The sequence below is a fragment of the Parasteatoda tepidariorum genome, chromosome 6, assembly GCF_982258835.1.
Source record: "Parasteatoda tepidariorum strain Cologne lab strain chromosome 6, Ptep-v5.0, whole genome shotgun sequence".
NCBI classification, from domain to species: domain Eukaryota; kingdom Metazoa; phylum Arthropoda; class Arachnida; order Araneae; family Theridiidae; genus Parasteatoda; species Parasteatoda tepidariorum.
In genome coordinates this window covers 114,253,537-114,323,861 of record NC_141760.1, presented here as the reverse complement: position 1 = coordinate 114,323,861, position 70,325 = coordinate 114,253,537, and the positions used below count along the sequence as shown (strand labels likewise).

The window sequence follows — 70,325 nt, the reverse complement described above, 5'->3', positions numbered from 1 at the left end:
ATACATTTAAAGTATACTATCGTTCACTTCGACTGGGGCCATTCCTCTCCATTGCATTCAAATTATTATTAATATCCAATTATAAGGGGATAATTTGGTGGACACTTTAGCAATTTTTTATAATTTTTGGGTTCAAATGACAACTTTGATACTAATACCAGATCAAAGGAGAGGTGTCAAAATTTCGAAAAATATATACATATGCTGAGAAATCTGTATAAAGCATTTTTTTAAATTATTTTATTCTGTCCATGTCACTCGATTTATAATAGTTAGCACAGGTGTCACTAAGATCGATGATGGTGTAAGTTACGATATGAGGAGGAAAACAAATTCTGTATGGCCTACAATTAATGTATACTGTTGCCTACTTCACTTATAGGCATTCCTCTCCATTGCATTCAAATTATTATTAATAGCCGGTTATAAGGGGATAATTTGGTGGACACTTTAGTAATTTTTTATAAATTTTGGGTTCAAATGACAACTTTGATACTAATACCAGATCAAAGGAGAGGTGTCAAAATTACGAAAAATATATACATATGCTGAGAAATATGTATAAAGCATTTTTTAAAAATTGTCTCCTCCTTCAATTCTCCTCCTGCTGTTGTCGCTTAAATCTGAGATTCTGTAAATTATTCTGGATAGCTGGGATAATTTTTAGTTGTATAGTCATGTTTAAAGGACTGTCATTTATTGTTTCATGCATTGTTTTCTTTTATTTACTTATTATCATCAATTGCTGCATTTTAGGGGGTCATTTGGCGGACAACTGACTAATTTTTTATATTCATTTGTCTGAAAGAGAGTACTTTGATATTAATACCTAGTGAAAAGGCTAGGTGTGAGATAGGTATAAGCTCTTTTCAAAAAAATGTTTTTTTCTGTCTTTGCGATTTAATATAGCCTCCACAGGTTTCGTTATAATCGCAATTGAAGCAAATATGAAAGGAGGATAGTTAAAAAAATTCTTTTTAGCAACATTGAATATAGCTTTTTCTTTTTTTCGGTTTTAAGCATTGCTTTCTTCTGTATATATGTTATTATTACATTTAATATAATGATCAAGAACAGGTAATAAATATATGTGATTTAAGCCCTTGGAATTTTTTTGTCTAACCAAACAATCCTCCAAAGCTTTACACATTGTTGCAAGATAGACTGATTTACAGGATGGTAATACTTTCTGAGGAGTTTTGCCTGATGTAATTTGCGTGTGTTGAAGATTTTGTTGACATGGGACAGAATTTATAGCGAGTATTATCGTTGGAGGTGATATGAAGCCGTGATATCCCCAATTATACGGTGAAAGGGAACGACTATCTGCCGGGGTAGAGTAATTTGAAATCATCATGAAAACAAACCTATTGGCAACTTGGCGCAATTAAGTTACATAGATGGAAAACTGAGCGTGTTACGATATTTCGAAAGCCGTAACATAGAGCAAAAAAGTGGTTAACATTGAAGAAATGAATTGTCTTACAGAAATACTGACCCGTTTTTAATATGTAAGTGTTATTAAACTTTTAATTTTAAATAATTTTGCTTTTTGTCTTTCTTTAGAAATATGAAATTTAACATTTTCTTTACGTAAATCGTACCTATAGCTACATAAATAAATATAAATTTAAGTTAATCTTATATTTACACATACTATACATTAAGTTAATCTTATATTTACACATACTATACATTAAGTTAATCTTATATTTACATTGTCTTGAGTAATTGGTAGTAAGTCTTTTTATTGAATACTTTAAAATCAATGTTACACTCAAACAATTTATTTTATTCAATGTAGGTATTGTATTTTTCTTTTTCAGAATTCTTCACTTCAAAAATAAACAGTAAAAAGAAAACTTTAAAGATTATGATTCCAACTTTCATTTAAAATAATTTATGGCCTGGAGGTCAAATTACGTTTTCCTTTGAAAGCTGTTGGATTCAAAAATGCACACTCTAATCAATGTATTTTGACTAGAGATAGGTTGATGTGCCTACGTTTTGCAATTTTTACTTTTGATTTAGATCTTTTTTTCTTTTCTTAAAAAAATCATGGAATTCAGACAATCCAACGAAATTTTAATTACGAAAATTTCCAACGCACAAAATAGTGTTTATTTTTTATCTCTTATTACTTTTTGAATTCTGATCAATCAAAAACGCTAACTGATATTTTGTTTACCTTCCATTTATTTAACCTTACTTAACACTAAATTAACTTTATTATTATCAATAATTGAAATCGTGCACAATCTAAAATAGTTGATTCAATAAAAAATGTTCAACCATCATTTTCTTTATCTTTTTTTCAGAATTAAAGAAACCCAGTAAACAACTTTAAAAGCAGAAAATCAATAATCCAATAAAGAAAAAATTAATCCAATAAAAAAAAATTAATAAATAAATAAAAAACGTAATCAAAATATGACAAATCATTATTGAAAAATGTGAGATTATCATTTACTCTTCGCATTTTTAAAAATTCTGCAGTTGATGTATGATCTGAATTGAGAATTTATTTTTTCATTTACCCCGGCAATGGGATAGCAAATTTTAAAAATTTGCTTACGTTGTTTTCGTAATTTTCTAGATAAAAATGCTCAGTTTTGCCTTGCAGTTAGCATTTATATTTTATTCAATTTCTTTTTTATGCTGCTGTGAATGATCATAAATCCTGGTTTTAGAAGATGTGGTGCCTGACACAAAGAGTAAAAAATAATGTTTAAGAAATCTTGGATGAAATGGGTAAAGAATGGATAAAAATTAATATGCATAATGTTTAAAATTCAAAATAAAATTTGAACTAAAAAAAGTTATTGAAATCGACTATTGTGGTCGAATCACTATTGTGGAACGCAGGACTCAAAGCAACGAAACTTATTAGGTAATTCGAAGAAAACAGAAAACTTTTGAAAGGTGATTATTATAGTATACACTTCCAACTTTCATTAGACAATGATTTTTAATTAATTTAGATGTTTTTCAATTCACCTTCATCATGAACGTTTGCATAATTTTGATAACGTTTTTATTTACCCGATTTAATATGATTTTGAGACCTCTCATTTATATTTAACTTCATTTTCGACAAACAGGGCATAAATATATCAAAGGGCCGGCTAGATGGTTGAGCGGTTAGCGTGCCTGACTCCGGGTTCGAATCCAGCTCAGGACATGAATGTTTATCTGTGTGTGTTGTTCTCTATTGTGTGAATGTGGCCCACCCTATAAACGGGTATCTGTGGCAGTGTGGCATGTTGATCGTCTCCGTGACTTAGGTTCACAGGTACCCACTGGGTAAAGTTAAATGAGTAATACTTCCGGCAACTTCACATTCGAAGGACGTAAAAGTTCAGTGCCTGCCTTTAGAAGAAAAAATATTAAGGGTGACTGTTGTGTAAAAACCTGTAATAAACGAAGAACAATAGCGTGCATAACAAACTCCTAAAATTTAAATTACTATTTGGCAATCATAGTAAAATCAAGTTAGTGAGTTAGTGAATAAAAAAATTATGGTCGAAAAATAATAATAAAAAATAATAAATAATTTACAATTCTGGGGAAAAGCTTTCAAAGGAACGACGTAGAAGGTAGTTTTAAATTTAATTAAAACAATCTTCTTTGTGATTTAAACATTGTAAAAAAATGCTTTACTTTCAAAATTTAATTGGATAAATATTTTGAAAGCACGACAATATATAAATAAAGATTACATCATTTTTTTGTTAACTATATAATACGATTTAATAATCGTTAACATTTAAACACAACAAAAAGCTGATTTCTCTGCATCGATTACAATCTGTTAGAAAGTCAAATGAAACTAAAACTCAATAATAAATTCTGTTAGATTAAAAGAGAAAAAAAAAGCACTTCCTTATTTATATTTGGAAGTTGTATTTGTTTATATTTCTAATAGGAGTTATTGATATTAAAACAAATGGGAGGAACTTTTCAAGCATGTTTTCAAGCATTTTAGGTATTTTTTTCTGTAGATATAGAACATTTTATTTGAAAAACTTAAAAATTAATTACGATAAGAAAAACCTAATAGATGTATGAGGGTTTAACTTTTGATTCCATACAATCCAGTGAGATGCAAAAACTTTTGAAAATTATTTTTCGAAATTTGCAACATCTTAGATTCGCCCTCTCCACCAACTGTTCAGGTGTACTTTTTTTGCATATTCTATGCAGCTTAAAAAAATGGAATTAATTCACCTCAAAGCACTCGCTTTTTTTTCTGCGTCTATCTTTAAAACAATAGAGAGCACGCGTAAAATGTTTTTAATCGCCTCTTAATCTTGTCATATCTTCAAGGAATCACCAAAGGGATTTCTTTCGCATGAAGATTTCAAATTACGCACCTCGGAATGGTATGCTATAGCGCTGAGCTTTAGCTCGTTTTCAGGTGATAGTAAGGCATAAGCCGGGAGGGCACCATAAGGATACCGATGCATTGTACAACAGTCCACTAATTAAACATAAGATGAATGCAAAAAAAAAAAACTTTTTTTTTTATTATTTATGCCTGTTGAAAGAGGCATATATATATATATATATATATATATATATATATATATAAGTTCTAGTTTTCTAGTTGCGCCATATATGACCAAGAATTCGACTTCTGCCACACCCATACGTCACACCCGTTTGTAGGGTGGACCCATTCATATATCCATTCATTCATCCACAGATCTTAATTTTTGACCTGAATCAGAGAGCGATCAATCTCCAATTCAGTACCCCCAGAGGTATTGATTTGTTATGGGAAAATGGAGGACTTTGCGACTCCACAGGTTTAACATGCATCAGTCACCATACACGGGGAGTCTTCGGCAGGCAGGGATCGAACCCACGATCACTTGGACATGGCCCCAGTGCCCTACCAACTAGGCTATCCCGGCCTGGTAAAGTATATTAAAGGTATATTTTATGACTATTCTGTATAGTATATCCCCTTTCTTTTTTTTAATATAGGCTTGTTATTATTTTTTGGTTTCATTCATATTACCAGGCATAGATATCCCCTATATGCGGTAGAAAATTGAACAAGATGAAAGACGGGACGGGGGGGGTGTATTCTGAACGATCCCTGGCCTGCTGGAAGGTGTTGTTACCCTGTTCTTGAAGAGGAAAAGATTTTAAAAAGAGAAGGACGCATTTTGGATATGTACTGATACTCATAAATAGTAATACGCCTTGTCATATATGGAGGGAGAAGGTTGAGAACCGGAGAGATGTGACTCCATGAGTAAAAATGTAAACTTTTCTTTAAAGTAACCGATATTTATTATTTACATATTTTATAATCGTCGTTGAACAGTCGAACTAAATTGGAGTTTACAACTACCAATGTTCAACTCCGTTGTTTTGTAATTTTGAACACAATCCAGAAGGCAAGGGAACTTCTGGATCAAGTATGCGGTGAAATTTTGCTATTGTGGAGGACTTTTTGATGGAACTAATCCGCATGCGCGTTACATGGAGAGGACAGCCACGAAAATATTCCTCAGCTAGCCTGGCTGCACGTTGATTTTTAACCATGATCAGTCCACCACTGAGAATGTTTTACGTCAGCACAGTTGTCGACTCGAGCCGGGTGTGGAAATCGTTCCGACGGGTCATCGTTAGGATTCGAATTCGGATCGCATCATCGGGAGGTGACCGGCGCACTATCCGTTGAGCCACCACGACTCCAATGTATATATAGAAATGAATAACTTTAATTTACACTTTTTTTTGCAAAATTTTTTGTCACAAAATACCCTTTGTCACAAAGTATCCCATTTCACAATCCCCCCTAACCTTGACGCATGTTACACGATTCTAAACAAACGAATGTTAGCAGTTCGGAAACAAAATACATGTTATAGATCACATCTAAAATTTTACTCTTTAATTTTAAAGCGTTTTTTTTTAAATTACATTTGTGATCTGAATATAGATGAGCGTTTATTTTGTTATACGAGATAAAAAAAAGTATAAATATGCTAAATAATTTCAAATACATTAAATAATTTTAAATATATTAAACAATTTTAAAGCTATTAAATAGTTTTAAATATTTTTATTTTAACCAAAATGTGTGGTGTTTTATTTGATATTACCTCTTCCTTTCTCTCCAAACATGGCTGTTTTAGAGCATTTTTGACCCACTGATTGAAAAGTACTAAAAATTATATTTAATTTCAAATGCAGTGAATGATCTTTTAAGCCTTTTTTTATCCAGACTTTTTTTAAATCTCTCTCTACCTAGAAAGTACTATCTTTCTTCAAAATTAGAATATCTATTCTTTAAGCTTTGAACAGAAGTTATATTGATTTTGTAACTCGGTATGGCTAAAAGAAAGAAATAATAAAATTGAAAACGTCTAAAAAAGATTGAATAAAATTTGAGCTTAAATATCAAGTTATCGTTTTCAAACTCATAGTTTAATACTTCTTTGGCTGCATGCCAACTTTTTAAATTTGTGAAAAGGTGAGGGAAGGAAGTTTTTTCTTATTTATTTTATTTTTCCTTCTCTTGTTTAAAACCAACAAATGGGATTTTCTTTTCCTTCAGGTTTCCATATTTATGACAGAATCTTTCTTTTAATTAGTTTGGCGAAACCAACGCTTCGAAGTAATATATTTTTTTCGCTTAAAAGCTTTCAAAATCATTTTTAATGTGTTATTGTTTACAGTTCTAAACGTAAAATAAAAATTATATAAAAATAGGATTTAAAAAGGGCAGGAAAGTATGTAAATAGGGTTTCAAAAATGTTAATAATAACAATAATTGTTTTAGGGGAAGGTGTATTTCAGGATAACAAATGTTTCTTTTTTGTTTTATTTTAAAAATGAAAAATAATTATCAATCAATGTTATACTTTAATTTAAAATAATAACTTAACTCAATATTTATTAACAGCTTCTAAATAGAGGGTATTTGGAAATTACCTTTTTAATATACAGTTTGTTTATAAATTCCCGGACCCATTTTGATGTTTAATAACTCATAAAATAATGGAGATATAAACAAACTTATGGCATTTATTGATGGGATAACTCATATATTTTCCTTTTCAGGTTTGAGTATCTTTACTTTTGTAAATATCGTCTGCGCGTGTGGTTAATTTCAGATAATTTCATTTTCCAGTCTAAATATCTGTACTTTTCTAAATATCGTCTATTTATTAATTGCATTTTTTTCTCTTTTGTTTTTTGCAACTATTGCAATGTTATGTTTACTTTTGATGTGTTTGTTCTATGTAGTACTTTTCTATGTGATGTTTTATTCGAGCGGATATTAGGGAGAATTAATACACCACAAGATAAAACACAGATTTAATGGTGGATGCCGACATGCTTGCCGCTACCTGGCTTGTAATTGACTATCGACTTGATATTCTCCGTGCGACCAAGGGAGAACACGTGGAAGTTCATTGACAAGGGTTACGTTATTAATTTTACTTTATCTTTATTATTTTATGAGTTATTGAACATCAAAATGGGTCCGGGACTTTATAAACACCCTGTATATTTGAAGAAATTTTTCTAAATAGGAAATAAACAGAAGTAGTTGCCCATAAGGGGTTGCAAATTAATATCAAAGAGAGGGAAAATATTAGAGAGTAAATAGAGGTATAAATATTTCTTTAAAAATTACGGTATAAAATTTTACGGCAAAAATTGATTTTACAGTGGGCATGGTTTTACATATAATGCACCCAACCGTTCAGTACTTTTAATCGTAATTTAATTCCAAATTTTTTACGGTGTTATAATGGTAATTTATCTATAATTGGACAAAGTTGCATCTTCTTAATTCTTACTTAACTTTGCAGAATTATGCTTTCTTTCAAGAAACATTTAGGCATACAACATAAAGGCATCAACATAAAGGCATCAATATATATACCATATATATTGATGCCAACCCAGCATTCCAACCCAATTTTGAGTTTACGACTACTAATGTTCAGCTCCGTAGCTTTGTAATTTTGAACTTATCCAGAAGACAAGGGAACTCCTGAATCAGTACCCCACGAGGTATTGATTTGTTATAGGAACATGGAGGACTTTGCGACCCCACAGATTTAACGTGCACCAGTTACCATTTACTACACGGGGAGTCTTCGGCCAGCGGGTATTGAATCCACGAACAGGCATCGATATTATAACAAATGCTCAATATGTGTGTGTGTTTTTTTCGTTAAATGCTTAAGTTGCTAAAAATGTGTATCATATTTTCCCTTAAAAGTAGAACATGACTCAACAGCCTGTTCTGAGTCAGAGGAGAGAGTCCATATTGATTAATGATCCTCAATTTCGTGTCCAACAACATGATTGTAGTCATCAAACTAACTTTACTTTTAAGACTATAGTATTTTTTGCTTGATTTTATATATATTTTCACATTCAATCAGAATAAGCTGTCCCTTAGTTTAGTTATCTCTGTTGTTACTCATGATAAGTGTATAATTAAATTGGTCACTAAGAAGGCAACTGTTTGAATTAAATATGAATAAATAATTAGTATTACTCCTTTCTTTTTTACATTACTGTGAAATCTGGTAAATTTTCAGAATAAAATCTCAACTTGTTTGCAACTAAACTAGCTTAAGGGAAAGAATATTTTCATACGTCTTTATTACTTCTACCTTTTATAAGTAAGTTTATTTTAATACATTTGTTTAGATTTCATAATTAATCAGTTTTCGAAAGGTTTATTTAAACAAAACAAAAAAACTTTTTATTACGCTTAAATAGTTTTTGGTTAAATACTATGTCACTTCTTCCTCTTAAAAATATGTTTTCCTTTCCTTAATTAATGTTGTTCTTGTTGTCGTCCCAGTGGCGCGATCTATGGCTAAGAATTCGACTTCTGCCACACCCATACGTCGCACCCGTTTATTTGGCAGACCCATTAATTCGTCATAATTTAATAATTTTGACTTAAGACAGAGAACGATCCATCTCCGATTCAGTACACCCAGAGGTACCGGTTTGTTATGGGAACATGGGGGACTTTGTGACCCTACATATTTAGTGTGCACCGCTCACCATTTACTACACGGGGAGTCTTCGGCCGGCTGTTTCCTTAATTAATATAAAAGTTATATGCTTCTTCAAACATTTGCAATGCGGTTTACCAGAGTATGTTTCATTAGGGTGTCAATAGAGTGTGAACTAGATTTCCTATTACTATCATTATCGAGAAAAGTACTTCATTAATCATGTTTACTACTTATGAATTATCACACTTTCTCAAGATTCAGAATTGTATATTCTTAGATTCCTTATTTAAAAAAAATGATAAAAGTTAACAGATTCGGATTAACAAAATAACATTTCAGTGAGTAAAGGGAAATCAAACACACTATCGATCACGATCGTGTAGGTGGGTTTGAATAAATCAAAACTTGTTTCAATTACCGGAAAAAAAGCATTTTTTTTTCTTTTCCAATGCCCACCTGTGTTAACATCCGTCAATTCAGGCATATACAGGGCGATTTTGTTGGTCTCTCTTTCAGGGGCACCATATTAGGTGGGCCAACGTCGCTCCCTCAGTGAAAACAGATAGTTCAGAGAGAAGGAAAGAACATGCATGCCTTGCACGGGATTCGAACCCAGAACCTTTCTGATGCAAGGACAGTTCCCTGCCCTCTACACAGGCCGGTCGGCCCGGAAAAAACAAGAGGAGAAAAAAAAATTTGATCAAATTAAGTAATGTTATGCAAATTAAGTAATTAGTAATGACATTTCTAGTCAGGGAAAAACTTTATTCTGGTAATAAAAACCAAAATATTAGGCATTTAAACCTTTCAGTTGGTGGTAATTTTTCCGTTCATATGGTAATGATTTACCGGAAATTCTGGTTTTTAAAATTAAAGATTTTGCAGCAACACATTTAGAAAAATATGCAGAACTGAAAAGTAAATTTAACCGAATAAACGGTTTTTATGCCATTCTCTAAGTATCGTGATAAAATGATCTAACTTTACCACATTTATCTTATTTTAGCATACATTGTAAAACCATATTTTATTGTAAATTGTCAAAATCATTCTTAGCTTCTGTAAAAATTATTGAGCTTTTTGGTGTTAACATAGAGCCAGGAACATGGTAAATTTTACCATATTCTGAAAGTTTTGACCATACTTTCTTCTCATTGTTGAGTGTAGTTTAAAGGTAATTTTTTAAAACACCCGCGAACTTCACGGAGCAATCAAACAGGTTTTTATATTTCTTCCTCAGTGGAGATTCGTTTTTAAAATATACCGGCATGTGTTCATATGCTAGATTAATGAAGAAGCTAACATAAAACTGACGGATTTTACACAGTACTGATATTTTGTTTTAAAAAAATGTTTAATTAAGAAAGAAACCTAAAATAAACTCTCAATTCATTTCGGGGACCCCCTCTGATGTGGGGCCCAGGGCAACTGCCCCGTATGCCCTTGCCTTAGTCAGGCTCTGACTCTCCTTTGTCACAATCCTCCCCCCCTCCCATCTCACCATACTGCATAAACGTACACTTGTAATTCAGTCATTACTATTTCCCAGCTTTTAAACGTTTGGAGAATAAATGGAAAGAAATGAGGCAAATTAGAATTTTGCAAAATACTACTTTTCTACTTAAAAACAACTACTTTTCTACAATAAAAGTTGCATTTCATAATGAGCTCACAAACCTGCATATGCATGTGTAACAATAAATTAATATCATTCATTTTAAAAAGAAAGAGGATTTAAATAATTCAATTAAAAATGTTATGTACTGTTGAAAATTTTGATTCTCTTTCCCGCCTTGACTTGGCGATCTGCCGTCTTTCATCTGTAAGAAATGAACTTAAAGCAACCCTAAAAAGAGTAGAAGAGTTGGGCATATGCAAAGTTTCTTTGAGCCGTTCTGCTATTTGATTGGCTATCAAGTAAGTAAGAAGGAGAAAATGAATTCATATCCATCAGGGTAAAAATTTATAGAATGGTAAGTGCCCTGTTTAAGCGATGGTGACTTTTCGTGATTGGCAATTGTTTTTGTGATAGAGGTAATAAAGAATTTTAATATACTTTTTATTCAAGATACATTTTGTTTGCTAAATAATTTCCATTTACTTATATTTATATTAAAACCTTTGTATGGATTTTCTTTCCACATCGAAAGAAAAATTTTGTGTATCTTTAGGCGCTTTTACCAAACAGTTCCTTCAGACAGGAGCTCTCTTTATGTTCGAAATACTTTTGAATTGTATTTTTAATTCAATATTTAAATTTAATGTGTTCAGATAATATTTTTTTTACTAATAAATAAAGGCATGACAAATGTGATTTAAAGATATGTGTTCGGTTTAATATCAGAGACTGTATAGATGTTATTTCGGGTATTGTTTTTAGTTAATTAATTAAAACGATCAAGTTTAGAATTTTAAGAATGTAATACATTATTTTTCAGCTTCATTTAACACACTAAAAAAATTTGTTGGCTTATTATAGAAATAGTAATAAAAATTAATAATTTACTTTTTTTTTCTTATGAAAACATTTAAATTATTATTAAGTAATGCCTCTTAATTTAAAATTAGCATACTTTAATAAATATAAAATTTCAAAATCTATTTTTTTTAAAGCGATATGATAGAAATTTGTTGAGAAAACAAAATTAACGTTTTTAATTATTTATATAAATAAAAAAATCAATTGGAATTAACTGGAGGAAATTCTAATTTATTTTAAATGTTACATTAATTCAAAACTTACTATTTCCTACTTATTTAAAGTTCTTATCATGTATAAATACTCCATAAACAAAAAGGAAAAATCGAAAATAAATCTCACACATAAAAATAAACAAAAATACATGTATTAAAAAATATTTTTTTTTTCTCAGTTGATTTAATTCATAATTTGCGTGATAAAACATTTGATTGATCATATGCGAGTATATAGAATATTTTATTTTTCTTATCTGAGTCTCAAACATGACATTAAAGGACATACTAAGAGTTTAAAAAATATTATAAAAATTTTTTGAAGTCGTTAGCTGTTAGACCACACAGTTAACTTTTAGTTGTTGTCTTTAAAACGAAAAAAAATTTTTTTTTTGAAAAAGTAATAATTTTAAGGACTTTCAGTACTTGATAGTATTTAATAATACAATTTAGGAAAAAAATACGTTTAAAAAATATTTCTTTATGGAGAAAAAAAAAAGATTTTTTTAAAGTTGAACTATTATGGTCAAATGTTTCATTGTGCATGTTTAATGTATTATTCTGTATACTCACAAACTGTTATCAAATTAATGCATCGGAATCATATAAGAAAAAAAAAACATTACGGTTAACACTAGATTGCATAAGGAAGTCATTTTGACTGCTTTTAATTTCAGTTAGAAAAACAATATTTTATATAATGACACAATTAGAATTTTGCACAACATATAATTTTTTTATTGTTAATATTTACTTATAATAACTTGTTATATAACTGTAAATAATATAAAAAAAATATTAAAAATTAATTTTAAACAAATTTCTTTACACATTATTTATTCTTTTGCAATCCAGTCCATTTTGATTGCTTTTGGGCAATATAGGTATATACAGTCTTTTTAGTGTTAAAAAGTACCGAATATTACACCTCTTTTATTTTTGTGTACAAATTTAACGTTTGGGATCAGTCCCGTAGTGGACTGATTGTTAAGACGCGGTTCCCAGCCGGTCACCGAAGTTAAGCATCACTGGCTGCATTCAATATACGGGTGGGTGACCGCTTGGATTAGTCTGCATAGGGACCGAGGGTGTGCGGTATTGGTCCTCGTTTAACTGTTCTACCGTAAAGTGCTGGACTTCGCGTGCAGGTCGTCGGGCTACCGAAGCGGGGGTGCCATTCCCTCAGCAGATTATCATCCTCAGAGATGTTTCCCAAACCGTCGCCAATAGCCCATTGTGCGTCTCTAGTGCGACGCAAATGAACTACAACATCGTTTGGGATCATTGAACCCGAATTTAATGAGATTCAATTAGATTTAGGAGCAATTTAAAATTAATTACTAAATTATTGTTTTAAAATTTGAAAAAATAAATAAATAAACTGTGCATGATATGAGTATTTAAAGAAGCTCTTTTATACTGCGCATGCACAGAAAAAATTTAATTATTATAATTTTGTAGTGAATTGTAATTGGTAACTAATGAAAAAAAGTCTGACTTTTACATTGTTAAAATTTAAAAGTTTTAAGCACTTAACTAAGTAACTTTTGCATTTATTTTGTTTTTAAAAAAAGGCTCAAAACGATAAAAAGTTTTCCGCAAATTTCATTTTGTATGAATTTGTATTATGTTATTTGCAATACTACAAAATTGACATTTGTAGAAAACCGCTGCTAGTTTTGAGTTTTCTTTTAAAAAGTACACAAACTACTTAGAAAAGTGCTTCAAACTTATAATATTTTTATGATTTTAGAATCGTACTTTTTTATTTATATATTTGACAAATATGATAAAAATAAATAGTATGATTTTTTTTTTAATTTCTCTGCTTATGCACAGCATAAAAGAACTACTTAAAATACGCATAGCATGTGTAGTTTTTAATGATTTTTTTTCTTCCAAATTTTAAATTGCTTCAAAATTTTTCTTTAATTTTATTGAATGCCTTTTTAGATTACAGTAGAAAAAAAAAGAAAATGTAAAACAAAAAAAGTTTTTTTTTAATAAACTGTCAATATTTCCATGTCAAAATCTAAAAGTGCATTAACATTTCATATGTATAGTATAGCAAACAATTTTGATTTATCCGTAGTTATTACGATGTCATGATCAAAATTACGGTCTAAAATTGAGTAAAAAAAATTACGGATTTTGATAATTTCCATACTAATTTGCTAAACATGCGTTTTTTCCTCATAACTACCTAGAATTATGAAATTCTGTTCTCCCGAACTCATTTACTAATCTTTTTTTATTTTTAACTCTTCTAACAAATATAAAGACAATGAAAGAGAAGTGTAAAGGATTTTATAGAAATATCAAATTTAAAAAAAGCCAAGAACTTTTATTTATCCTCTTTTAACGGACTATTTTGAAATTTTATCTTCACTCCTTTATCAAAAAAGCAAGAAAACATAAACCTAATTCTGAAAATGCTCTGAACAGATATTTTTAGTGCTTCAAATACAAAATTATAAAGAATTCTAGTACTAATTTTTCTCAAAAATTAAAACATTGATTTCTAGAAGTCAATCTTATTTCATCATTTTACATAAATATCAAATTTCAGTGTTGTTTAATTTTTAATTTAGATATATTTAAATCCTATATCTATATCTAGATATAGGATTAGGTTAGGATATCTTCTATATCGTTTATCTAAATATTATGTTTTAATTCAATAGTAAATTTATGCATAGTTTTATGAATGTTATATACCAATACAAAATGATGTAGTATATAATTGAGTTTGAATTTTGTTAAGGTTAACTGAATATATTTCTGTGTTATTGTACTTCTGATTATTGATCTCTGGGGTTCAGGGGATAAAGCACTTGCCTCCCAGTAAGGTAACCTGGGTTCGAATCCCAGCGATGGCGGGTCGAAATAAATTTCGTAACGACTAGAGTGCTAGAGTAAAATAACCCCAGTGTTAAACGAATCATGGGATAGAGATTCTTCGCCGTCATTTTAACTGTGGAAGGTTTTCGGGGTTTTTCTCCTCATGTAACGCAAATGCGTGTTAGTTCTATCAAAATGTCCACAAAGGCAAATTTCTCTCAATCCAGGAGTTTCTTTGTCTTTTGGTTTGGATTCAAAGTTACAAATCTATGGAGTTGAACGTTAGTTTCATAAACACAAAATTTGGTCCGCTGTTCAACTATGATTATAAAATAAAACAACCGCTATCAGCATTTTTATGCCTCCAAATTTTGCACAATTTGATACAAGGATAGAAATTACGAAAATTAGGCGCTATATAGTGAGTAATAATCTCTTTACATTTTCACTGGTCTGTTTATGTCTCGATTACATTTTTTGTGAACAAAAAAGTACTAAAGTAATTTTAAATAAAATTTAGAATGCAAAGAATGGGTAATGTTCGCAATTATGATGAAATACAAGTTTCAAAATATCAGGTCGTTACTCATCTGCCACAAAAAGAAATCAAATATACAGGATATATAATATTGATCGCCGTTTCTCAGAACCCTCAAAACTTAAGTGAAAACAGTATGAGCATTAAGGTTTGAAAATTAATAGTGAAACATTGAAAAAAAATTATTAAAAGTTTTAAAAAAAAAGTTATTGAAATTTAAGAAATCTAGGGAAAGAGGGACAAAGAATCAAAACCTGTTTAGTTGCCGGAGAAAAAAGGAGTTCAACTGCGATCATTGGAAAGTTATTATCAGGCTATCAAACTGGTTTTGTTATTTTTTATTCAGTCTTTTTTGCTAGTGATTCAACTCTCTGCTTTTAATAATTAATTTCAATATAATATTTTTTGGTCACTTTAGCTTGCCAATTTAGAATTTATTGGGCTTATATTGACTGGTTTATGTTTTTTTTTTAAAAAAAGTTACGAAGCCAGCTAATTAGACTGCTTAAAAGGAAACTGATTAGCATGTTAGTCAACTTTTATACAAAAACGTATAAAGTTGAGAAAAATTAAAGGGCTGCCAGATATACTCGTATATTTAAAATCTTATTAATTTGGCAATATTTATTTGTCTTACCTCTCGTCATTTATTAGATATCAATAACTCAAAATGGATAGAAAATATCAAAATGGAATAGAAATCCGAAGTATTTAAAATCGCAAAGGTAGAGATTAAATCTAACTTTTACTGTACTTAATGATTGCTTAAAAAATTCAATGTGTGGTAAATTTTTTTATACTTTACACAATAGATTTATTATTTCATAAAATGTAATAATTTTTTCTCCTTACGCTTTGTCAGTCATAGTACGAATGCGCGATATTTAACCGTTTCCCTCTAGTAGAGTCGAAATTGTTTATAATGAACCAGGATTTAATGAGGAGCCGGATTTAACGAAGAATTCAAAAATACTTGGTTGGTAGGGCCAATTGGAACTTAGCTCGCTTTTAAAGAGCAAACCCCGGTTTCAGCAATCAATATTTTTGTGATTCATAAGCAGGGGTCTGTTTAGAAGAAATTACGGACCCTTCATAAAATAATTTCTTTTAATCGGACCCTTCACAAATTTGTTTATCTTCATTATTGTTTTATGTGTTGCATCGCTAAATTAGTAGCTGTAATTGCTGTTTATTTTTTAAAATTTAATTTTTTTAATTATATATTTACAGTGTTGAGCATAATCTTGTATGTCTTTACAATTTAAAAACTACTTGAAAAAGTTTTGCAATAACGGACCCTATTTGCACAAATTCACAAAAGCGGACCCTGATTGAAAGAATGTGACTTAACGTTTATTTTACATTCACTAATTACGAGTAATTTTTTCACAATTTTACGAAAACGAACCTTTTACAAAATGTCTGGACAGACCCCTGATAAGAATTACATTTAATTCCAACTCTCCAGTTCAGTTGATCCCTTCTTAGAACAATTCTTTTTTGATATTGATGAATTTTTTTCAACGTTTTTCTTATTATTTTTTTTATTTTTATTTTTTTATTTTTATTTTTTACTATTTGGGCCATAAAGCTTATCCAAAGAACTGTAACACTATAATAAGAATAAAGTCAAAGCAATTTAATTACTTTTTTCATATTCTACACAGAAATAAAAAAACAAAAGAAATAAATACTATATTTCTAATTTAGCAAGTACAGTCCCTTCGTGCCACTTGCTGATTGCTATCTCCTATAGATTATCTGCTTGCTATTTTGATGTGTGAAATATTGATATTAATATTGTCCAATTTCTCTTTCAAGGTCATGAAACTAAGGAAATCGGAGCATAAGCTCGAAGAATTTTGATGAAAAAAATGATAAGTACCGATTTTATAGCTTGATTTCATTTCTCTTTCTCTCATATATATATATATATATATATATATATATATATATATATATATATATATATATATATATATATATATTACTTCATTTATAAATATAATTGTATATAAGCACAATTAAAACAAAAAGAGAAAAAGAGAATGCTTTTATAAATTTGGAAAAACAAAGCCTTAATTTCTCAGTTAAATATTAAATTAGTTTAGAACATGCAACATTAAAAAAACACTATTCTGTATTTTTCTTCACAGAATTGATTTATTATTTATATACCAAGACATGTGTTTATTAAGTTCTGAAGAATTTCCATTTAAATAAACAAAACTAAATAGAGAAGGTGGATATAGTAGCGAAAGGTTTATTAACTATCAAATTATTTTGCACGCAGCTTATAGAATGCTAGTAAGTCTCATATTACTTTAATTTATATTTTTTTTAAGTATTTAAATTTTGAATATGGAAACTAATTTGCATGCAATAACTTTATCATTATTTCTCTTGACCAGAAGGTCAAGCTAAATTAATTAATAATACTCTCGATATAAATTATATTATGTCCTGATTATGATTCAGAAATTATGTGTCGTTATCGGTACGGCTGCTATTGTGATAGTAAATATTTTTTTAATAACTATTCTCCTTTGTTTTTCTTTTTTTCTACTAATATTTTTATATACGATTATGTTCCTGCCAGTTCGATATCTTTTCACTTTCTTTTGAGTCATTATGCCCCAACCAGTGCGAGTGATGCACTGGTTGATGATGGGGTATGTCTTCCAGAAAGTCCGGAATATGATTGAGTAATTCTGTATCGCTAGCGGTAAAAGAATTACTTGATCTATGTGCTTGTATTGCCGGGGCCGTAGTAACGATTTAGAAATTCATCTGCAGAGTGTAGTTGCAATGAATTTCTTAATCTAGGACCTGTCCGCCTTCCGGGCACTGGAAGCTTACTTGCTGTCGAGGTAATAATGCTTACTTTTTTCTAACATTTTTCTTTGTTTTGCTTTTTTTTCTTTTCTATGATTTTTCTAGTTATTATGCCCCAACCAGTGCGAGTGATGCACTGGTTGATGATGGGGTATGTCTTCCAGAAAGTCCGGAATATGATTGAGTAATTCTGTATCGCTAGCGGTAAAAGAATTACTTGATCTATGTGCTTGTATTGCCGGGGCCGTAGTAACGATTTAGAAATTCATCTGCAGAGTGTAGTTGCAATGAATTTCTTAATCTAGGACCTGTCCGCCTTCCGGGCACTGGAAGCTTACTTGCTGTCGAGGTAATAATGCTTACTTTTTTCTAACATTTTTCTTTGTTTTGCTTTTTTTTCTTTTCTATGATTTTTCTAGTTATTATGCCCCAACCAGTGCGAGTGATGCACTGGTTGATGATGGGGTATGTCTTCCAGAAAGTCCGGAATATGATTGAGTAATTCTGTATCGCTAGCGGTAAAAGAATTACTTGATCTATGTGCTTGTATTGCCGGGGCCGTAGTAACGATTTAGAAATTCATCTGCAGAGTGTAGTTGCAATGAATTTCTTAATCTAGGACCTGTCCGCCTTCCGGGCACTGGAAGCTTACTTGCTGTCGAGGTAATAATGCTTACTTTTTTCTAACATTTTTCTTTGTTTTGCTTTTTTTTCTTTTCTATGATTTTTCTAGTTATTATGCCCCAACCAGTGCGAGTGATGCACTGGTTGATGATGGGGTATGTCTTCCAGAAAGTCCGGAATATGATTGAGTAATTCTGTATCGCTAGCGGTAAAAGAATTACTTGATCTATGTGCTTGTATTGCCGGGGCCGTAGTAACGATTTAGAAATTCATCTGCAGAGTGTAGTTGCAATGAATTTCTTAATCTAGGACCTGTCCGCCTTCCGGGCACTGGAAGCTTACTTGCTGTCGAGGTAATAATGCTTACTTTTTTCTAACATTTTTCTTTGTTTTGCTTTTTTTTCTTTTCTATGATTTTTCTAGTTATTATGCCCCAACCAGTGCGAGTGATGCACTGGTTGATGATGGGGTATGTCTTCCAGAAAGTCCGGAATATGATTGAGTAATTCTGTATCGCTAGCGGTAAAAGAATTACTTGATCTATGTGCTTGTATTGCCGGGGCCGTAGTAACGATTTAGAAATTCACCTGCAGAGTGTAGTTGCAATGAATTTCTTAATCTAGGACCTGTCCGCCTTCCGGGCACTGGAAGCTTACTTGCTGTCGAGGTAATAATGCTTGCTTTTTTCTAACATTATTCTTTGTTTTGCTTTTTTTCTTTTCTATGATTTTTCTAGTTATTATGCCCCAACCAGTGCGAGTGATGCACTGGTTGATGATGGGGTATGTCTTCCAGAAAGTCCGGAATATGATTGAGTAATTCTGTATCGCTAGCGGTAAAAGAATTACTTGATCTATGTGCTTGTATTGCCGGGGCCGTAGTAACGATTTAGAAATTCATCTGCAGAGTGTAGTTGCAATGAATTTCTTAATCTAGGACCTGTCCGCCTTCCGGGCACTGGAAGCTTACTTGCTGTCGAGGTAATAATGCTTACTTTTTTCTAACATTTTTCTTTGTTTTGCTTTTTTTTCTTTTCTATGATTTTTCTAGTTATTATGCCCCAACCAGTGCGAGTGATGCACTGGTTGATGATGGAGTATGTCTTCCAGAAAGTCCGGAATATGATTGAGTAATTCTGTATCGCTAGCGGTAAAAGAATTACTTGATCTATGTGCTTGTATTGCCGGGGCCGTAGTAACGATTTAGAAATTCATCTGCAGAGTGTAGTTGCAATGAATTTCTTAATCTAGGACCTGTCCGCCTTCCGGGCACTGGAAGCTTACTTGCTGTCGAGGTAATAATGCTTACTTTTTTCTAACATTTTTCTTTGTTTTGCTTTTTTTCTTTTCTATGATTTTTCTAGTTATTATGCCCCAACCAGTGCGAGTGATGCACTGGTTGATGATGGGGTATGTCTTCCAGAAAGTCCGGAATATGATTGAGTAATTCTGTATCGCTAGCGGTAAAAGAATTACTTGATCTATGTGCTTGTATTGCCGGGGCCGTAGTAACGATTTAGAAATTCATCTGCAGAGTGTAGTTGCAATGAATTTCTTAATCTAGGACCTGTCCGCCTTCCGGGCACTGGAAGCTTACTTGCTGTCGAGGTAATAATGCTTACTTTTTTCTAACATTTTTCTTTGTTTTGCTTTTTTTTCTTTTCTATGATTTTTCTAGTTATTATGCCCCAACCAGTGCGAGTGATGCACTGGTTGATGATGGGGTATGTCTTCCAGAAAGTCCGGAATATGATTGAGTAATTCTGTATCGCTAGCGGTAAAAGAATTACTTGATCTATGTGCTTGTATTGCCGGGGCCGTAGTAACGATTTAGAAATTCATCTGCAGAGTGTAGTTGCAATGAATTTCTTAATCTAGGACCTGTCCGCCTTCCGGGCACTGGAAGCTTACTTGCTGTCGAGGTAATAATGCTTACTTTTTTCTAACATTTTTCTTTGTTTTGCTTTTTTTTTCTTTTCTATGATTTTTCTAGTTATTATGCCCCAACCAGTGCGAGTGATGCACTGGTTGATGATGGGGTATGTCTTCCAGAAAGTCCGGAATATGATTGAGTAATTCTGTATCGCTAGCGGTAAAAGAATTACTTGATCTATGTGCTTGTATTGCCGGGGCCGTAGTAACGATTTAGAAATTCATCTGCAGAGTGTAGTTGCAATGAATTTCTTAATCTAGGACCTGTCCGCCTTCCGGGCACTGGAAGCTTACTTGCTGTCGAGGTAATAATGCTTACTTTTTTCTAACATTTTTCTTTGTTTTGCTTTTTTTTTCTTTTCTATGATTTTTCTAGTTATTATGCCCCAACCAGTGCGAGTGATGCACTGGTTGATGATGGGGTATGTCTTCCAGAAAGTCCGGAATATGATTGAGTAATTCTGTATCGCTAGCGGTAAAAGAATTACTTGATCTATGTGCTTGTATTGCCGGGGCCGTAGTAACGATTTAGAAATTCATCTGCAGAGTGTAGTTGCAATGAATTTCTTAATCTAGGACCTGTCCGCCTTCTGGGCACTGGAAGCTTACTTGCTGTCGAGGTAATAATGCTTACTTTTTTCTAACATTTTTCTTTGTTTTGCTTTTTTTCTTTTCTATGATTTTTCTAGTTATTATGCCCCAACCAGTGCGAGTGATGCACTGGTTGATGATGGGGTATGTCTTCCAGAAAGTCCGGAATATGATTGAGTAATTCTGTATCGCTAGCGGTAAAAGAATTACTTGATCTATGTGCTTGTATTGCCGGGGCCGTAGTAACGATTTAGAAATTCCTCTGCAGAGTGTAGTTGCAATGAATTTCTTAATCTAGGACCTGTCCGCCTTCCGGGCACTGGAAGTTTACCTGCTGTCGAGGCAATAATATTTTTTTTCTTTAAACTTTTGTTTTTGTGTCTTATTTCTTGCACAATAAAAAAAATTTCCATTTAAATAATGAGGCGGAAATGCTTTTTTAAAAATAAAAAAATAAAATCGATTATTTTTTTGTGCAATTACATTCCCAAATTTTTTTAATAAGATAAAAGTTTGACTTTTGAGCAGTCAATTTAATAAGATAAAAGTTTGACTTTTGATCAGTCAATTTGTGTTTTCTCGACATTTTTTCCCCTTTTTTTTTTGTACTCAACACACTATTGATGATATAAGGAAAGTAAATTTATTGAAAGATAAAAATTATTGTGAAATATTACAAGAATTGTCGCACTGGCATTATAAAGAAAAGGACATTCTAATATACTGGAACCTGATTCTAAAACATTCATTTATGATCGTGCAAAAAAATGGTCAAAGAATATTAACATCTACAGAAATCATGGCATCTCGAAATTTGCTGATTACCCCAAATTTGGCGACAGGTTAAAAGTAAAAATGATAATGAAAATATAATCTTTAATGGCCAAAAATAAATATAACGATAATTAAAACATAGGTTAATTTTTGTTAAACTAAAAGAGTTTAAATATTATTCGAGACAGGTTTTGTAAATTATCACTCCAAATTATTTTTATTTAAGTAATAAGATTTTTTTTGTTATTTCTTTAGTCCTTTGGTTTGTTTTAAACATTATTTATTTAATTGTAAATAGTATGTTGTGATGTTTTGTACAATTTAGTCTTATTTTCTTATTCATATGTATGATTTACTTTGGAAAAGAAAGGAAAATATGAACTCATTAAGAGATTAGTTTACTATTGAAGTTTGTGAAATTTAACCAGCCAAAAGTAAGTTTAAAAGGATTATACTTAATGAAACAGGTGTTAAACGAGTTTGATTTTAGAGAAAAGTGTTACTCTGTTCTTAAACTATGCTATTTTTTTAATTATGTATCTAAATATTAATAAGATTGAGTTTCGATCGAATTATGTGAAGTTAAAAAGAGTTAAATATATTGTTTGGATTTCAAACTGGTGGCATCAAGCTTAAAAAAGCATTTTGATAAAAATAAAAAAAAGATCTAGGTTAGCTTCAGTCTTTAGATATTGAATATGTAAATTGTTATATTTCTTTGTATTTATTTTGTGTGAAGTTAAATTATAGTATTCATTTACATTTTAATTTTATTTTGAATATTTTAGTTTGATATCTCAATTGAGTTACAAGTGAATTGTCTACTAATGTTTACTGCGAAAAAGAGTCTAAAAATAATTTAGAAATTTTAAGTTTCAAAGTTAAATATTGTACATCACTTCTAATGTAAAAATTGAATGTTGCATTTTATTTGACAATTAGAAAATTTAGTTTTAAAAGGGAATTGTTTTGATTATTACGTAATACATTGGTTTCAACCTAAAGTTTAAAGAACACAAATAAGTTCATAAATGACTTTTCCTTTGCTTTCTATGGAAAAGTTTTTCCAAATGGAAAGGAGTTATAAATATTATAAAATATCTGGATAACAAAAGCATGAATAAAAGAAACAAAACATTTAACGCGATAAATTAAAATTGAAAGCACGAGATTTTAATGGAGCAATAGAGAGCAGTTGATTTTTTAGAGAATAGTTTTTGATTTTGAGGTTTTTATTAAAAAAAATTTTAAAAAAATAATTGTTTCTTTATATAACTTGATGCGTTACAAAATACTATTTAGTCTACTATAATTTGTTATAATTTATTTCTGCTGCTATTTTTAGTTACTATTTTTTACAGTTAGCCACATGTGACATATTCAATACGTAGTTTTTAACAGTGCTCTGAATAAATTTTTATTTTAATATATTTGAAATTTTGAATATTCTTTTTTTTGTATTTTACAGGATTATGTATGATTTTGTATTTTACAGGACAGGATTATTTTACAGGTTTTTTTGTATTTTACAGGTATTTTTGTATTTTTTGTATTAACTGCAGCCTCTATGTCTCTATGAAGGAGAAGAATTTGTGTACAACACCACTTTTCTGGTAAGAATTTTATTTTCATGCTTTAACCATCTTAAAATCTCTTTAAATTGAATAAAATGTTTTAATGTTTCCTAGGTTATTTATGAAATTCTAATCACTTTATTAGAAACAAATTTTATTATCCAGTTTAATAATTTTTAAACAGTAAGTGAAAATAAAAGTACAAAAGCAATCATATTGTAAAAAAACGATTAACAATCATCATTTTCATTATTATGTGTGAAACCATTTTTCAGTTACTCTTATTTAACTCTTTTCCCCAAAACATATGACCATAAAACACTATTATCATAAAACACTATATTCGAAGTTTACTTTTCAGTTTTGATTTAATAAGATCGAAATATTATTTTAATTGAAACTGAGTTGCACGGACTAGAATTTAGATATGTTAAAACATACTAAATAACCTGTTTATATGTACAGGGTTATTCATAATTCCCTCCGGGGTTTCGAAGCGTTATTTTAAAAAAAAGAAGATGATTATGGCAAAAAAGAACACATGAAATTATTCCGAAAGTATTCAAGTTTTAATTTAAGCAGTTGCTGGTAGATGGCAGTAATATGTACCACTGAAGCCAGTTGTAGTAAAGAAAAATGGCGTTTACAGGCGGTGGGAATTATGAATAACCCTGTATTTTTTTCTAAATAACGAATATAATTTAATTGAACATTTGAATTAAGTGGTAGAATTTTTAACGAATATTTATGTTTTTACGAAATTTAAACAAATATTTGTTTTTTTGTAAACTATAATTAATTAACTTATCAAGGAATATATTATATTCATAATTTATGGTAATGTTCACGTACAAAAGAAGAAAAAATAAATAAATACTCATAGTGCTATGAGATTTCACTCGGCTATTGAACTCTCTGTCATAAATTTAGTTATACGCATGTTCTTGACCATATTATTTTTAAATGTTAAGTAAAATTTCTGATTGTCTTATTACGATCACTGGTAACCTATTGTTTAACCTTTCTGGATTGACTCTGTTAAACATTTCAAATCATGGGTCTCCATGTATGTTTGTCGTCGGCCTGCCTATGTACGTCTTTCAAAATACTTTTCCTTCATTTATATTTATATTGAAATCACCGGTCAAGCCAGTCATTACACGTTAATAATAAAAAGAATATAAAAATATTTTAAATTATTATTATGCAAATACATTAAAAATGTCTGCTAGTGAAAATAAAAACAACAGCGGTCGCCATGGTAACGCATGCGCACTGTTTACTCTTCAACACAGTTGAAAAGTGTGTGGACGCCATCAAATTCAAAACAAGACCCATTTTGCCAATGGGTGAAAATGGATATCCCCCTATATGTTTTCCTTTCTTATATGATCGGATTTCCAAGTACTAGTGACAATCTCAATAATTACTAAGGGGGACCTCAAATATACTACGTATTAAGTAAGTTACGAAATGGGACACAAAATCGTACTTTCTCTGAATATATATATTTTTTTCATATTTGGATTAAAAATATGGGAGATACCTGGAAATTGTGACCTTAATAGTTCAGACAGGAGAGCGGATGAAAGTTTTGACCCTTTAATGTTAATTTTACTTTTTGAGTTTTTAGTCATATCTTTAAAACTAATTAAGCATTTTTTTTTGTTTAAAAATGCACCCATTTATGAAACGTAATCTCTTAATTACCTGCCCGTGCGTGTTTTAGCCACTAACTGTTTTACTAACTATTTAATTGTATTTTTACATTTTCAAAATCTTATTCTCTACACTACTGCGTATATAATATACCAATAAATTGTTTTAGTAATTTAATTTACGTTTTTCTTTAAATCAGTGGTTCCTGAACTTTTTTGTCTCTTAGACCCCTTGCCATGTTTTTCGGTTTTGGGTGGACCCCCTGCTTGCCTGATATTGATCTTTTGTAAATTCATCAACTTCAAATGTATTTTTGACAGCTGGTATAGTGAGTGTTACTCACTGTGAAAGATTTCTAACTGTAGTGAAGTGTACTGTGAAACACCTAGGGAAAAAACACATGTTAATTTTATACATTTATTAATTAAATTCAAGCTAATTTAATTTAATTAATTTGTAAATGGAATAAAATAGTGCTCTATAAAACCCGTACCCCGTTACTAATATTATAATAGCGGAAATAAGTTTGTATACAAAACCATAGTAGTGTATTGTCTGTCTGTATATTACGTTTTTTACGTAAAAACTAAGCAACAAATCTCCGCGATCTTGTACACAGATAAAATTGGAGATCTAGCTAGCTAAAGAGTTGATACACTTGCTAGGCTACAATTTACAGCAAAAAAAATACTTTTTTGTTACAAAATAAAGCCTAACACGCAAAGAAAATAAAAACATACGCTGGCGGAGCTGCAGGCATTTGCTAGTTTATAATAAATCAGTTTGTTGATTGTTGATTATTGCATTCATGAAATGCCAAACCTGCTTATATGAGACCCCCAATTTTTTTTTCACTTTACATGGACCCCTTGCAATTTGTTGTCGACCGCTAGAGGTAGATGTAGACCATTTTGGGAATCACTGCTTTAAATTAAACTTTCGTTTTTAAATTTTTTTATTTTATAACTGTCGTTGAACAACCGACCCGATTTTCAGCTTTACGACTACCAGCGCTCAACTCCGTAGAGTTGAAATTTTGAACCCAATCCAGAAGACCAGGGAACTCCTTTATCAAGTATCTAGCGAAATTTTGTCTTCGTGGAGGGCTTTTTGGTGGAACTAATCAAACCGCATTTACTTAACATGGAGAGGAAAACCATGAATTTTTTAAAAAGATTATTGTCAAGTTTTTAATAAAAGAAGCTTAGAATTATTGCCAGTTAGTTGAAAATTAAACCTTATTAAGAAATTAAAAAAATTCTGCTGCTTTATAATTACTCGATCTAAATAAGCTGACTATATTTTCGAAAAATGAATGTAAATAATTTGATTTCTTTTTTGTTTTTTTTTTGTTATTTGAGTAATAAAAAGTAAATGCATATATGGGTTCTTTGGAAACATGGGTTCTCGTCAAATTTAAGTCTTCAAAATAATCTAAATTTTTTTTGTATACTTATTTACTTGCATTTATTAATATCTTACAGACAGTTTATTGACATTTGCTCAAGAAAAAATAAAATAAAATAGAAATTCACCAAATCTTGAATGCCAGGAAAATGACATATTAGTTTAGAAGTTAAAAAAAGTCATTTTAAGTTAATAGTATGTAACTCAACTTAAGCCTTTATGTTAGATGGACCATAAATTGCTTAAATTAATTCCTTTTATCCAATGTTGAAAGAATCAGAAATGTTTTTGTTGCTGATATGTACAGAATAAAATTGTGTATAATAATCAATCATTAAATAAATAAACAACTTTGATTACATTCAAGCATATTAAAATCATACATACACTTGGTATTAGGTTAATATTTGCTTTTTCTCCTTACTGTATACTGTTTAAAAAAAATTTCTGGTAACACTTCAATGTCATAAGATAGGAAAATGACAGCCAGGATAATGACAATTTGCCATTTTGTAGCATTTAACTTTAATTTAATATTTCGGCCTAAGACATTTACATCCCGCAGAAAACAGCAGGATTTCTTGAAGTAACTCAGATAAATCTATGTAGTTTATGTTATTAATGATTTCAAGAAGACAGGAAAATGACAACATAAAAACTAAATAAAAGTAGCCAGGAAAACGACAGATTTTCATGTGACAAAGAAATTGTTGACAGAAAAAATTATTTTAAACGACGTTTTTGTAAATAATACCCTCTGCATATATTCTAGAAACGGTGGAGATAAAAAAAATTAGATATTGAAAAACTGATGCGAAGTTTTGAAACTAGTTATTATTGGAAATATTGTTTGTGACATACCAGAAACATGATATTTTGAAATTCAGTTAAATTCGATAAATATACAAAACAGTCGATGCTAGTACAAGGTCATTTTAAAATGCTAACAGCAATGCTATTTATTAAAATTAAAAGAAGTTCTTTTCGTAGTATAGTATTAGATCTTGGAGCAAGAGACTGTAAATTGTCATATTTCGTGAGAATCACCCATATGCACAACGCAAAATGTGTATCCAGAAGGTTGCTTTGTTTTTTAAATGGACAAAAAATTACAGAGCTACAACTTTTTTTTCACGTTCAAACTTATTTTTGCCCGTTAACTTTAAGAAGGTTGACTTTTTTTAAAAAGATAATGATGGTAATAACTACCCGCGTGACATCAGCTCATTTTGATACTCAGGAATCTTATTTTATTCATACGAATGCTAATTTCCCTTGTAGTTTCTCACCATTTCTCCACAGCACGTCAAAATGCATTTTGCCCTGATACACTACCACTCTCGGCCACTGCGGTTTTTCTGGTGGTTTTTTTTTTTTTTTTTTTTTTTCTGTTTTGTTGACTCTGTCATTCTCGGGTACTGTGATTTTCCCAGTTTTTTTTTCTTTTACATATTTTGCTGGCAACTTCACTTTTATTGTTTAAAATCACTTTGGTTTTCTTCACTCACGTATGGCGATTCTTAAGAATGGGCTTCTTTTTCTGAGTTTTCCAAACATGTCCACTTTTATTACCATTTTCATATTTTTAAAGGCAATGAAGTTTTTACCATTAGTATACAATGTTCGAGTCTCAATCGTTATTTTGAATGGAATCTTAATCTGACTAAAACAAACATTTGTATATTATTATTTTAGCAGATGCGCTCCTTAAAACATTAAGAAAACCTTTGCTTCTACATTAAAATTAAGAAGTTATATTAATTTTAAGTTATTTTTTACGTTATCTCAAGTTATCTTTTGTTTTAAATTAAATTTTCAAAATTTTGTATTCAGATATTTCGAATTATTGAAATTGATAATTAAATGTTGTGGTGAATATTAATGTAATAAAATGCATTTATCGTATTAAATACATTTGCTGCCTCTATAGAGTTTCTTAAAGACCTTACGAACTCAAGTTTAAAGGGAGACTATCTTATCAGATGTAAGAATCATAAATGTAAGTAAAAAGAACTAAGCAAAGAAATTATAGCAGCAATATTTGGTCGGCGATAAATACAGCTGATCGTAATTAAAGATCATGTTGAGCAACATTTCATGGAAAATTTAAGAAAATTCGTTTTAGAATGTATAGAAACATTAGGATGCCATTTACAAATTTTCTTTAACGAAAAAAAAAGACAATTTAGACAAAAAAGACAAAGACGTAGCTCATATATTTGGCAAAATAAAACTATTTTTTAAAAAATGAATCATGCAATGTTCTTAAACATTCGTATTTCAATGCTTTTAAAATGCCATGTATAATTAACTAATTTTTTCAATAATAGAAAAAAGAAATATCGTAAACTATATATATAAAATCTTATTAATGTGCATTATAATCTCTTCCAGATGCTTTATATTTTTACAGAATTTTTTTTTGCCTTACAACTCTGTAAATAATCTAAATAATTAGTGCACATTTGGTTCTAGTAAGAAATTTAAGAAAGTTAAAAACAAATTTAAAAAAAATAAATGGTGCTATGTAAAAAAATCAGGTGTTCAAATACTAAAATCTTGAAAAATTATAAAAAATGTATTTATTGACTCAATTTTTTTTAAAAAGGAAAGCAATCTTGTCTTTTGGATTGGGTTCAAAATTACGAGGCTACGGAGTTGAGCATTAGTAATCGTAAACCCATAAAATTGGGTGGGGCTGTTCAACGACGGTTATAAAATACAAAATATCGTGAGCCATGATGGCTCAGGGGATAGAGGTCCAATGAGGTGAATCGGGTTGGAACCCCAGCAATGGCTGGTCCATACGAATTCTGCATCTGGCTTGCACCGACCACACTGCTGACGTAAAAATATCCTCAGTGGTAGACGGATCATGGGTCCTTGCCGCCAGTCTAATCGTGGGAGGTTTAACGCCCCATGTAACGCAAATGCGTGTTAGTTTCATGAAAAAGTCTTCCTCGAAGGAAAAACTTTCTCTCAATACTTGATCCAGGAGTTTCCTTGTCTTCTGGATTGGGTTCAAAATTACGAGGCTACGGAGTTGAGCAATAGTAGTCGTAAAGCCAATAATTGGATCGACTGCTCAACGAGATTTAAAAAATAAAATATCGTGAATATTATACAGAGCGATAATTATTGAATACGATACTATTGTCAATGTTGCTATTTGGGTAACATAAATATTGACACCAGTGTAGAAATAGGATTATTATAGAAAATATCGCATTATATATTTGACAATGCATATTGATATTAAAATTTGTTCCCCTTTGACATGAGTGGCTATGTTTATGTTTGTAACTACTCTAAAAAGCAATTGTTAGCATATGATCTGCATAACCGATAAGTGGAAGATGAAAAGTTGGGTACCAAAAGTGCCCGAAACGTACAAAAATTATGTATTTGAGTTTACATATATATGACTTAGATAATTTTGGATCTCGATATTAAGACAAGTTTATAATAGCGAAAATATTTCATCTAAGCTTAAGAAAATTAAATAAAACTTGTTGGCAAGTTTAAGTCCATTTTAATTACCAATTGGATGCTTGCAGTTCGAAAAGAAGAAGACCTCCCATACCCACACTATGACGTCAGCTAATCTTTATCAGCGAAATGGCTTATTAAAGTTGAGCTTCTCTACATAAGTTAGAATGTTAATTAACAATAAATTAATAAAATGCAGAGCCCTATCGAATTAGTTGAAATATAATTCTTTTATTTAACTTAGATTTATTAATTCTTTGTGTACTTTATTGTAACCTTGATATATTTTTGTTTTTTGTACCTGGCAACTTCGATGCATTATTAGATTGTTTATGTTCCACGCGGTGCCTGTCTTTGTGTTAAGTCTCTATGTAAATATATAGTGAGAGAATTGAAATCTTTGAGAAAAATTCTTTGTAACAGAATTTAGAACGCGTTCTTTCATTATTGTAGGGTAGTGTGTTTATACTTTTTATCTAATTTTTCCTATGTGTGTGTTCTCGTATTGCTGAGACAGATTTTATGTTTCATGTTGGATTTTGAAAGTTTTTTTTTTCTTTTCTCTTTTAGTTCGATTACATGACAGTATTCAAGAAGAAGGTTACCATTACTTAATATTCGATTTGTGAGTATTTATTTCATATCTATTTTGAAACAAACATCACTACTTACTGTGCTAAGTATTGTGTCCTTCAGCGATGTTTCGTCTGGTCGAAATGTTTTGGGCACAAGATGGTGTCTATAGTTTATCTAATGTAAGAACTCCCTTAGCCATTCGTTTGAACCCTTGGCGGTAACTATGGTAACGAAGTATAACTATTTTAAGTATGGATTAGCCCTAGAGTGAAGAGAAACTACCCTCCCTGAAATGCGCTATTCTTGTTTCCATAGCTGCAAACGGCCTCAGATTTTGTGGCGGGGGAGTTCTTACCGTAGACAAACTATACTATGTATGACTTGTTGGTGTGATTCTCGTATTTCCTTAATTTCCTCTGTGGACGTCTTATTTTTTCTCCCTCCCCTGAGAAATTTTTTTCAGCAAGATTGGATTGTTTTTCCGCTTGCCCTTTTTGAGATGGATGGCCTGTTGTGGGTCGAATTGGGTACTGATTCGATGAATTGATTCGGTGATTCGAATCAGCAATGTGAACTGATTCTATTGATTCGAATCACTTAGCTGATTCGTTTTGCCCAACTCTAGCTGTGGATGGAGCCTCTGAACTATTTCGTTTTCTCTGTAAATATTTGTCTCAACTGAGGTCGAAACCAGGAAAGATATTTCAACCGACCATCGAGGTCTTCTTGTTTCTTTGTGAGCGAGAGATGTTTCAGAACCAGTATGTATTTAGATTTGAAGCATAGTTGCTTCAAATATTTACGTTTTTGGCTTTCAAATCAGATTAACAGTCAGCTACCATCGAGGCCCCAAAAATACTTTCTAGTTAAAAAGATACTTCTTTACTTATTTAAAGTATCAGATTTCCGGGAATCGAGGGAGCATCTAGTTCATAGTGAACTTCATCACGTCACCGAATGAAAAGATGACTAGTTGTCCAGTCTCTTTGTTGGATAAAAACAAGATTTGCTGTTTCTTAAGAACGCAACTTCCGTTACGTCACTATTGTCTTGTCAGATTTGGAATTATTCTGAATCTACAGTATAATTTAAAAATCTAGTGGTGATCGCTGGTGGCCAATCGCAGAAAAGAAACGGAAGTCTCCCGTTGCCAGAGGAATTTTTTCTGTGATTTTAGAAATTTCAATGCACATCAACCAATTTTCATCGTCAGTGACCAAATCCAAGCATTTTTTTTACAATCAGTCCCTGTGGCAGAATTCGAGCTATCTGCAACAAAACTCTCTAGCAGTAATATCTTTCTGCAAGATACTTTTAATAATAACAAATACATATGTGACTAATTTAAAATAACAAAAGTGCTATGTTTACAAAAAAAAACTGTATATATACAGTCAAACCCCGCTATAGTGAACACGGTTTATAATGAACTCCCCGATATAGTGAACGAAATGTTAGGTCCCGTGCCTTGCTATACACGTATAATGTTATTTTTTGTGGATATAGTGAACCAAAAAAGTGAGGAAGTTGGATATAATGAACTTTTTTCTGTCTTCAACTGATTTTTTTTTGTAATAATTTTGAAATTTTTATTTTAAAATAAATACATATATACCGATTTTTAAACCCATCTATAGAGGGCAATTTAGCGATAAGCTTCTTTTATCTCACTTTCCCATCCCTAAACAAACCAAGCAGATATTTCCAACCCTGGCAGATAATGCACCTGTAAGGTGTTAGTGGGATCAATATGCATTTTCTGTCAGGATTGCTCATCAGCTAAAGATTACAAATTTTTTTATTTAATTTTTTTTTTTTGTAAGCAAGACGAAGAGTAATGAAAAATAACAAATTTTTCGCTACTAAGTAATATTTTACAGTCATTTATTTAAATAATGTGTAATAAAAGGGAGGAGTTTGGGAACCATTAGTTAAATTGCCTGCGTAACGGATATAGTGAACTCCCGGTTACTGTGAACCAAAATTTTGGTCCCTTGAAGGTTCACTATAGCGGGGTTTGACTGTATTTATTTTAAAAACAGCTAAAATGTGACTATTTTCAGAAATATTGGAACAAATTTCAAAAAGGGACAACTATTTATTGAAAAAAAAAATACTGTTAACAAACAGGCGGGTAGCATGAAAACTAATGAGAATATATGAATTTGAAAAATCATTTGGAAATGATCCCCTCCGTCGAAGAAAAAAAAAGATAACTGTGGAACCTCGGTGGCTCAGGGGATCTCGTGTTGGCTGGTCGATTCGAGTTCTGCTCCCTCCCGGCTTGCGCTGATAAAATATCCTTAGTGGTAGACGGATCATGGGTTAGAATCTACTTACCGTCAGTCTAACCGTAGGAATATGTAATAATAAAGAATAAATTAATGAAAATATAACATTAATAATAAATTAATAAAATAGTAACTCTTAAAAATTTTTGTATTTTGATTTTATAAATTAATACTTATTTCGTTTTATATCATTTTACGAAATTAATAATCTTGTGCAACACAATTCATCCAGAATTAGACATCGTGGATCAAATACCGATAGACGCATTCTTATAGCTTATTTATGGATGGCTTAAGTATAGACTTCTTATGGAAAACTATAGTTCAGATGTAATGCTTGATGAAACACTCTTTGGACCTGAGTAGACGTCTATGAGACAACTATGATAAAACGGATTGTTTCTTGTAGTCGAAAATTAGACGTAGGATTGAAACGAATGAATAGCTTAATGAATAAACATATTTAATAAATACTATTTACCTTTATTTACAATTTATACATAATGTGTTTTAGTTAAGTTTGGCATTAAATATTTATGATTTTAGCTCAGAAGCAAAATAAAAAGAACAAGAAAAGCAATCCCAAAATTAGGAATGAAAGTTGGTGTTAGAACTTACGACATTTTTTTTTTCTAGGTACACATAAAATACATATGTTTAGTATTTTTTTTTTCATAAGTTCAAATGATTTTGTTTTTGAAATTGTTTTTGGAGTTCTAAAAGCTTCAATGTTGAGAGTAGGTTATTATACTATTGAGTCCAAATATTTTCTGAGTTTAACAAGATAAATGTTGTTAAGCCTTTATTGCCTACTAGTCACTGTTTGTCTATATTCTTAATCTAAGCTCGAACACACTATCGAACATTATTTTCTAAAGCTTGCAATGATTTTGACAGCTACTTGTGCTTTGGTAACTATTTAAAAAAAAATTGATAATGATCCTAATTTGGATACTCCATGATTAGTTTTCGTATCTATTACGAGCCGTAATGAAATTAAGTATTGCTCAGTAGTTGATTAAAAGGTTTCTTCCGTGTAGAGTTGAAATGTGTGTATGAAAAAAACTTAGTCATCATAAAAATTAGATTTGGAAGAGAGGAGCGTTAGATTCAAGTTTATGTAAGAGATCTGTAGTCCTTCAAAAGAATTACATGTCTTGGAGACCTTAGGCGTAACCACAGATAACCATGTTGTTCGCCATGATAATGAGTAAACAAAATCTGTGAAAGTTCATGTCAATAATGTTTATTTTTTATAGTGAAATATTTTATGGTTGTGTAAAGTTTTACTGCTTTGTAGTTTTAAAATCCGGAATTTTTGTAGGCTGTTAATTCGTAATTTAATTTTAAAATAGGTTACTTCTAAAAGTATAATCACATTAAGTTAATTATATTCACTAATTCTATTAAATTTAGTTTAGATAATGAGTGAAAGGTTGAAAATTTTTATCCGATTATGTAATTATTCATTAAGCCAAATTGTCAATAAATAAACAAATAGTCAATATCATCATATAAGCTATTTTTAATGTTTTAACTCAAACCGTAAATAATTCTTTTCGTGCTCATGTTATTAACTAAAATAGAACTTACTTTAAAAAATGTAAATGCTAATTGCATCACATTTAGGATTTAAAAACACATTTTGATCTCAAAAATCAAGTAATTTTATACGAGTTTTTTTTCATTAATTGAGTAGTTAGGTGATTGAAGAATTTTATAAATTATCTTAAACATTCGATTTCCTTAAAATTTTATGTAATAAAATATAAAAATAATTTTATATTGTATAATATTTTTCTGCATGCGCATTTCACCGAAACTGGCGCTTTCGCACTTAAAACCTTACGTACGAGAACGTTCGGAACCTAACTTAAATTTGCGAAATCTCCCATTGAGTCATATTTCAAAGTAGATCTCTAAACATAGTTTTGGTCTCAAAACATTGAAATAATTTTCTTCAGCTGTTTTTATAAAGAACTGTTCTAAAAGAAAAAATTTTTTCTCGTAAAATCTGTGATATGTCGACATTCATTGGTCCATTTCACTCGAAATAAGCTCATGCGTTTTTTTTTTTTACTCTTTCAAAATGTGAAAATATTGCCCATAATATTAAAATATGACATATTTTTATATGTAAATGAAAAAAAAATATCACATTTTCTATTAAATATTAAATCATTTTAAAATAATGATTAGAAATACAATTACGGTTGACATTCAGTTTTTTCCTGTGCGTACAGGCGTTGTTGTAAACACGAAGCTCGTCTGTTAGTTTAAATAGGTAATGTATGTATTTGTTACTATTAAAAATATCTTGAGGTTTGTCGCAGACAAAAATTCTGCCTGGAGGGTCACTATAACGATGAAAAAAGAATATAATTTCTAAGCTTTTTTTCTTAGACTTCGAAGTCGATGCACAAAAAATCAGTGATTACTCAAATGCAAAATTTCAAACTCGAAAAATGACGTCGAAATTACTAAGAATTAAAATATAATAACGAGATAAATGGCAAAAGAAGCAAAAAAAAAAAAAGCATTTGAGGTTTATAAAGATTCCTGTCTTATGCAGAGTGTTCCGAAAAGTCTGCTCTTAATATGTATTTTTTTAAAATCCTTTTAAAGAAATGAAAATAAAAAGTATACACATGAGGAGTCCTAAATTAATATTCAAGAGAAAAAATAATGAATAAGAGGAATGTAGTAATCATCAAAACAGATTTAATTGGACGTCGAAACTTTAACATGTTTTCAACAATCTTTCAACTTATATTTGTTTCCACACGCAATCAAACTTGCCTTGTTATTTATTATATACACCCCCCTGTGCTGTGATTTGTCAGATTTCGATAGTGTTTTCGTCCCCCCCCCTGGTTAAATAATAATTGCGATCCCCAATTTGTTTTCATTTATGATCCTCAATAGAAAAAGTAATGTGTTAATGTCTGCCTTTATCAAACATTCAGTCTCTACTTTTCTAAAGTTTTTTTTCAACCAGTGTTCTACTTTTATTATCAGAGGATACAATTTATTCAGCTATTTTCAGCTACTATTTTTTTACAGTTAGTCACTTGTGACATATTCACTATGTTGTATATCAGTGTTCTAAGTAAATTTTTATTTTGATGTGTTATTTGAAATTTTGAGTATTTCATTTAAAAATTTCTTTTTTTTCTTTGCATTTTTACAGGATTAACTGCAGCCTTTATATCTATGAAGGGGAGTTGCAGGTTTTGCGTGTTACATCATTTTTCTTAAATGGTTCTGGTAAGAATTTTATTTAATGCTTTAACCATTTTAAAATCTCTTTAAAGTGAATAAAATGTTTTTTGTTTCAATATTTCCTATGTAATTGTCTGCTAGCTTTTTTGGGCAATTAAGTGAAAATTTAATGATTTTGTTTAAAGACTGCTCCACAATCTTGAACATGCCCAATTCATTCTGGAAAACAGTCTTTTTACAGAAGCTATTGTTCTCTGCTGTATTAAACTTGGGCAGATAACTTTATCAGTTTTGGAAATTTGTCCCAAATGGTGCTCTTCCTTTCCTGAGTTTTAAATCCCTTAAATAAGAATGACGATGTCGTGATTTTTAAATCGCGTGAATACGAATCGAAATTGATATTTTAAATTGCGAGAAGACTCACAAGGTCTGATTTTTAAAACGCGTGAGTATGAATCGCAATGTGGTATTTAAATCGTGTGAATACGAATCGTGGTGTATGATTTTTGAATTACGAGAAGTGTAACAGCGAATGATTTTTTAAACGCCAGAATACAAATCGGGATATGCGATTTTAAATCTCATGAATACGAATCGCGATGGATGATTTTTAAATCTCGTTAATGTCAATACGGAAAGTAATTTTTAGCGAATCACGATGTGTGATTTTTAAATTGCGAGAAGAATCAAAATGTATGATTTTTAAAACGCGTAAGTACGAATAGCGATATATGATTTTTAAATCATGTGACTATAAATAACTTGATTTGCGACAAAATCGGCACAAATAAACCACGTCATAATTGATTATCTAAACGAGCGATTTGTAATAATATCGCTCTAAAACAGTGATTTCCAACTGGCGGCCCGCTAAGCCATTTTTTGTGGCCCGCGAACTAAAATATATTAGTTGTCGTTCTTAGCGGACAATTTTTGTAAAAAATCTATATGGGTTTAAAATACTTTTCTTCCGTTTAAAAAAACCTAATTTCTTCGTTTTTGTGAAATTTAACGTACCAACGGTGCAAAAAAAATTATTTCTCAGGTTTTGCATCCAAGAAAATATTTATTTAAACACAAAAATAATCGTGCATGTTGCTCTTTTTTGTTTCTTTTTCTTTTGTATTTTGTGAAGGTAATTTAGCATGTGCGTACCAGAAATTGTTTCGAAGAAATTCTCCCATTTAGCTTTTTGAAACCATTTATTTTGGATGAAATTACTTACATTTGTAAATTTTAAAACGCATGAAAGAGGGAATGAATATCAAATTTTATTTAACTTCCCTGAATTGAATATCGCATGAGCGGAAAAGGAAAAAAATTTAATTTCATATGATCGAGAATTTTTTGTTGTTGCCATAATTCCTAATAAGTCGAAATTTTTTTAATTTATCGCAGAATTAAATTTAAAAGAAAAAAAAATCTTGTCACTAAATTTCTGATTAAGAGAAGATTCAAAATGATACGTAACAAGTATTCGTAATGCTAGTATACGTAACAAGTATTTTGTAATGCTTGTTATTTTGCTTTTTAATATTAAAAAAACTTTGATAAAACTCTGACTGTAATATTCAATGTTCCTTCAACCATAAAAGAGTCCTGTATAAAATTTTAAGATGTGGCCCGATGTTTGACTGGTGATTTTGATTGCGGCCCCCGGCCACATGTAAGTTGGAAACCCCTGCTCTAAAAATATCAAAATTTTAAATATCTCGTGGAAATGCGTAGCAATAGTCACTTAAATTTGCGATAAAGTTTGCGCAAATAAAGCTTTAGTCAAAAACGAATTTATATAAATGCCCCATTCCAAACTTTCAAGACGTAAAATGTCTTTAAAAAAATCGTGATTTCAGAAGCTACGTGAAAATGGGTAGCATTGAATTTATGATAAATTCGGCACATATGGCGAATGACGAAAGTGATAACTAGAATTCAAAATTCGTTCGTGTATTGTAATAATGTCGTGTTAAAAATATGATATTTTCAAGACTATGCGTAAATTCGTAGTGTTAACCATCGAAAAAACAATCGAAAACCTACATTGATTGAGATTGGGTGTGTCAAAAACTTAAACGAGCAATCTCAGACATTCTTTATTTTTCAAAAAAAAAAAAAAATTGAGTTTTATTTTATTTTTTTAAAATTACTTACGGTTGCTGCTCAGGGCGCATGTGCCGCAAGGTGTGTACCCCTATATTTATGAAACTTAATCTCATAATTGCGTGTTTTCGTAGTTAAATATTCTGCAAATTATCAAATTATATGTTTCGCATTTTTCAAAATCTTATTCTCCACGCAATCAAGTAGATTATATTTTCAATAATATCCAAATCAATTGTTTTAGTAATTAAAATTAAGTTTTTCTTTAAAAAAAAAACGTTCGTTTTTTAATTATTATATTTTATAACCGTCGCTTAACAGCCAACCCAATATTTGGGTTTACGACTACTAATGTTCAACCCCGTTTGAAATTTTGAACCAAATCCAGAAGACAGGGGAACTCCTGGATCGAGTATTGGGAGAAACATGCCTTCGTGGAATACTTTTTGATGGAGCTAACCTGCATTTGTATTACATGGAGAGGAAAACCATGAAAACTACCCCGCCCCCATTGTTTAGCCTGACGGCACGCGACTTTACACATTGTCGACTCCCGGGCACTTCTTTGGCACCGTATTTTGAAATTCACCAATCTTACATTCGCCAAGTCGGCTTTCAAATTTTCTCGCGAAAATCTTCGAATATTAATTCGCGCATGTTTCACTTGCGACATACGATTTAAAAAACGCATGAGTGAACATGAGGTGTGAATAAATTTAGCTGCTTTAAAAGTTTTTGTGTATTATCACTCTCTTTTTATTCGGACTTCCTGAAACACATATTTATTTCTTACTTTTTTATTTCCTTTTTAGGATAGTTTTGTTGTGGGTGTAGGATATATGAGTAGGGTATAGCTTTTTAATTATTTTTATAAATTTATTGCAAATATTTTATGGTGTCTTTGCCAAGTATGTGGACACAATATTCAATAATGCAGCAGGGTTTTGTACCTTATTGTTTAATTTTTAAAACCTTTAATTTAAGTAACTACACAATTTATGAGTTTTAAGCATTTTCTTTTTATATACGTGTAATGAAGAGGAGATTGTTGCTGTCAGCTTTATGCATGAATTTATTCTTTTTTACTTTTCTGACATTGATATCTATGATTAAATTTGATGTCATGATTCCCATTTGCAGTGCTAATAATATTTGCGTCCAAACAATTGTACTTAGATTTGGCACTTTTTTGTAAATGTTATGTCCCAAACGATAAATTCCTTCATACGTATTCCTTCATACGTCCACAGCTTTGGTAGCCAAGACTTAAAAATTTGTAGCAGTTAAAGTATATTTATGAGGTGAACACAATTTTGATTAAAGAAAACTTTTTATGATTTGTAAAATAAAAATATAATGTAAACAGTAAGCATCAACTTTGACATTCTCATATCGTAACTGTATAACAATTTAAGGACAATCTGTTTATTTATTTCTGATTCATTAAAGACAAGATATTGAGTCAAATAAGAGAATCTTAACAATTTTTAAATTTTATAATTTACTTTAAATAAAGAAAGTAGTTATAAAGCATTTGGGTTGAAAGGCTGAGGACTTACAGTTTTCTCAAAAAAAATTAATCGATGTTATGATAATAAAACAAAACTCTTGCGATCAGTTATCTCAGCAAAAGTAAGATTTTTATTATCAAATAAGAAACAATTATTACCATTTTGCAAGGAACAAATAAAATAAAATAGGTCATACAGTTTTCAGATTCAGACACACAGACTGCATGGCAATCTAAGAATAAATATTTGAACTTTTAAAGCAAATTACATACAATAAAAGCTATTGTGTAAAAAAAATTAAAATACAAGTTGTTACAAATGAGACTATTATATGATTCCAGCAACTAAAAAATTCTTTTGGAATTTTAAAGACTAATGAATACTATTAAATAATAACAGAAAAGTTTTCTGTGTCTCTTTTGTCTCATTTTTGAAGCAGAATATAAATTAAAATACACATCTCACTTTTTCTGATCCTGCTTTTCTTTGAATCGTTTTTATTAAAATAGATGAATCATGTTAAATTACGTTACCTTAAGTTAGTAAATGTGTTTTCGCACTTAGGAGGAAAAAAAGGCCTAAATATAGATTGACAATAATTGTAATAATTTTAATAGTATTTTTTTCCATATCTTATTTAGAAGCCCAAAAATTGAATAAAAAATTATAAAATATATAGACCAATTGTTGAGTTATAGAATCTAATAAGCTAAAGTTGTTATAAAATTATGAATAAAAAGTTACAAGATGGATAAGTTATGAAATTAATGAAGCATAGAATGAAAGGATAAATATATATAGCAAAATATATGATAAAATTAATTAGGAAACAATGAGTAATTTCAGATCTATACAAATAATAGTGATAGAAGCAAGAAAAATGGAAAATATCGGAATTTTCCCTGACAAATTTAAGAAACATTAAAAAAAGTTAAGCAGCCACAACTTTAAGTTTTAATAAATATGATTTGATGTTATAAAAAATAAATTAACTATACGAAAATAGTAGTGAGTATGTCATAGATTTGTTTCTTTATGTCATGGCTTTACTAAAAATATTTTTTCTCCTTGTTTTCATAATAGCACGCATTTTACAGAAAATATTTGAACAAATTTAATTAAAATGTTTTCAAATTTTTTTTAAAGACTCTCTTATGAAGGAAATATTGTCAATCAAAAGTTGTTCAGTATAAAATATATGCAATTTTTTTAAGATATTGCAAGCATTTTGAAGAATACATATTTTTTCCAAAATAGAAACAATTGAAAAAACCTGGTAAAAATGAAGGAAATGAAAATAATTATTTTTCAAACTGCGTAAAATTTTTTTTGATAGTTTTATCTTTAAAAATATGTACACTTAATAATGTGATGATTTATATAGGGGATTATTTTTTTAAACTTTGTTTATTAATTAAGATATTCAAAAGAAATTGATTATTCTGAAGATATAAATATTTTATTACTCCAGATTTTTATTTAATTTACAAGAATAGTTTCTATTTGAAATTTTTTTTAACCGAAATATGTATGCAATTAACTGAAATAATTGTGTGTATGTAAATTTTTCTTCCTCTTTCTTTATAGAAGGACGAAGTATTTTGTTCTCGATATTTGAATTTTTCTAGTCTTAAACGAGGATAAAATTTTAACTTAATTCAACAAGCAACTTTTAAAAATATCCATGAGCGCGAAGATTCGTTTATGACTTTTGCGAGTGCTGCATTGAGGCGAGCGTAGGCTTGCCTCTGAGTGAGGGTTACTAGATAAGGCGGTGGAACAGTTGACAAATAAAACCGCGGCGAGGGGAGGTGCCCGGGAGTCGACAATGTGTAAAGTCGCTGACGGCACAGGGACTCGTCAGCACTGTGGTCATTGTATGCAAATTTCGAGATGTTACTCTCGCTTTTGGACTTTTACACTTCCCTACAGCACTGAGCTTATTATAGGAAAAGTTAAAACAATTATTGTTTTTTTATTATTACTATTACTTTTTATTCTAACTATTATAACTAAAACACGTCTTTCAGATAAAATGTACTAATTTTACAATATATTTCTCACTTGAACCCAATCCAGAAGACAAGGGAACTCCTGGATCAAGTATCGGGCTAGATTTCGCTTTAGTGGAGGGTTTTCTGGGGGAACTAAGCTGCATTTGCGTTACATGGAGAGGAAAACCATGAAAAATTATCTCGATTCGCTCGACGGCACAGGGACTCGACGAATTATAAGTTATTATTTTTTCAAATTAAGAGCCAAAACCATTATCTTACGTAAAACTTACGTGTAAACTTATTTCAATTCAATATACTTTGTTACTAAATGAATAATACCAAGACTCTAAAGTGAACAAATGAAGAATGACATTTAATTTCAAAAAATATGAAGATGTCAATAAAAGTCGAAATGTTTTGGGACCTCGAAAATTCACGTCACTAGTCATGCAACACGTTAAGCAAGTTCTGAGATTGCCAGTGCTTGAAGCAAATGTTTAACGTTCTCAAATATATGCACCCATTTTCAAGACTCGCCAGATGTGAATGAGGAGAACAGGAGTGATTTGAAACAAAAAATGTTTGGTTGCGAATAGAGGGCTTTTTGGTTGAACTAACCTGCATTTGCGTTACATGGAGAGGAAAGCCACTAATTTTTTATTTTTTATTAAAAGAAAGCTTAGAATTATTTCCAGTTAGTTGAAAATTAAACCTTATTAAGGAATTAAATACATTCTGCTGCTTTAGAATTGATGCAAAACAGCTGACTATTTAATAAGCATTACTATTTATTCGAAGAAATGATTATTAATTATCTTTTTTATTGTTTCCTATTAGAATAATGAAAAATAAATGCATATATGCGCAATGAAAAAAAAATACAACATGTTACTTTTCTTTTTAAATGGAGAAAAAATAAATGTGTTAAAATTTTATTTTGACGTTCAAACTTATTCTCGCCCGCTATCTTTAAGAAAGTTGCCTTTTTTAAAAAATAATGATGAATTTTTTTTATTAAAGAATCTTGTAATATTATTTTTAAACTTTAGCACAACTCACAAAGTATTGTTATAGCAGGAAAATGGTCGGTAGGTCTTATTTTGTTTAACAGCAAGTACTACAAATGGAAAATTGTAAAAAAATTCCAAAACTTTGCTAATTTTAGAATCGTCATATCAAAAATTCTTTCTTTTTCTAACTTCAGATTTTTCTTAATACTCAAATAAAGTATAGAATACATTTATGAATTTTAAATTATTTTATAGCTGTAATTATCATGTTCAGAAAATAATTTCAATATACGTTTTTTTTCTCCATAAATTTTAAATAGAAATTGTTCTTATTTCGCAGTAAAGAGTTAATTCATTAATGTTCATCGTGTTTTCTTTAATGTTCATCGTGTTATCATTTATGTTTAATTAATTTTTTAACCCCAGAATTGAAATAATTTTGGAGGAATTAATTTACTGCTAGACACAATTTAACTTATTAAAATTATTGGAAATCAAATTTATTTCTTTACTTTATTAAGACGGCAGGAAAGATAAGGAAAAGCAGTGATTGAGAATTGCATATAATCATATAACTTGCGTAATTTTAAGTAAGAAATATTTAAAAAAATTAATGGAAGTATAATATAAACTCTATCATAATATGTCCTTAAGTATATCTTAAAACATATCTAAATTAAATTTTGGATCGAAGAATAAAAAATATATTTTAAAAATTTTCGAATAGGGCAAAGATGTTAAGTTGTTCGAAATAATTGACCTTTTAACTATTTAACTTTGAATCAAGGGAAGATTTATTTCATTGCTTCATTCGACTTTTCAGATATCAATTGTTGACGGAATTGTTTAACTTACCAGCTGTTAAATAAAAACAATAAAAAATAAATAAGTAAATTACACTATTTTGACTTTTTAGAAAGTTGTGACGAATTACAAGTTATTAATTTTTCAAATTAGAACCCAAAACCATTATCTTACGTAAAACTTATTTTAATTCAATATACTTTGTTACGAAGTGTATAATACCAAGACCCTGAAGTAAATTTTTTGATTTGTATTGTATTAAGTTTTGTATTATTGCAATTAATTTTAGTAAAATATTAATCTAATTTTTTTTATTCATTTTTTAATTTAGTTATAATGTTTTTCTAATTTATTTTATTTCATTTATTTATTTTATTTGATTTCATTTAAATATTTTATTTTATTTGTTTATTTATTTCTGTTTATAGATTTATTAATTTTGCTTGAATGTTAGATTTTGATTTTCTTTCTTTTTTTATATTATTTATTTTTGTGACTTTTGGAAGTTTATACAATTTTTCTTAGTTTATTATTAAATTGTTGCTATTATTTAATAGCTCTATCACACGAAACCAAGAAGCGAAGGCCTTTGTTATCATTCTATTATTGTAAAAAATGTGTTATAAAGAGGTAATAATAATGTACTTTTTATTACAGTGTCTACAACAAGGGATCGGGGGTGCCCCCAGACTTGTCAGCCGAATTAAACAACGCTCTTCAACCTCATTTCCGAGGATTTCAAAATGGACTACAAAAAAGAACAAACTTTTCCGTATCAGTTTAAGAATCGACTATCTGTTAAAATGGTGTATTTCAAGAGAATTGATTATTCCCTGTACCGAATATCTTGGTTCTAATTCTGCAGTTTTAAAAAAAGGCAGTGCGATATTCTTTATAGTAATTAATTTTACTGCAGGTTATTCGTATACTTGTGGATGTAAGTAAAATAATATTTGGTGTTGTGTCTTTATTTACTTTCGAAACATAAATTTTAAAATCGAATCCTCGTAGATACATTTTAATTGTAAGGAAAGTTATTACGTGTTTTTCTTAGCATTTCTACACGTGTCGAAAAAGTTATTTTCAATTTACCCATATAGTTTTATAAAGAATATGTTCATATTATAGACTTTTAATTTGCTTGATATGAGCTATCACGTGATATTATCGATCAGGGTAGGTAATTACAAAAATATTTAATTACAATAATATTAACAAGGAAACTTTTTTTTTTACTTTTTTGGGAAAGAGGGTTCAAAAATAATATTGATTGCATATGATATGATTGCATATGTATGGTTTTTTACATATTTACTAGACTAACATTTAAATAATTGAATGAATTTCAATTTTGAGTCTTCGGTATCAACCGTTCTATGTAGTTACTTTATGAATCAATAGATGGCACAATCAAAATTTTAATGAAAATTTCCCGTTAACAAATATTTTTTTTAATTTGCCATAATTTGGTATTTAACATCAGTAGAATCTGATTATTAAAATACTATCAACTATAGAGCGAAAAAAATCGATATTAAGGACAAGCAATTGTATTAAATAGAGTAAAAATAATTGTTTTTAAAGAGGAGAAAAACGTTTCGCTAATTCACTTTTTCAAAGCGAAAATTTAAAACTTTTCACTGTGCAGACTTCATAATATGTAAAAGAAGCTATCAAATTATCTTTAAAAATAGTTAATCTTATTAGTAAACATACAATAAATTCGAAATAGCTTGTACATGTTATATGCATAAAATTGTTTTGTTTTTTATTAATTGAAGGGTTGTTAGCTATGTTTTTTCAAGCCAGAATAATAGCAAATATTAAAACAATTGTAAAAGCTTCCTTATCAATTAACTATTAATTTAGAAACAGCCTATTCTATCAATTATAGTGGCGCTATCTGTCAATCTATGTAGCAGAACTCCCAAACGGCTTTATAATTTTTTTTAGCATGAACTTTATATAAGGATTTCTTTATTATCCTTATTGATTTCCTTATTATAGGAATGAAATTTAGGCTAAAAATATCTAAAGAATGTAAATTTTAGAATGTTGTTGGAAAAATAATTAATTTAAAGTAGTCATTCTTTTACTTATACTACTCATTACATTTACTAATGATAATTGAAGTATAATCATTGAAATAAAATCAAATACTCGAGTATTTATGAAATGTTGCTGTGCAGTCACATAACAGTTATTCATCTAAAATAACAATTCATTTAAAAATATTTTAAATATGTCCCTTTAAAATTTACTATCCGATTGTAATTAATAAAATTTTTTTTTGTTTCAATTATTTTATACTTTAAATCACAGATAGTTATGCCGTTAAGAGGCCAGATAAATCCCATTTTGCTTTAAGAAACTATGTTAACATTAAAGTAAATATGGTGTCTTGTTAATACATTTTAGTATGGGAACGTACTTCTTGCAATCCTCTTTTACTACTTGCCTCCATATCAGTGTCTTACATAGACGCGCCCTTGAATGATTTGTAAAACCTGACAAAATTTTTCTTTAAAATAATAATATGAGAAAAATGACATTCTGGTACTTAAAATCATTAATTCCATTTTAGTTTATTTAAAATTATTTTAATATCAATTTAATTAATAATTGCGACGGAAAGGTGGAATTTAGAAAAAGTGCGACTTACACTTACCACTTTGAAATAAAATTTTTCTTATAGACATGAGAAAAGAGATACACAACATTTTTTTTGACTGATGGCAATTATGGTTATTTTAAATTAAACAATCATGTTTCAGATACATTACTTTTTATCAGTCAACTAAAGTAACATGTTTGCTGCTTAAAATTAAAATTCCTGAAAAAAAATGTATTTCAAAGCCGAAGAATACCAAAATCTTACTTTGAAAAGGTGAGGTAAGTATTAAATCAAAACATAGATTTGAAAAAATATAAATATTCGGGAAACGTGATGACTTTTTTTAATCACATTACGTAATACAGAAGTGCATTTTAAAATCAATAAATAAAAATGCTCTTGAATTGAAGTTGAATTTTTTTGGGCAACATAAATGCCAATGAAATATTTTATTTCAAGAAATTAAATTGCTCATGGGGGCGTGGGGGGCGCATTTTGTTTTTGAAAGAGTTTCTTTCATTTAATAACAATAAGTTTTATCACATGTAAAGAAAAAAAAGTTTCAATGTTGGAAAAAAAAAATTTCTGGAATTACCAATTTAACTTTATTTTCATGAATGTCTTTATTTCAGAAATAACAAAGCCTATTATTCACCCGCTTACTTAAATTTAAGAAGAAAGTCAAGTTTTAGAACTTCTAAGTGGAAAATTCTTTTCTTCTCTAGTAAGTTTGTTAATTAAACTTGACACGTTATTTGTTTTAATGTCTGAATTTCAAAAAGAGCAAAATACTTCATTCGCCCTTAAACTAAATTTCAGAAGAAAGATTTCTTGTCGAAAAATAGCTTCTAAATTGAAGTAAAAAAGTTCTTTTTTTTTTTTTAAAAAAAAATAACCAATTTAATTTTGCTTTATTTTCACAAATGTCTAAAGTTCAGAAGGAGCGAAGCCAATTATTCGCCCTCTCATTCAAAGTTCCGAGTGAAATAAAGTTTAAAATTTTAAAAATAACTTCTAAACTTTTTTTTGAATTTATCTATTTAACTTAACATTATTTTAATGAATATCTAAATTTCATAAGCGACGAAGCACGTTATTCACTTCCTTACTTAAATTTCAGAGGAAAATGAAGTTTTTTACATCGCTTTGAAGTTGGAAAAAAAGGCTTTTTTTTTCTCTATTTCTAATTTCAGAAGGGGCCAGACTTATTATTGACCCTTTAATTAAGTTTCAAAAGAAAATAAGGATATTCTTTTGAAAATAACTTCAAAATAGAAGAAAAAAGTTTTTTTTTTTCGCAGCTAATGTTCAAATTTCAGGAGGAGCGAAATATGTTCCTCATCCCCTCACTTAATTTTCAGACTGTTCTCTCTGCCCAACCCCCCCGTGTTGTAACGCCAGGAACTAGGGGCGATGATTTTTAAAAAGGAAATAAATTAAAATAATGATAAAAAGTTAGCGAATGTAGAAATAGAGAATTTAAACGAAACCAATCGTTCAGATGAAGAATTATGTAAAACAAATTAAAATTAAGTGAAGATCTGTCAGCCAGATTCTCTCAGAACAAAGAATCTTTTTGAATGCGGATCACTGACGAAAATTCATGATTCAACTGAAAGCACAAAAAATTCATTGTTAAGTTAAACAATAGAGTTTTCAAATTTTAATTATCAACGCATTCAATTAAAATAAATATATGTATATCCTCTTAAAAAAATAAATATATAGAAAATAGAGCTAAGGAAGATGGCAGTTAACATTTAGAGGGAGGGAGGCGATAGGCCAAAAAATGTAGGCGTTATTTGGAAACCATTTTTTGGGCTAGGATATTTGCCATAGTGAAGAAATGGAAATGCTCTGTGTCGACATTTTGAACGTTGTGTAATTTCACGTTTAGGAAAAACCTTTATCAGAAAGTAAGTTTTTATGAAATGTTAATTACTTTTATTACTTAAAAATTTGAGCAAAATGGGTCAAATATTTTACAAAATATCAAATTTTAGAAAAATTCATATTTTTAAAATTTGAAAAATTATTCGATACATTTCGTTCAAAAAGATTCCAACCTTTAGACTACCCTCCTGACCAATATATTCGGACCATAATTCCTAGATAGAAGCTACTCCCTATATTTGAACGACATTAATCCGAATGCGAAGAAGTGGAATGCTTATTCTGAGAAAACACGTTTTCTTGTCTAATTTCGTAACTTAAGAAAATTGCTAAGAGTCCATTAATATTATAAGAAAAAGCTCTTTATTCGGCTTTTCATCACGAAAACCGCCGTATTTTAAAGGGTATATGGAGTCCAATAAGAATTCCAAGCATAAATTTAAAAATATATATATGTTACAGTGAATGACCGAAATCTGGAGAATGTCGACTTTCACCGGTGAATGTCAACAATCACACATATTCGCTTTGGTGAATGTCCGAAATATTTGTTATATCCAATTTTATATTAATTTATGCGTTGGTATTATAATCTAATATATATAATTCTCTTACGTGGCTCCCAAATTTTGGTTGTATTTCTTTTCCGCCGGTGGCAACGTTTGCTTTGTTTTGTTTACGTTTTGAAAACACCAAAGTAAGGCTCCTATACTATCAGAGCTGACCTATCAAGCAATATTGGAGCAAAAAAGTTCAAAAGTTAACGTTATGTTAATATTGTGCTTATGTTAGCTCTTTGGAGCAAAAATAGATGATGAGTCGGCCTGTCTAATTCTGGGGCTCTACACCAAAGCATTCTGCCTTTTAATGATGTGTTTCTGATCTAATATGTATAATTCTCTTACGTGGCTCCCAAATTTTGGCTGAAGTACTTTGTACAACTAAATAAGATTATTTTCACAACACTTAAATATTTGCTTTATTTTCTTCACTAATAGAGAAAACAGTCGGCAAAGAATTCTGTTAGGTTAAAAAACATTTTGCTAAAAAAATAACTTAAAGAAATAAAATTATTCTTTAAGTTGTTCTTAAAGAAATGAAAATAAAAATGCTGTTGCCAGTCATAGAATTTTTTGAAAGTTAATTTAGCAACATGAATCAAAATGACATAGAAGCGCAACTAGATCAAAATTATGAGAGCTTGACGTAACAAATCCTTCAATTCTATAAGTGTTGTATCGCCAAATTAACAATTGTGTTTTTAAAGAAATTCTATAAAAAGTTTTAAATTAACAGCCTACTTCTACAACTGCTTCTTGAAGAACTTGGCTCATTGATTAAAAATATTTTTTTAATTTTACAGTACTAACTTCACTTCTACTTTCATTATTGCTATGACCCTCTTTCATTACATTTTACAACTTCATGCTAAATTTGAGGACTTTAGGTTGTTTTGTGGTTGAATACTGACATTTAGAAATGTGTACATAAAAAAAATAATATTTAGAGGTACAGGGTTGCCTCAGAAAATTTAAATTGTTGACATTGAATTTAACAATGGAAACAATCGTTTTTGCGAAAAATTTAATTGTATTGTTGACATCAAAACTAAAAAATATTGTGTTTCAACTTAACAATACTACCTTAATTTATACTTTAGAATTGCCTCGGAGAAATTTGAATTGTTAGCAATGACTTGAACAAAAAGTTTTATTTTAACTGACAAATACTATATTATAATTTTAACTTTTTCTATGACTATACTCATTTTCTTACTCTTTTCTTTGTTTTTTTAGATTTTAAATTTTTGTGATAAAATAAAAAACTTATATTTGTTCTGCTTCTGAACACTGATGAAAACACGAAATGATGGGCTTCATCAACAATCAAAAATATATACATTTATTTTACAAATTCCACATTAATAGGGTGGCGCCCTTCAGATAATTAAAAATACAAAATTATCTTCATCAAAGCCGATGCTTTACATCCAGCGTTCAGTGGCAGACTACTATTTCATATTGTTTTACAACGCATGGCTTTAGTCCTCTGGTGGGAAAGGCTTTGAAACAAAACTTACAACAGTTACTTTTCTCAACAGCTGAAATTTACAATAGTGTGATTAAGCAAAATATGTGAACTGTTTGCAATTTCAAATTAATATTGAAATATACAGGTTTAGAATTTTCTGCAGTTGAAAGTTTTCGCAACTTCAGTATTCAAAAAAGTATACAAAAGCTAGACGTTAAGAACGTATCCAATGTGCGAGCATTGGATTGCGAAGCAATCCGAAATGAACTGTGAAAGCAGTTCCGGGGCTTGGCGAGCAGGGGGCGAAGCTTCCTAGTAAATGTTTCATAGTAGGGTAATATAATAGAATTACTTTATGGTGAAGAAACAATCCTTTTATTTTTAACACTTCGTTCAAAAAATAATCAAAATTAAAAACGTTATAATAGCAGAGTAAAATAAGTTATGTTAATACCTTTAAATTTAGATACCATAAATTACAGGTTAGTAACATAAATATTTTACAAGAAAGCAGCACCATTTTGATTTTTTTTAATTTTATGCTGATGACGATCAAAAAATTATGAAAATAATTGTGGAAAAACAAGATCTTACCGTATGATTTTCCGACCAATAAAAATACACCCAACAACAAGGTAAACTGTGTCATTATCATCAGATTTTCATTGCGTCACTATCATAGTGATTTGATAAGTCTTTTTTTAATATCACTTTACATTTGAGCAGATGAAAATTATATTTAGGGATAAAATATGAAGAAGATATGAAAATTATTGAATTATAAAAATTTAAATTGTATTTTTAAAGTTTAGGAAGTTAAAGCTGTTATGTGTGGCAAATAGTTATATAATGAAATATTGCAAGATTGTTTAAAATTACGGATAGTTTTGAATCGAAAATACTTTATACCAGCTTTGTAAAGGTAACTTAATTATCAGTTCAAGTTTAATAGATTTATGCTTCAAACTTTACTGCTTACGTTTAAAAATGTACGCAGTAACAAAATAAATTTGTAAATTTATATACGTAACTTTTTTAAAAAAAATACCCGTTTTAAATATCAGAAAAAAAATTTTTATTTTTGAATGGTAGATATTTATATTAGAGTGTTGGAACAATTTACACTGAACAGAACTGGCGAAACGTTGATACGATAACGAACTGTTTTTATCAAAATTTTTCTTATTCCTTATTAGGGGTAATAAGTTTATTCTGATTTTTTTGAAAACTGATCATTAGAAGGGTTATTAACGATGTAACTAATTTTTCAGTGAAATATATAGTATAAGTGGCAACATTAATGAAGTTAAATGATAAATATTCTCACTTTAGGTTGATTTGTACGTAAAATTCATTTAACCATCATCTTTAAATTTGCAATATTAATATTTACAATATTAAAAATAAAAAATCATACAAATGATTTGTGCCTATTTGATTCAACGTGTAGCATTTTAGATGCCAATTTAATAATCTATATGCCGTGGGGACCTCATGGGACGATGATTTTTTAGTATGTTATGTTTTAAAATATTTTAGGGGTTCAGTTTTATTTATAAAAAAATTTCATTTAGCCTATTGCCTAAAATTAATTTGATACTTAAAACCATTTTCTTTGTTAGGAAGTGAATAGAATCTTCAAAAGTTTATTTACAGTAATGAATTGCACATAAACTAAAACCGAATACAATAATAGTAATAAATTCTGTGTTTATAATTGCAAATAAACTCTGTGAGAAATGATCAAACTAATATTTAAGTCTCAAGGGAAAATAGCCTACCAAAGTTAGTCTCTCTTCCTGACCCCACACCAACCTTTACTCTTGCCTACTTCTTTAAACAAAGCACTTCTGCTTTCTTGATTTTTCTGAATCATCAGAAGAATGTTTTACAATTTATAGCTTCTTATCAACATTTAAAAACTAAGGAAGTTAGTGAGAAGTATTATTCCCATGAACTTATAAAGGATTAAAATGCTTAAAAATACTCAATTGCATATGATACGTACGTGATGCATGATAAATGATAGTTAAATAAATGTAAATTCATGTAAACTGTTTAAAGTAATTTCTAAAATAAATATCGATATTAATTCAATATGCATATTCTTATTCAAAGCATTCCATACTTTTAAATATTTTCTGAACAAATTGCCTGCGGTATGTGCATTCAAATATTTCGACATTTTCTAACTTAATAACTAGTATTTATTTAATATAATTACATTTATTCGATATTTTAATACTTACTGACGATAGATTAGAAGAAACATCAGTGTTTGGAGTACCGGGTAATGGAACTTGACCTTAAAAAATATCAGTGTAGGGTATACCGGGAAGTGGCACCTAACTAGACCTAGTATATATATTTCGGACATTTACCAAAGGTCTAGTCTTACTAGATCTAGTTAAGTGGCACTCCCCGGTATATCCTACACTGATGTTTTTTTTAAGGTTCAGTGCCACTGCCCGGTATACCCTACATCAGGGGTGGCGAACCTTTATACACCAACGTGCCACTTTTTCTAAAAAACTGTTTAATGATGTCATAGACGTGCCGTCAAGTAATTTTGACTTCGTGATTATTGGGAAAATAATAATACTAAATACTATCAACTCAAAACTATTTACATTGAAGAAAAAAAATACAATTTGCAATGTCTCAGTTATAGGCGTAATTCAACTTAAAGTAACATCAGTGTGACTTCTGTTGCTGCAGATTTGATGACAAATAACTTATATTAGGTTGTAAGATGTTATTTTAAGCAGGTCTGTTAATTTTTTTTTGCTAGTTATTTATAGTTAGCTTGTTTTTTTGGTAACTAATTGTTTTTTGGCATTAATTGTAATTTTTTTGTCAATAATTGTTTATTTTTTTATGTTTATTTCTGTGAATTTTAATTTAATTGATAAATTGCTTCAGAGTGAACTTCGTGATCGGTGGCGTGCCCAAAATATTATGTGGCGTGCCATAAATGGCACGCGTGCCATTGGTTCGCCATCCCTGGCCAAGGCTGTAAATAGCACATGCGCGGCGGCGCAGAAGAAGAGACAAGCAAGCTACTGCTCAGCCTTCCCCTAGGATATAGTTCTGAATTTATACCTAAAAGAAAAAGTAATCTCTCCTAATAAACTACAGAATTTATGTAATTGTTGATAACAATAGTTTGCTAGATATTTGATAATTGAAAACTAGTAACTGTACTAGCTCACTTCTTTATGTTTGATCACAAAACTGCTATTTTCACTACATGTTATTTTCTCGCATTTTACTCACGTTAATTATTTACTAAGCAGATTGTTATTACTTATTAGAATATTGGGCAGAATGAAATTAAATCCGATTTCAAGTTTATATGACAATTTGTTTCAAGGTTATGAGCTTTTTCATGCAGCTGTTTATGGTTCACTACTTCAAAGATGTGCGAATTTCGGAAATCTTAAATATTTTAGAAATAAGTCAGTATAGTATGCAATTTTAATCCTGAATTGAATAAAATCAATTGCAAATAAAAACATTTATTGTTGAAAGTAATATGCATTATTTTGAGTTTCATCCTATGGGATGTGTATTTATATTTAAACAAGTGTTTGTAACAACTAACTATTAGTTTTATTCTGCTCGGTATTATAAGTTATATAGGAGATATTATACTCAACTTATTTTAAAAGTATTATTTCAAATCATTCTCTCCTAGACATTTTCCTCACATAAAATTACTCACAACTTTAAAATAAATGCTCCTTATCAGCTTGCAATTTGTTCTATTCGATTGAGTGTAAAAAAAGAATAAAAATTGGTACGTAACTTTAAAATTTTAATTTATTAAAGGATTGTAGATTCTTGATTACATTTGATTAAAAATTATTAAAATAACTATTTTTTAAGAAATTCTGATGTGATTGACAATAACATAAGTCCTTTTCAGAATCAGCGTCAAAAATTTAAAAAAATACCTGCTAGTTTCATGAAGTCTGACCAAAAGTTGAAAAATATAGACTAGGTTTATAGAGTTTAAAGATTTTTAAAAAAGAAAGGGAAGGAAATCTAATTATTAAACTTACAAGTACCATAATGTTACAGATGTACAGAAAAATAAAAAGTGTTAAAATTGCATAATAAGATTGGAATTATACAGGGTGCTTATAAAGTCCCGGACCCATTTTGATGTTTAATAACTCAAAAAATAATAAAGATAGATTAAAATTAATAACATTAATGGTTAGATAGACTCAAAAAGTTTCATGACCCTTGTCAATGAACTTCCACGTGTGACCCCTTCGTCGCACGGAGAATATCAAGTCGATAGTCAATTTCACGAGAGGTAGCTTTCTTTTTTACAGAAAAGACAATCTCATCAGTCGTATACTTAGACATGTTGGAAAACTTTGTATTTCCACAACTGGAAGAGCTTCAGCCACATGTCTTTTTGCAACAAGATGGTGCACCACCTCATTGGGGTAACATCGTTCGTAGTTCTTTGAATGACCATTTTACAGGAAGATGGATTGGGCGAGGAGGTCCAATTCCTTGGCCACCCAGATCACCTGATATAACGCGGCTGGACTTTTTCCTTTGGGGATTTATAAAGGACAATGTTTACAGGAGGATTGTGTCGAACATTGATGGCCTAAAAGCCAGAATTACAACCGCAATAGCCTCTGTGGATGCCGACATGCTTGCCGCTACCTGGCGTGAAATTGACTATCGACTTGATACTCTCCGTGCGACGAAGGGGGCACACGTGGAAGTTCAATGACAAGGTTCATGAAAGTTTTTGAGACTATCTAACCATTATGTTATTAATTTTAATCTATCTTTATTATTTTATGAGTTATTAAACATCAAAATGGGTCCGAGACTTTATAAACACTCTGTATATTTGAATATCTGTAAATGTTGTTAATGGTAATACTGTCTTCAGTGTATTTTATTTTGTGGCTGTGATACATGTCACGCTTTTTAGCTACGAGGATTGAATAGAAATGGCAGAAGATATTTATCTGAAAAGGAAAATTAATTTCATCCAGTTAATTTAAATGATAAAAAAAATACTTTCTAATATTTTAAGACCTGCCACTATTATTGTAAATATGACTTTCTTACTAATTTATATTTTTTTTCCTTTTAGGTTCCAATAATTACAAGTTTCAACATGTAGACGGAAACAGTATTTAAAATAATTTTGTTGGTTTGTAAAAAAAGTGAAATTTTAGTTTTAAATAAAAGTATTTTGAATTTCAGCTGACTAATTATTTAAATTTGTAGTTTTATAGCTTTAAAAATTCAAGCACCTTATTCAACTATCTTCTAAAAATACGAGTATGAGTCCCATAAATAATTTTTTACTAACTGTAGAATTTGGATAAGTGTTATTTTAAGATGATTATAATTATATTATAGAAGATTATAATTATATTCTATTAAAATTATAGAAGAATTATGCATTTGAAACTTTCTTTTATAGCTTAACAAAAGAAGCAATTACTGCCGAAGGTTTAATATTAAAAATTTCCGGTTGATAAATGATCTCTACTAGTGAAAAAAATGTAATGTACATTATTCTTCATATAATATATATAATATCTTTATATATATATTATATTTTTTATATAGTGAGTCTAAAAATTAATAAACTAGGTGGTAACACCTCACCTTCGTAAGTGCTAAAAAAACATCTTTGGTTGATAAATTAATGCTTCTAAAAATACAAAAATATATACTTGAGGTTACGAAATAATAACTTAAGGTAGAACATGGAACACATGGCGCTAATTAAAAATAACCTTTCCAATTGTTGAAAATACACTTCAGGTTGATTTATAACAACCAGAAGTGTAAAATGGCCCACCTTAGGTTGAAAAATATATACCTCTACAAGCATAAAATTATATACCTGAGGTTGAAAAACTATTACCTGATGTCGAACAAAATACACCTGAGGTAGATTTATAATAAGCTGAAGTGTAAAATGGCACACCATAGGTTGAAAAATATCTACCTCTACAAGCATAAAAAAATATACTTCAGGCTGAAATATATATACCTTAGGAGGTATATTTAAAGTATATTTGAGGTTGATTTTGAGGTATTCATTTGCACCCTTTTCAACCTTTACGACGTATTTAAACAACAACCTCCTTTATACCTTTAAAATATACCTCGTTTATACCTCGATTTTTTCATAAGGGTAACTTGTTGAATATCTTAAATACACTGCATTCTTCCAAAACTTTTAAACAGATTTTTACTTTTGATCAGATGTTAAACGAGGTATTCTTTGGTTTTTGCGCAAAAAATAACCAACTAACAATATATGTCTCACCATCCAATAATTTTCTCTCTCTCAAACTATTATATTTGAATTATCAAATTTAAAAAAAAAGAAAAAGAAAATGGCCTTTTTTGATGGAAAATAAATTATAATGACTTGATGTCAGAGAATTTTATTTCAGAAATTAATTTTTTAAAAGCATTCATCTTCACTCAGTGGTTAACGAAAAAAATTATGATTTAAAAAAATTCCTTTGTTTATTTAAAACAGTAGCCTGCTACTTTTTTTTTCTTGCTTGATGGTGATATTCAAGTTATATCGGATCTAAAATTTTTTCACCTTTCAAATAACAAGTAAACGTATGAGACATTAGTTTTCTAAAACGATTAACTCTTTGCTTTGAATCACTTGTTTGTGCGCTAAACTATTTGTAATTACAAAATAGTAATGATTATAAATTAAAAAGTAAACAGTTCTTATTGGTAGAAAATTATATTTCTGAGTATGTGTAATTGGTCTCGCAAATTTTGAAAATTTTTCAATTAAATATACTTTTGTATCATGAATACTTTTTAATATTTATTAGGCTTTTGTAGGAAATACATTTAAATATGAATGAATCCATCAAATTATTAGCAATTGATCCTATTCACGTCCCAGTTTTGGTTTGCCCTTATTGAACGCAGAATCCGAAAAACGTATGGAGGATGAATCCACAGAAAATAATATCTATTATATATAATTCTCTTACGTGGCTCCCAAATTTTGGCTGTATTTCTTTTCCGCCGGTGGCAACGTTTGCTTTGTTTTGAAAACACCAAAGCATTCTGCCTTTTAATGATGTGTTTCTGATCTAATATATATAATTCTCTTACGTGGCTCCCAAATTTTGGCTGAAGTACTTTGTACAACTAAATAAGATTCTTTTCACAACAGTTAAATATTTACTTTATTTTCTTCATTCATAGAGAAAACAGTCGGCAAAGAATTCTGTTAGGTTAAAAAACATTTCGCTAAAAAAATAACGAATTCTAAAATAAACAACTTAAAAAATAAAAATGCTGTTGCCAGCCATAGAATTTTTTGAAAGTTAACTTAGCAACATAAATCAAAATGACATAGAAGCGCAACTAGATCAAAATTATGATACCTTAGCGCTTGACGTAACAAATCCTTCAATTCTAAAAGTGTTGTATCGCCAAATGCCCAAATTAACAATTGTGTTCTTAAAGAAATTCTATAAAAGGTTTTAAATAAAGAACCTACTTCTACAACTGCTTCTTGAAGAATTTGGCTTATTGATTAAAAATATTGCTTTAATTTTACAGTACTACAACTTCATGCTAAATTTGAGGAATTTAAGTTCTTTTGTTGTTGAATACTGACATTTAGAAATGTGTACATAAAAGAAATAATATTTAGAGGTAAAGAGTTGCCTCAGAAAAATTTGAACTGTTGACACTGAATTTAACAATGGAAACAATCATTTTTGTGAAAAATTGAATTCCACATTAATAGGGTGGCGCCCTTCAGATAATTAAAAATACAAAATTATCTTCATCAAAGCCGATGCTTTACATCCGGCGTTCAGTGGCAGACTACTATTTCATATTGTTTTACAACACATGACTTTAGCCCTCTGTTGGGAAAGACTTTAAAACAAAACTTACAACAGTTACTTTTCTCAACAACTGAAATTTAGAATAGTGTGATTAAGAAAAATATGTGAACTGTTTGCAATTTCAATTTAATATTGAAATGTACAGGTTTAGAATTTTCTACAGTGAAAAGTTTTCGGAACTTCAGTATTCAAAAAAGTATACAAAAACTAGACGTTAAGAACGTATCCAATGAGCGAGCAAAGCGAGCATTGGATTGCGAAGCAATCCGAAATGAACTGCGAAAGCAGTTCCGGGGGTTGGTGAGCGCCAGCGAGCAGGGGGCGAAGCCTCCTAGTATCAAATAATGCGCATAATATTCCGTGCTTTTATTAGATTCTGGAAAATCTAAAGACAAGAAATCGAATAAAACCTACACAAAAAAATCTAAAAGCCTTTAACACCTTTATCAGCTACAGAACCTGACACGTCTTCAAGCAACGAAAAATAATGTGCAAAAAAAATTCCGTGTCTTTATTAAATTTAAATGTTGAACAATCTTCAAATAAGGAACAAAATGAAAACTGTGAATCTTTTATACCTTCATATAAATATTTGCCGTTTATGATGCTTTTAGATTAAACATAACAAAATTTAAATCCCTTTGAGATGAATGTGACTCTAGTATTTGTCTCTTAATATTATTATTTTTTTTAATTCTCAATTGTAAGAGAGCTGCAGTGCTAAACATTTTATATCAAAATACTAAGTCCGACAGCGTGACAGTTCACATTGTGAACGAGTGACAATTTTAATTCAATGAAAGAAATAACGTTAAGTAATGTTTTCAAGACAATGAATTTTATAGATTTAAGCTCATGCAGTTATAAAATCATGTACTGCTTAGATTGGCGATTAGCCTACCCAAAATATTCATGATCTTTCTGAAAGTAGTATAAGATGGTTTTCTTTAAAGTTTATTTGAAAAAAAAAAATGGTTTCTTGGTGTTTCTATACATTTTAAATCTAATCTTCATACTAGCTTATCATGTGGTTATTCTAGGTTCTCCAATTATAATCTGCTATAGTTATTTTTTCCCGGTATTTACTTCAGGAAATTCATATTTTTGGTGGTGGGTTTTAGTTGCCAAAAATATCCAGCATGTTATTGCTCAACTACATATATGTTTAGAGAACTAGTTGTTTTGTTATGCTTAGAGAATTAGTTAATAAAGATAATCCAGTATTTTGATGAATACAGATAATTAGTCTATGGTAGAAACTGTTGATTGCAAATATATTAGGTTAAAATCCCCTTCCCAACTTGTTAACCGTAGTATGTTTTCGTGGTTTTCCTCTCCATGTAACGAAAATGCTGCTTAGTTCCATCTAAAAGTTTTTCACGAAGGCTAGTTTCGCCCGATACTTCATACCGTGTCCTCGCAGTTGGGTTCAAAATTATAAGGCTACGGAGTCTATAGTCGTAAACTCAGAATTGGGTCAACGGTTTAAAATAGATAGTCAAAAATATCCATAATCGTTGATAAGAAAATGTTTTAATTAAAAAAAAGTACGTTTTTGAATAGTGTAAGCTAATTGTTAGTATAAGTCAAAATTATGAAATGTTGCTACTGGCCATTTTTTACAATGGTTACTTCTTTTCAACACACGGACACTTTTTAAAAATTTTAAACAATTTAAAAAAGACCGTGGATATTAATAATGAAATGTGAAGTCCATTAGACTGCTTTTTAGACCCACTGGAACAAGAAAGCTGGGAAGGCCGCGGTTGAAATAGGCTGACTCAGTGGAGTCTGATTTTCTCGAAATTAATGAAAAGAATTTGAGATCAAAGACAAATCGGAAACCATCATGAAGAAATCTCCTGAGGAAGGCATTGGCTCACATTGGGCTGTCTGGCCAACTATAATGATTATGATGTCCATTAGCCTAAATCACTATAGTGCATTTTTATACAATCGTCTTTTTTGGTAGGTGGGTACTTCATTTTACGTCGCACTAGAGCTGCACAATTGGCAACAGTGTGGGAAACATACCTGAGGATGATCCGAAGACATGCCATGCCAATTTTGATCCTATACCGAGGGGATGACTCCCCTCCTTTGGTAGGCCGACGACCTGCGTGCGAAGTCGAACTCTTTACGGTAGAACAGTTTAATGGGAACCGATAAGGCTCACCTTCAGTCCCTACGCAGGCGGTCACCCACCCGCTAACTGACCACAACTTGTTCTATTGGGAACCCTGTTTTTACGATCAGTCCACTACGGGACTAGTCTTCTTTGAGAAGGTTTTTAAAAACAACAGTTGTTTTTTAGAATCTTTTACCGGTTCTTATAAATTAATGATAGTGATATTGATTTGACTTTAAAGACGAATTTAGTTTTATAAAAACCACTTAATTGCTTAGTGTGCTGATTTCGAACAAATCGCTTAAAAAATTACAACTGTAATTTACCTAGCTATCCTGACTGGGATTTTGTCCACATTGATTATGCTTAGTGCTCAAAAAAGCATAAGTACGAAATTGTTCGTTCAGTTGTTGAAAAAGCCGTTTTTTTTTTGTCCATTTTCTTAAATACGTATTTTTAACTGGATCCTAAATGAAAAGCTCACAGACCTAATGCTTTTAGTCAAAAATCTCATATTTGACATGAAAAAACCGAAACCATAATTTCAATTTAAGATTGATAATGACTTTTTTTTCTCTTCAATAAAACTATCTGAGTCATAAAGCACAATTTTTTTGTTAAAACAAGCAAAATATTAGTTCCGAGAATTATTTTAAATATATCTTGACATTTTTACAACGTATAAGAGGCTCACATTTTGTAATAATTCATTCTTTTTTTATTTAGCATTAAAATAGTATTTAAAATTAAATTAAGTTGGAAAAAAACTTACTTTATAATGGTTGTAATTTGGTAAACAGATTCACCTAAATGCAGTTAATAACGTAAGTTTCCAAAACTCTTTTAAAAAAAGAAAAGAAATAAAAAAGTCTGGATGAAAGTTTGGAGTTTTTAATGTTCCCCTTCTGAAAAAATTGTCACCACAACACTGTTCAAATCAGTTGAAAGAATGCATTTTTTTAAAAAAAATTTAAAAAATGTGTCCTTAATTGAGTATCTCAATAGTTTTGTAAAAATTATTTTTTCTCCTCCTGACTTCGCTAGTATAAATGTACGCACGTAATTTGTGATTTGGCGTTGTTGTGTTTTGAGATTTGGCGGTTTTCAAACTTAATCTGGTAACCCTTTAATTGTTTTCATTATTTACAAAGTAGTATTCGGTCAGTTCTATAACGAATTTTTTCAAAGCGATATAGTAAGATATTTAAAAGCGATTTCAGATCAGCAAAATTTGTTAATTATTAATTTAATTAGTAATTTAATTCTTTCATAAGTAACGTTTGTCATTCTTGGTGAGTACGTTTGATCTTTAATTTAAGCTTTTTTTTAAAAACGTTTTTAGTATTTATTAAAATGTTTGTACCAAATTTATTCAATGCGGCTAAGTGATCCGCAATGTTTGTTTTGTTGTTGACGTATAAGGAACTATACAGTCGAACCTCCAAGTAACGAAATCGCTAAATCCCGATAATATGTTCGCTATATAAATTCGTTAGAAAGAAGATCACGCTTTGAAATACTTAAATAACACAAAACAGGTTTTAAATTCATAAACACTATAGGTATAATTAAAATCGCAATAGATACACCTTTATTTTGTAAACTATTATCTACTATTTACTTTCTAAATCTTAACCATAAAAGAAATCCGAATGAAAAGCAAGAATAGAGTAAAACATTATCCAGTACATACATTTTCAACTCAAAAAAAAAGAAGCTAAATTTAGGTATGAAATTATAGCTGCATTTATTTGAAAAGTAATTTTAAACATGCATTACAACATGCGATCAGTTCAATTACTACTGATAAAATCCGTTAATTTTGTCTGAGTTTTTCGTTTGAAATTCAAACAAAAAGGGATTTTACTGCTTTCTCTGAAAGTTAAGTGACTTCGAAAATATATTCAAGATCATTTCCTCCACAAAATGTGTTAGCAAGTTCGAAATGTTCTGAAATACTTTAGGAAACATGTTATTTTGGGTTCGTTATGTAGAAAATTCACTTCGCTATTTGGAAGTTATTTCACGAAGAAATTTCCAAAATGTTCTTTGAAAAAAAAATCGCAAAATAGAGAAGTTCGCAAAATGGAAGTTCGTTAAATAGAAGTTCGACTGTATTTTTGTTCAGCTGTTATAAAATTAGGTTTATTCTGCATGGACAAAATTTAAAAATGCACTTTTAAATTTTCTTAATTCAATTTTAATTTGTTTGGTAAGTGTTAAAATACAAAAATAAAAATAAATCAATGTTACTCGGATAGCTAAGTTATAGAGCGACGTATTAAATTTATCCAGCATTTTCCTAAATAATAACAATATATTCTATCTAACCATTTTTTATATATTGACGAATATAGTAGTGAAATTAATTCTGTAGTCAAAAGAAATTTAAGTTAAAACTTAAATTTTAGCCACCCAAGCAGTTGGGAAAATTATGATTTGACTTCTTGTAGCTGTCTGGAAACGATTGAAACTGTTATGATAAACATTATAAAGCAAGAATAAGCTAATCTATAGTTTTTCTTTTCTTTTTTGGGGAATTATTCAATCGTGGAAACTTTGGATTTGCCAAACAAAACTTGTGTTGTTTAAGAAAGTTATTACTGCTTCTAATAATTGAAATATTCCGGATAGAACGTTTTGATACATTTTTATTTATACATTGTTAAAAAATAATAATAGTTTGAATAGTTAAGTTTAAAATTACTATTATCATTCAATAAATGAGTTTTGGTATAAAAATATTTCATTTTTAATATTTACTTGCATTATCGGTCAGATAGTAGTAAATATTATTTTTTGTATAAAACAGCATCTAATTCTGAATAGAGATGGGCAAAACGAATAATCTAAGTGATTCAAATCTATAGAATCACTCCATCTTATGATTCGCACCACTGATTTGAATCCCTTACTGATTCAAATCACATTTTGATTCTAACAGTTAAATTATAACGAATAATTTAGAATAACTAGTAGAGCAAACAAAACTTATAGAATTTCTTAAATTTCAGTTAGTTTTGTTTCACAGTGAAGCTATGTCATATACAGTTAAAAATTTATTGTAAAACCAGACAGATCCTTACGGATCTATTATTAAGGGCTTAAGATTTCTCAATTAAAGAATTCGCGGAATTCAGATAAAAAATAAATAAAAATGAATAAAATATTTCTTTTGTAATTTCTTAAAATGTACCATAGTTATATCTTTATAACAATTAGCAACATAAACAATATAATTATACGAAAGATATAATAACTATATTTAGTTACTTCAAAGAATTTATTAATGAGAATTAATTATATATTTTTTTCGATCGATATTAGTTAAAAGAAAAATAGTGATAGATAATGATTTTTTTTCTAGTTTTTTGAAATTCCGAATTTTTTTTTTGTAGTATTTGATTCGAATCATGCAATTTGAAATGTGAAGTCGTTTATGTCATGTTATTCGAATCAGTGATCCAAGTTGCTAGATTCAAAATGAGATTTGAATCAGTTATTGTGATCCGAACCACGTGATGCAAATCGGTGTTTGAATCACATGATTTGAATCGCAGATCAGAATTACTTGATTCAAATGGTGATCCGAATCATATAATTCGAATCAGTGATGGGAATCACTTCATAAGAATTAGTCATTCGAATGATTCGTTTTAATCGGTTATTTAATTCACTTGATTCGAATATTGATCGAAATCACATGATTTGAATAGTGATTCAAATTACTGATCGAAACATGCGATTTGAATCAATGATTCGAATCCAGTGGTTACCCTTATTTGCTCATCTAGTGCCGTCTTTATGCATGGACACACCCGGGTAGTTCCCGGGGGCCCCAGTTACTCAGGGGACCCTTGAGAATCTAACTTTTCATACATTGCATTAAAGAAAGATTAGAATAAGCAACATTACCTTACATATTTTTTTAAAATAAATAGATTCTATTGCATAAAGTGTGCATTTCTTTTCTACAAATAGTAATTGATTATTATGCAAACACGAAATATTTGAATAGTTTATCATCAAAAAAAACTTAAAAAGGGAACTGAAATCTATTTTTCTACGCTCAAATGAAAATTTTATTTAAATTTATTTAGGTCATTGAAAGATGTTTTAATAACTGTTTGGTCTGACAAGATAATATACCTTTTGAATTTTTTATGCCTTTATGTTTATTTCATTAAATTATTTTAATTAACTTCCATGGTTTTGAGAATTATTTTATTATTTGAGTATTACAAATGGTTATCATCTAAAATGTTTTTTTTTTAAATTATGCATAGTTTTAAAATACTTTATTTGAGTTTTTGGGGCTATCAAAATGTGTTTAAATATGTTTATTATTTGAGTATTACAAATGGTTATCATCTCAAATGTTTTTTTTATTTTTAAATTATGCATAGTTTTAAAATGCTCTATTTGAGTTTTTGGGGTTATCAAAATGCGTTTAAATATGTTTATTATTTGAGTATTACAAATGGTTATCATCTCAAATGTTTTTTTTATTTTTAAATTATGCATAGTTTTAAAATGCTTTATTTGAGTTTTTGGGGTTATCAAAATGTGTCTAAATATGTTTATTATTTGAGTATTACAAATGGTTATCATCTCAAATGTTTTTTTTATTTTTAAATTATGCATAGTTTTAAAATGCTTTATTTGAGTTTTTGGGGCTATCAAAATGTGTTTAAATATGTTTATTATTTGAGTATTACAAATGGTTCTCATCTCAAATGTTTTTTTTATTTTTAAATTATGCATAGTTTTAAAATGCTTTATTTGAGTTTTTGGGGCTATCAAAATGTGTTTAAATATGTTTATTATTTGAACATTACAAATGGTTATCATCTCAAATGTTTTTTAACATCTTAATTTCTTAGCTTTCTCTTCGTATTCCTTTTGCTTCGGATCTGATTGGCGCCTTATGTTGTTCACGAAGTCTTTTAATGGCACAATTAACTTGTTGCCTTCACAAATATCTAAACCAGGACTCTGTTTTTTTTATTAACTAAATTAAATCTCCCCAAAATTTCTTCCCAAAAAATAAACAAAATTGCAGAATCGAGTTTCGCCATTTTATTGAATAAATTTCACGCCTTTTTCCGGAAATCAACTTTCTCTCCCTCATTTTCGCTGAAACTTTCGAAAAATTTCATAATGTCATCATAATTATTTTTCAAAGCTTTGACAGCATCATAGTGACAAGACCATCTGGCCTGCCTTAAATTTTTTAACGTAAAAAATTTAAGCCAGGTCAGTGAATTTGAGTTTTGTTTCACGATTTAACAGTTCCCACCTATGGGTCGAAGTAGAAAAGAAAACGTATATTTTTTGCATTACTCCAAAAAAGTTCACAATTTCGGTTACAACCTTAACAGATTCTTTACCAACTAGGTTAAGGGAATGCGCAGCGCATGGCATATAATCCGCGGATTTTTTTTTTTAGTAGTGCTTTTACACCATTGTACTGACCCGCCATATTAGCAGCGTTGTCATAAGATTTTCCCCTACAATTATCCAGTAGTAGTCCATTTGTTTCTAAAAAGTCTTGTAGAATATTAATTAAATGTAAGTCATTATGACTACTAATTTTAATGATGGATACATATCTTTCATACACTTTTCCTCTAAAACAGTATCGTAATACAATAGCAAGTTGATCATTGTGAGATAGATCTGGAGTAGAGTCCATCACAATTGAATAATACTTTGTGTCGTCGTTATTTATTTGAGTTATAATTTGTTTAATTATCTGTCGGCCAATAATCTCAATTATTTCCTCATATACCGTTTTTGATAAGTACGATATTATCGGTTTTGGTCGCAGCTCTCGTTGTGTCAATGTGTTTCAGATTGAATGGATCGAACTTTGCCAAAAGCTCCAGAGCACCCATAAAATTACCATTATGTGGAGAACCAAATACTTCCTCGGAACCTCTAAATGATAAGCCCCTTATACTTAAAAATTTGACCACTGCAATAACCCGTTTTAGGACATAATGATAATATTCTGTTTCTTTTCTTAATTGCTTCTGAATCTGCATGTCTAAAACAGATCTATTATTTTTTCGTGTCAACCACACTAACATTAATTTCTTATGCTCATTACAATTTTCATGATTTTTTAAGCAAGTTCCTATGTGCTTCCAGTCAGAAAATCAGAATTTTTAATATTAGATATTTTTTTACTTCAAAATATCATCTATTGTTTTTAGTGGGGACTGGGGTCCTTTGTATCCACGGGCCCCTGGGCTGCAGCCCAAAAGGCCCTTAAGTAGATCTGCCCCTGTGGGATGGGAAAACTTTTTTGATCGAGGGGGAAAAAATAGAGAAAAAAATAGTTTGGTAGGCCGAATAAAAACTTCTAAAATGAAAAAACAAATGATTTACAAGCATTAATATAAATATTTAATGAGATGAATGAAATTGAGATTTCATTTTTAAAAAGTTCTTTATATTGAAGTTCGAAGTGAGATGTGCTTATTTTAAGGAACGAGGTTAAATGCTTGTCTGTTAGTCTACATCTGGTATGATTTTTTCTAAGGTTCGTAGTTGAAAACACTTGTTCGCATATATAAGATGGAGCAAATATAGCACTGATTTTCTGGGCATGAGATATTAAATTTCGGAAACAACTTTTGGTAATGATTTGTAAAACTCAAGCTTTGGTATATTTAAAAACAAATGCTTCAGAGGATTACTAGATTGCAACTCAATTCTAGCTGCAAATATGATCTCACTGTTTCACAATTTACTTTGAAAGGCATGAAAAAAATGTTTAAATCAGTTTAAATGGCATTGAAATCTGAGTTCAAATTCAAAATGGAATTTTTTCAAGCCATCTTCATAATTCTTAAGCTTCAGTTTAAAAGCTTTGATATTAAAGACTTAAATGTTAAAAGACTTGAGTTTTAAGATGCAAGAACTTGCATCTTAAGATTGAATATTTCCCAGGAAATAAATATTCAATAATTCTGATTTTCAATTCAGTTCACGTTGTTCTGGACTATATATTTTATAATAATACTTAATATTAACGATATGTAATGTTAATGTGATATGTTGTAATATGTAATGTTAAGTCAAAATAGAATAGTTTGAGTTAATATTTTTTATAATCTTGTTTAAAGAAGAGACAAAGATAAAAATCGTACATTATTCATAAAAATAGTTACAAATACAAAGAATTTAACCGGAGAAAACACTTACATTATGAAAAAATTTAAATAAATCCGCGTTCTTGAAAATTGCAAAACCTGCTTGTCTCACTTATTCACTTGTGCTTATTTATCCCTTCCCTCCTTTTTATTCACTCTCCCAAATTCAAAATTTGATCTTTTTTATTAAAAAAAAGATTTAAATAAAACCGAATTATCAGTTTCAACTCATAAGTATTAGATGATTATTTTATCGAATTTAAATATTTTAACGTCCGCTAATGTCTTGTAGCAAAGACGACTAAGATTTTTCATGCTTTGTTGGAGTAGTATTTCAGCGATTGTCAGTAAATAGTTAAATTTGCTTAAAATCTAAACTATTTCTAGTATATTTCCGTTTTAGTATTTTTCTGTACTGTTCATCGTACTGTGTATCTGTGTCTACAGCGTTACACTTATCATTTTTATAACGAATGGTTATACTGTAGGCAAGCAATTACCAGGTACTTCTGTCACATTTTCTTTAAAATGACCTGTGAAAAGTTCTATTACCCGGTATCTAGTACCTGGAACCGTTTTTAGGTTTGAGACTCGGTGCTGGATACCTCGCCAATTTTACCGGGTATCTCGTGTCCAGATGACACTCATTTATGTTCGACGACACAACCATATTTAGAAGAAAAGTAACCATATTTTTAGTTTTGGAAATACACGTATTTCATCTATTGATCAGGATGAAATAACTGCAGGACATAATTTGCACAGAATTCTGAGAAACCTCGATAAAATATACCATAAGATTTATATTCTCTTAAGAAATCTGTCTGCTTAGAAGCAAACATGCTGATAACTATTTAAACAAAATTAGTATGATAGTTAAATAAATGCCAAATTATACATAAGTTCAAAGTGAATTAAAAAATAAGGAATAAAATTCAAATTTTAGATAGAGAGAGATATAGATTAGTTATTGATAGATCGATAGATAGGTAGAGAAATAGAAATTATTGCAATTTATCCGCAATTATTACCATTTCATTGTCAAGATGACGATCTTAAGATTGAGCATTAAAAATTAGTTTTAAACAGATTCCGTAACAATATGCTTAAAATTACTTTTTTCTTAACTGTCAATATATAGCTATAAAATTTTAACTCCAAGAAATTTATGGTAGTTTTTTTCCCTACTAATTAAACAATAAATAAAAACATAAACGCTTTGATAGCAGAAAGAAATTTATTTTGAAAATAAAAAAAAATAAAATCTAGTCTTTCTCTCTTTTCTTATTATACAGTAGAAAAGCAAAAGAACGTAAACTGACAGGCCGTGAGGAAAAATCGATAGTGCTTAAGTAAATGCAGGATATCAAATGATAAAAAGGCTAATTTAAAAAAAAAACTTGGATTTCAAGTGATGAATTAAATTTTATAATGAAATTTCAGTGTTGTACACTTCTTAAATACAGAGCCGGATTTCCCTAGGCGAGACTAGGCCATAGCCTGAGGCCCCCCAATGATTAGGGGCCCCCTGAAAATGGATTTTTTGATAATAAATTTGAAAAAATTAAGAAAAACCAGGATTTAAAAAAAAAAACAATTTCAAATATATATAAAAAAAATTTCAAAATTTTATGATTATTTTTTAGTTCTAATTTAAAAAAATAAAGTAAAATTTTATTTACTATTATTTATTTTAATTTTAAATATGCTTTCTTAAATGAAAAGATATATAAATTGTTTTATATTTGAATAAATAAAAAACATACGAGAAAAAGAACTTAATCGAGGGGCCCCAAAGATTTGAATGGCCTAGGGCCCCGCTTAATCCGGCCCTGCTTAAATAGTATAAACTTTAGTATAAACATTAAGTTTTCTTTTATTTAGTTTACACAAGTTCATGCATATGTTTGTTAATATTATATATCTATATATATTTAAGCAGAGTGTATATGTATATGTATATATACATTTTCTTACTTACAAAATATTTTCTTACTTACAAAAAAAATATACATCATAGCTTTTAAAAAACAATTGACAATTTTTCAATCAATATTCCATATTATTTAGTAGCTGTAACCGGGTTGATAGGGTTGAGATAAAGTGCCTAAAAACGTACCTCTTTCAAAATTTAGCTGTTAAAAAATAAATAAAAACAGTATTTTTTTAAAAAAACTTTTCTGAGATATATTATCCAAAAACTGCAAAAATGTAACAAAATCTAAATTAACCTCAAACTCTTGAAATTCTGAGTGTTTTGATGATCGTAGTTCAAACTCTTTTTATTGCATTCATCACACATTCATTAACAAAGAGGACTATAATCTGATAAAATATTCTTTTCATTTCATTTTCATTCATTTGAGCAGGGATGAGTTTTTGAAGTGTAACTTCTAATGCGACTTCCAACAAGGTTGCGTTAAACGCTACCATGGCAACGAGCGGCCTATGATCCTCGCAGGAGAGGAAATCTACCATCGATGCAGTTTTTGCAAGAAATATTGAAAAAATAGAACATTTCGTATCTTACTTTAGTTATCATAATCCCATTGTAAATGTTATAGATTTGGATGTTTCTCAACTCGAAAATGATAATTAAAAGATGCGATCAATTGTGAATTGTAAGCATTGTTAATAAAGTTTGTCTTAAAGAAACAATATGATTTCACTAAAAATAAATTTCTACCCCTTCCTATTTTCATTTCCACATTACGAAGTTTCACTTCTTCCGCGCGGAGGGACTCCCCGCGCTATTTTTTTCCCCCTCCTTATATATTTTTTGAAAAAGAAATTAATCTTCAACCTGCTTTTATTTACGACAACGCGATTTCTTGATGTCGGCAATTACTTAAAAGCTAAGGTATTTAAAGAAAAAGCAAATTTTTCTATTTTCGCAAAAGGTCTAATTTGAAGAATTTCTTTTTTTTCCATGTTGCTAAAAAGCTTCACTGGCGGATTTTCTTAATGAACCTTTTTCTTCTTTTAAATACATATATAACTTTCGTTTTCACTCGATAGCTCATTCGAATTTTAAAATCTTTATAATCAATTTATTCTTGATATTTCTTATTTTAATTTTGCTAATAAGGAAGATTTATGGTTTTATCGTTTTTGTTCAATTTTCT

The 70,325-nt window shown here is 29.7% G+C and overlaps 1 long non-coding RNA gene across 1 annotated transcript; it reads left to right on the top strand.

The window, feature by feature from the left end:
* The first annotated feature begins 23,183 nt into the window (after positions 1–23,183).
* LOC147808311 (uncharacterized) lies at positions 23,184–46,405 on the top strand. The gene is made up of 4 exons (XR_015434828.1): positions 23,184–23,452; positions 30,539–30,593; positions 36,026–36,102; positions 44,137–46,405. It is a non-coding gene; the product is annotated as an uncharacterized LOC147808311 (long non-coding RNA).
* The last annotated feature ends 23,920 nt before the right edge of the window (positions 46,406–70,325 follow it).